General features: G+C 34.7%; 4 protein-coding genes and 2 non-coding genes across 11 annotated transcripts; 4 read left to right on the forward strand and 2 right to left on the reverse strand.

The window, feature by feature from the left end:
- The first annotated feature begins 9048 nt into the window (after positions 1-9048).
- LOC130979076 (tocopherol O-methyltransferase, chloroplastic) lies at positions 9049-12614 on the forward strand. 2 transcript variants are annotated; one of them, XM_057902433.1, is made up of 6 exons: positions 9049-9500; positions 9584-9756; positions 10804-10908; positions 11212-11415; positions 11500-11602; positions 12163-12614. In XM_057902433.1, exons 1-6 carry the CDS (start codon positions 9128-9130, stop codon positions 12264-12266), a joined length of 1062 nt encoding a protein of 353 aa, XP_057758416.1. In that variant the 5' UTR covers positions 9049-9127; the 3' UTR covers positions 12267-12614. The 2 variants fall into 2 exon arrangements, with proteins under 2 accessions (XP_057758416.1, XP_057758417.1); XM_057902434.1 differs by having other exon boundaries at positions 9052-9500; positions 9587-9756; positions 12163-12612.
- Positions 12615-20824: 8210 nt separating this feature from the next.
- Positions 20825-20932, forward strand: LOC130983791 (small nucleolar RNA R71). The gene has a single exon (XR_009087767.1). It is a non-coding gene; the product is annotated as a small nucleolar RNA R71 (small nucleolar RNA).
- Positions 20933-28157: 7225 nt separating this feature from the next.
- LOC130983792 (small nucleolar RNA R71) lies at positions 28158-28265 on the forward strand. Its single transcript, XR_009087768.1, has one exon. It is a non-coding gene; the product is annotated as a small nucleolar RNA R71 (small nucleolar RNA).
- Positions 28266-35609: 7344 nt separating this feature from the next.
- Positions 35610-45041, forward strand: LOC130982150 (tocopherol O-methyltransferase, chloroplastic-like). Its single transcript, XM_057906026.1, has 6 exons — positions 35610-36183; positions 36270-36439; positions 43242-43346; positions 43650-43853; positions 43938-44040; positions 44601-45041. Exons 1-6 carry the CDS (start codon positions 35811-35813, stop codon positions 44702-44704), a joined length of 1059 nt encoding a protein of 352 aa, XP_057762009.1. The 5' UTR covers positions 35610-35810; the 3' UTR covers positions 44705-45041.
- Positions 45042-45223: 182 nt separating this feature from the next.
- Positions 45224-51033, reverse strand: LOC130983198 (uncharacterized). Of its 5 annotated transcripts, none has more exons than XM_057907383.1 (8): positions 50903-51033; positions 50593-50720; positions 49702-50190; positions 49405-49527; positions 47119-49225; positions 46233-46348; positions 45968-46080; positions 45224-45620 (listed from the first exon to the last, which is right to left on the reverse strand). In XM_057907383.1, the coding sequence occupies exons 3-8, from the start codon at positions 50156-50158 to the stop codon at positions 45513-45515; spliced, it is 3024 nt and encodes a 1007-aa protein (XP_057763366.1). In that variant the 5' UTR covers positions 50159-50190; positions 50593-50720; positions 50903-51033; the 3' UTR covers positions 45224-45512. The 5 variants fall into 5 exon arrangements, with proteins under 5 accessions (XP_057763366.1, XP_057763367.1, XP_057763369.1 ...); XM_057907384.1 differs by having other exon boundaries at positions 50908-51028; XM_057907386.1 differs by having other exon boundaries at positions 45225-45620; positions 49702-50058.
- A 1714-nt stretch (positions 51034-52747) lies between these two features.
- On the reverse strand, positions 52748-56417 carry LOC130982161 (uncharacterized). Its single transcript, XM_057906037.1, has 6 exons — positions 55840-56417; positions 54928-55093; positions 54457-54633; positions 54282-54365; positions 53625-53706; positions 52748-53531 (listed from the first exon to the last, which is right to left on the reverse strand). The coding sequence occupies exons 1-6, from the start codon at positions 56229-56231 to the stop codon at positions 53095-53097; spliced, it is 1338 nt and encodes a 445-aa protein (XP_057762020.1). The 5' UTR covers positions 56232-56417; the 3' UTR covers positions 52748-53094.
- Positions 56418-60005: the final 3588 nt, after the last annotated feature.

Genomic DNA, 60005 nt, shown 5'->3' on the forward strand with positions numbered 1-60005 from the left:
AATTGGGCTTCTGTACCTCTAGAAAATACACTTCGAGTGCAGGAGGGTCAGAATCCAACAGCATCTATAGTCCTTTCTCAGCCTCTGAATCAGACTTTTGTTCAGGTCCCTCAATTTCAGCCAGAAAATACCTGAAATTACAGAAAAACACACAAACTCATTGTAAAGTCCAGAAATATGATTTTTGCATAAAAACTAATAAAAATATACTAAAAAGTAACTAAAACATACTAAAAACTATGTAAAAATAATGTCAAAAAGCGTATAAATTATCCGCTCATCATAATACTAAACTTAAATTGTTGCTTGTCCCCAAGAAACCAAAAACAAAATAGGATAAAAAGAAGAGAATATACAATAAATTTAAAAATATCAATGAAGCTTAGTTCTAATTAGATGAGCGGGACTAGTAGCTTTTTGCTTCTGAACAGTTTTGGCATCTCACTTTATCCTTTGAAGTTCAAAATGATTGGCATTCATAGAAACTCAGAATTCAAATAGTGTTATTGATTCTCCTAGTTTAGTATGTTGATTCTTGAACACAGCTACTTTATGAGTCTTGGCCGTGACCCTAAGCATTTTGTTTTTCAGTATTACCACCGGATACATAAATGCCACAGACACGTAACTGGGTGAACCTTTTTTTGATTGTGACTCAGCTTTGCTAGAGTCCCCAGTTAGAGGTTCCCAGAATTCTTAAGCACACTCTTTTTGCTTTGGATCACGACTTTAACCACTCAGTCTCAAGCTTTTCACTTGGACCTTCATGACACACGCACATGGTTAGGGACAGCTTGATTTAGCCGCTTAGGCCAGGATTTTATTCCTTTGGGCCCTCCTATCCGTTAATGCTCAAAGCCTTGGATTCTTTTTACCCTTGCCTTTTAGTTTAAAGGGTTATTGGCTTTTTTTTGCTCTTGCCTTTTGGGTTAAAGAGCTATTAACTTTTTCTACTTGCTTTTTCTTTTTCTTTCTTTTTCTTTATTTTTTGCCATTTTTTTCGCAAGCTTTGTGTTTTTCACTGCTTTTTCTTGCTTCAAGAATCAATTTTATGATTTTTCAGATTATCAATAACATTTTTCTTTTTTCATCATTCTTTCAAGAGCCAATAATTTTAACATTCATAAACTTTACTATAAAAAATATGCACTGTTCAAGCATTCATTCAGAAAATAAAAAGTATTGCCACCACATCAAAATAATTAAACTAATTTCAAGATAAAATTTGAAATTCATGTACTTCTTGTTCTTTTGCAAATAGAAACATTTTTTCATTTAAGAAAGGTGAAAGATTCATGGAACATTCATAGCTTTAAGACATAGACACTAAACACTAATGATCATGTAATAAAGACACAAACATAGACAAAACATAAAACATAAAAACTGAAAAACAGAAAAATAAGAACAAGGAAATTAAAGAATGGGTCCACCTTAGTGACGGCGGCTAGTTCTTCCTCTTGAAGATCCTATAGAGTGCTTGAGCTCCTCAATATCTCTTCTTTGTCTTTGTTACTCCTCCCTCATGGATCTTTGGTCTTCTCTAATTTCATGGAGAATAATGGAGTGCTCTTGGTGCTCCATCCACTTCCGGGGCCCACTTGGTGTGTGTTTGGGTTGAGTTTTGAAGCTTTCACGTGCATAGACCATTCTTGGAGTTAAACAACAGCTTGGATGCTAGTTTGGGCGTTTAACTCCAGTTCTGGTGCCAGTTCTGGTGTTTTACATCAGAAAAGGGTCTTTGGTGGGCGTTTGGACGCCAGTTTGGGCTGTCAAATCTCAGGAAAAGTATGGACTATTATACATTGCTGAAAAGTCCAAGATGTCTACTTTCCAACGCAATTGAGAGCGCGGCAATTGGGTTTCTGTAGCTCCAGAAAATCTACTTCGAGTGTAGGAGAGTCAGAATCCAACAACATCTGCAGTCCTTTCTCAACCTCTGAATTAGACTTTTGCTCAGGTCCCTCAATTTCAGCCAGAAAATACCTGAAATTACAGAAAAACACACAAACTCATAGTAAAGTCTAGAAGTGTGATTTTTGCATAAAAACTAATAAAAATATACTAAAAAGTAAATAAAACATACTAAAAATTATGTAAAAACAATGCCAAAAAATATATAAATTAGCCGCTCATCAATAAGCTATCCATATAATGCGACAAGGTAAAAATAACCACATTTAGCTCAATAATAAATTCAGCTTTCTTACGGAAGATAACTTCACTCACGTTCTATTAAGTTGGTTATAGTATACAAGAAGATCTAATCATCCTTTAGCAAAATAAAGTTCACTTTTTCTGCTGAACTAAACTCTTATATCCATATAATTAGCACCCGAATCAATAAAACAATTCTGATATGAAACATGATGTATACAAGATATTATAAATGATTGCGGTAAAAGACAATTTTGTTGTAAGGACAAAATAAAATAAATTCAGTAAGAACACTCATTATATAATTAAAGGAATAAAAATAAAGTCAGCTTTATAAAAGAATGATAAAATTATAATTTATACCTTAGAAAGATTAATTTCGATAAAAAAACAAACAATGCATTATTATTATTATTATTGAAATAAATAAGAAAAGAAAATTAAAAAACAAAACAAAAAATTTTGGCTCTAGAATTTACACTCATAAACAGTAAATAAAACACTCTATATATAATATTCATGGAGATATATGAATGAAATATTACAATTATTAAAAAATATAATATAAAATATTATCATTATTGACAAATCTTACCATAATTAATTATTAAATGCTAACAAATATAATTATTTGAAATTGATACTTTTCAAAAGTAAGAAATAAAAGTGAGAGGCAAGCATACCGATACCAGAATATGTTACGTTAGCATATCTGGTGCTAACGTAAATATCATATATGTATAATTTATAATTATATTATAATAATTAGTAATTAAAATGATTGACAATTAGTATAATTATTCATTAAATGTTGATTTTATATAATTATAAAAAAATATTTTCTTAAAATATTTTGAGAAGAGATATATATATTGACACCAGAATGTATTATGTCATCATGTTTAGCGTCAATATAAATATCATATAGATGCTAATTATGTATGATTCACAATTATATTATAATGATTGATAATTAGTATAATTAGAATATTGACAATTAGTATAATATTTATTAAATGTTAATTTTTATATAATTATAAAAGAGATATTTTTTTAAAATATTAAGAAGAGAAAAATATGTATACGGGTGTCAAAATGTGTGATATTAGTATTTTTGACAGCAAAATACAATCCGTTGTAGAATAATACAAGGATTAATTACTCTGTTGATTTCTATAGTTTCATAAAATTTTTAATTAGATTATTTTTTTTTAATTGGGTCCCTGCACCAATTTTTTTTAATTAGGTCCCACTTAATAGTAGAGGTGTTCGCGGTGCGGTTTGGATTGGTTTTGAGTAAAAAACTCATCCGATCCGAACACTAATTTTACTTGCAGTGCGGTTTGGATTGGATGATGTTTTTTAAAAAATCCGATCCGATCCAATTTCAAGTGGTTTGGATTTGATTGGATTTGCGGTTTTGTAAATTAAAAAAATTAAATACATATAACAAGTCTCAACATCAAATTTTAAATAATTAATAATGACATAACAAGTTTCAACAATATCTTAAAAAGCCAACGATAACATAACAATAAAAATAAAATTATAGTTTAGTTAAAATAAATAATAAATAACATTTTGAACATAAAATATTTATTAAATAATAATAATACATGAATAATATAAAAATGTATAATAAATTGAACATGTTATAAGTATAATTATATATATAATAATATTATAGCACATTGTGCGGTTTGGATTGGATTGGATCGGTTATGAAAAGTAGATCCGAAATTCGATCCGATTCAGCAGTTTGTAAAAAATAAAATCCAATCAGATCCGAATTAGTGCGGTTTTAATCAATTTTCGGTTTGAATTGGATTGGATGAGCGGTTTAATTTGAACACTTCTACTTAATAGTAATTGGTTTAATTGTATAGAGACCCAACTAAAAAAAATTGGCACAGAGACTCAAATAAAAGAAAAAAAAAATGTAAAGACTCAATTAAAAAAAATTTAGTACAAAGACTCAATTAAAAGGAATAAAAGTATAAGAACCTAACTAAAATTTTATGAAATTATAGGAACCGATAGAGTAATTAAATCATAATACAATGATAACGTCGATTTGTCTGCATTGATAGAGCCTCAACTACTTTTGAGTTAAGATGATGACCAGCCCAGTATCTAAGCCCATAGCCCAGTACGATACTACGATATTAGGTATTGGACCACGTTACAATGTCATTATTCAGCCGCCAGGGTTTCAGCACCATCCCTAAAACACACAATCTATACGTTGTTTTGCTAAGATGTAACGTTGATTTTGATTTGGTTAAGTTGGATATTCCAATTGCATACGCAAACACAGTAGCATCCCTGCATGAATTTAATGGCCATATTACTAGGCTTATTTTTGAATAAATAATTAATTGGTTAGTAGTTAGTATTTTCTTTTTCTCATAAGAGTTAAATAATATATACATTTTAATTTATTTAGTTAAAATACTCTAATAATCACTATAATTATATATATTATTAAAAAAATATTTTAGTCAAATAAATTAAAATATATATTATTTAATTTTGGTAAAAAAGAATAATATAATTTTAAAAATAAAAAAAAATAACATTATTTAAATATGTTGCTGTCATTTTCTCTAGTATTTAATACTTTTTTCTGTGACGTAAATAACTTTCTTTTAATGTGAAGACAAACAAATTATAACAATGAAAACAAATGGAGATGTTACGTATATATACTCTAAAAGTTGAATAAGACAAATAATCCACACACTTAGAAGATGAGTAGCCAAGTAGGTTTGTCTTTGTCTACGTTAAACTACGGTGAAAGAATGAGCACTAAGGTGATTTAAGTAAAAAAAATCATTCGATTTAAACATTAATTTTATTTACGATATAATTTAGAGTATATATTTTTAAAAAAAAAATCTGATCTGATTCAATTTTAAACGATCTAAATTGGATTGAATTTGCAGTTTTATAAATTAAAAAAATTAAATATATATAACAAATTTTAATATTAAATTTTAAATAACTAACAATGACATAATAAGTATTAATAATATCTTAAAAACCAACAATAATATAACAATAAAAATAAAATTATAAGTTAATTAAAATAAATAAATAAATCATATTTTAATATTTGAACATAAAATATTTATTAAATAATAATAGTACATAAATAATATAAAAATATATAATAAATTGAACATGTTATAAATATAATTATAAATATAATAATAAAATAATAACATTATAATACATTGTACGGTTTGAATTGGATTGGATCGGTTATGAAAAGTAGATCCAAAATCCGATCCAACACAGCGATCTGCAAAAAATAGTAGAATCCAATCAAATCCAAATTGGTACGGTTTTATTTTGTCTATTTTTTAGCAAATCGATGGTAGTTTAATATTTAATGGTCTCAAAGCGAAACTTACTCTTCTTTTGTGGGTTCTTAAGCTAAAGATAATATCAATAGAAAATTTAAGATAAAAAGAAGGAAAAGATATAAAGGAAACTGAATAAGATGAAGGAAAAAAAAGAAACTGAAGGTAAAAAGTTAAATGCATAAATGAGAACTGAAAAGAAAAAGTACAATAAAAAAGTAAAGAGAAACCGAAAAAAAAAGTGAAAGGAATATTTAGTTTTCGTATGTAAATCGGTTTGTGTATTTAGGATATTTAGAGTATTTAGAGTATTTGCCAAATGATTTCGATCTTTTATTCTAATTCTAAAATTCCTATTTATAGAGAGAATTCTAATAATTAAAAAATTACGATAGAACCTTAGTAGAAGTTTATTTTTTTCTAATAACTAAATATAACTGTAAATACTCCTGACCTATTGTAACCTCTGCATGAGCATGGGAGTATGCAAGTTATAGTTTCAGAGTATATAAGTTATAACTTCTGTGAGATATGTAACTGGTGGCCATTTTTACATAAATATCAAAAAAAATATTTATTTTTAATCTAACAAATGTCCCTAACTATTTATTTTTCGACTAAAAAAAATATAAATACTTAATAATATTCAATATTTTCAACGATCTCATCTTCATAAATTTTTTTCTTCTTTTTTTTTTATTTTTTCAATTTGTCTTATTCGTTCAACAAGTTGAGGCAAATCCAAAAAGAAAAAGTCTAGGGAGCCAATGGCCTAAGCTTACAATGTGTACAATGGAGGTTTAAGAAGTATTAGAGATATGACCATTAGTGTTACATTGTTCTGTCAGGTTATGCTTTTGGGATGAGTGGTTTCAGATATGGTATTAGAGTTCTAGATTCGAAAGGTCAAGAGTTCGATCCTTGTTGAATCCCAAAATCAGTTTAATTTTTTATTGAGATGGTTATCCTTGGTATCGGATGGTTATTCTAGCTAGTATGGTGATGTTCATTTTATTCATAGACAAAAAATTTAGCCCATTGTACACATTGTACACTTAAGCCATTGGCTCCCTAGCACTACCCATCGAAAAAATCTTAACCAACTAATTCCTCACGAATAGAAAACTCATGTGCCACCAAATTTATAAATTCATTTTGAAGTAAAGAAATGGGACACTTATTTCTCATTTGTTTGAATCAAATTATGTAATCGTCAACGGACTTATTTTGAGATCGTTTGACTTGACACAAATCACATATATACTAATTTTCATATCTCCTCTAAAAAATTGTTCATGAAATTTTGTTTCTAATTCGAAACGAGAACGAATTTGGTAAGAGAATAGAAAACCATGTAAATGCATGTTTGGCAAACGAAGAAGGAAAAAATTTTAATTTAAGATATTCATTAGTAGCAATTTGACCAATTTTAAAAGTATACCTTTCTACATGTTTCACTATGGATTCATCGCTTTCTCATAAAATATAGAAAGTGTCTTGGGAGCTTTTCATGCTTGAGGCAATTGTGCTTGAACAAAATTAGAAAATAGTGAAACAAAACGAAGTTGTTTGATAGATTCAATATGAAAATCACTCCTCTTCCATGTTTGAATAAAAACTTCTGCCACATCATATTGCCTTCAATATTTTGAGGCATATGTTGTTCCCATGTATTATTTTCATCTTGAGGTAAAGTGGCTGTTTGTCGAACTATTAAATTTTGGACATTTTCTTAAATATTTTTAGCTATGCTTATTTTTACCATTTCATCCAATTTTTGTAACATATATTTCAAATTATGGTAATTCTTTTTTATTTCTTCTTGAATCATTGTGGTAAGAGAGTTAGTTATATTTGATGATTTGAAAATATCATTATCATTATTCATGATTTTTTTTAAATATCCAACTTCACAGAATTTTAAAGTTGAATAGAGAAAAATTTTCTTTTTTAAAATTTGATCAACTTTACAGAATTTTAAAGTTAAAACAATTTTTTTTCTCTCTATTAATACTTTTCTATACAACTTGTCCTACCGGCGTGGCATTTTATTTTGTCAATTTTTAACAAATCGATAGTGGTTCGATATCTAATGGTTTGGGAGCGAAATCTATTTTTTTTGTGTGAGTTCTCAAGCCAAAGATAAAATCAATAGAAAATTTAAGATAAAAAAAAGGAAAAGATATAAAAGAAAGTGAATAAGATGAAGGAAAAAGAGAAACTGAAGGCAAAAGTTAAATGCATAAATAAAAACTGAAAAGAAAAAGTACAATAAAATAAAGAGAAACTGAAAGAAAAACTGAAAGGAATATTTGATTTTCGTCTGTAACTCCGTTTGTGTCAGGTAGCATTAGGATGCTTAGAGTATTTGCCAAATAATTCCAACCTTTTATTCTAATTCTAAAACTCTTATTTATAGAGAGAATTCTAATAATTAAAAAAATTACAATAGAATCCTAATAGAAGTTTATTTTTTTCTAATAACTAAATATAACTGCGATATTTCTGACCAGTTGTAACTTCTGCATGAGCATGAGAGTACATAAGTTGTAATTTCTGTGAGATATGTAATTGGCACTCCTTTTAGCATATTATTCAACACGTCTTCATGATTTCTTCAATCATTGTATATTGAATTCTAATTAAGTTGCTCTCCTTTAGTGCATGACTAAAGAAAATATTTATTTTCAATCTAACGGGTTTTAATCGATTTTCGGTTTGAATTAAATTAGATGAATGGTTTAATTTAGATCGATTTAGATTTGAACACTCATAATAAACACAACATACGTTTAATTTTTTTTAAATAAATTAAAAATTAATTTAATACAAATTTAAATTTAATTTAATAATTTATCATTAATCAATAAAATATTGCACAAAAAATAAAATTTAAATTTTAACATTTGAACGAGTGAATTGAGTATTTTACTAATAAAAATTGGTTAAAACTTAAATCCCTCTTAGTTACGGTAATTAGGTGGTGTAGGTTGGTGCGAATTTAAATAGGAGCCGTGGAGGTTGAATTTGAAAAGATCTAGCATGTGAAGTGAATTCACTCAATTGTATGAAGAATTTGAAAGACAAAAATATTTGTTGACAAGTAATTATTGGTAGTCTCCACTTGCACATTTTTTATTTTAATATTAAATTAATAATGATATCTTTTTAAATTATGAACTACTTTGATATTTTTTAAAATATGAAATAATTTAATTTAAAAAGCAAAAAATTGGACCAATTTTAAAGAGTTACGAAAATTCAATTTTTGAGTATAAAAATCAGATTTTCTGATTTTTATACCCTGTATTCTAATTTAAATTTGATTTTTATATCCTGTATTCTAATTTTTTTAATTTTTTAAACTCATAATTTAAAAAAAATATCAAAAAATTATAATGTTAAAATATATCTCTCATTTTATTTATGTATCTAAATTTTTTAAGTGTCCCCAATGCTTATAAACAAGCATTGTATTGGACTGGATTCGTTGTCGATTCTTCCAGACCTATATAAAACAGAGTGCCCACTGTGATTGTCAGAGTCATAGAAGAGCATAGAAATTGGCGTAATAATAATATTTAATAATAATAATTACAGGGGGCATGGCTTTATTGGCGACTAGTACAATCGCCTTTAAAACTATTAATACTCAAATTCGCAGTCGTAGTTTTCTACCGGCGCAACGGCATCTCCCGCTCTCTTCCTCTCCTCCTTCTTCTTCGTTCTTCAGAACTGTTTCCGTCAAAGCAATGGAGTTAGAGAAGAAGAATCCGATGGTGATTGACGAGAATGGAGTTCTTAAGAAAGGTATCGCCGAGTTCTACGATGAGTCCTCTGCTATTTGGGAAGATATTTGGGGAGACCACATGCACCATGGCTTTTATCCTCCCGATTCTACCGTTTCCCTCTCCGATCATCGTGCTGCTCAGATCCGAATGATTGAACAAGCTCTTCGATTTGCTTCTATTCCTCTAGGTCAATTCTCACTTCTTTTGTTTGTTTATTAATTTAATTAATTAATGGAGTTTTAATTGATGTGCGTGTGTTGGGTTACGTAGCAGGAGATGAGAGGAAATGGCCGAAGAAAATAGTGGATGTTGGATGCGGGATTGGGGGAAGCTCAAGGTATCTGTCTGAAAAATTTGGAGCTACTGCCATCGGTATTACTCTCAGTCCTGTTCAAGCTCAAAGGGCTAATGCTCTTGCTGCTGCTCAGGGTTTGGCCAACAAGGTTGATTCATCTATGATTACTGTTTAAGTAAACATTCAATTAGATTTAGAGTTTGTTTGAAACATTTAATACAAAAAAATATTTTTGTTAAAATAAAAATTTATTTTTATTTAAAATTCAATTCTATAGTTTGAAATTATTTTAATATAATACAAAAAAAATTAATTTTTTAATTTGAATTTGGAAATGATTTTAATATATTAATAGAATAGAATTTAAATTTTAGAAATGTTTAGTAATCAAAATAAATTAGCAAAAAATAGTCCAAAAATTATTGTAATAATTAATGAATATTAACTAAAATGTTTTGACTTTTTTTTTTATTTCCTTAGTATTACTGTTTGATTTGTAAATGATCAAATGCATAATATCCATCAGTACTCCAATGCATTTTTTTCTGTGAGTACTTTTTTCTTTAAATTTAAAGTGTATGTTCCTGTGTGAATCTCGCAATCACTTGTTCTGATTCTACATATTGATTATTTTGAACTAATAAAAAGCTTTTTATGGAATTCTAACATTATATAGAATGTCATCACTTTTAATATCATTATTTATAACTGTGCTTTACTTGGGCTGTTCAAATATCTCTATTCCGTACCTATTCATTTCTAAGTCTTTTAAAATAACTAAAGTATATGGAATTTTTGAAACTACAATTGATATCTTTATCACATTAGCTAAAACTTATTGAAAATAAAAATTAAAATTCTCAAAGGAATTCAAGTAATTCATGTTTAGTTGTTTTAAAAAAAGAAAAAAATTCAACTCTCGAGTGAATTCTAATTCCTAACCTTCCAAACAAGCTCAAAATATTTCAAATCGAACACTAGTTTTAAACAAAGTTTTACTACTTTGAAAGTCATCAAATTGGTTGTTTCATTGTTATTTTGAAGAGGACAAGGAATTAATTGTTGTTTTATTAAGAGCAAAGAGAGGACCAATATGTGTGACGAGATTAATTCTGGAACTTGAGAACAATAAATTTGTTGGAGATCAAAATCTCAATCCAAGTTTTGATGTATATTAATGGAGTTACTTGTACAGGTTTCGTTTCAAGTGGCAGATGCTTTAGACCAACCATTTCCCGATGGGCAATTCGATCTTGTTTGGTCCATGGAAAGTGGAGAACACATGCCTGACAAAGCCAAGGTTGTACTTCATTTATTTATCTTCTCCTCTGAGGCAAGCTTAATTAAACATTAACTAAATATTTATTTCTATATTTGATTTAACTTTGGGAGTATTATATTAAGTTGAAACAAAATTGATGTTCAAAAGCAAAATTGAGACAATAAATTTTGTTTGAATAAGATAAAATAAAATCACCGAAATATACATACAAATTTTAGTTTGAAATGATATCCATCGAACCAAACATGGTTTTTGCATAGGAGAATAATGAACTTGAATGCTATTTCTCTTCCCTTTTGATTCTGATTTGCCCACTTGCAGTTTGTGAGTGAGTTGGCTAGGGTAGCTGCACCGGGTGCCACCATAATAATAGTAACATGGTGCCACAGAGATCTTGGCCCTGATGAAGAATCCTTAAAGCCATGGGAAGAAAAACACTTGAAGAAGATATGTGATGCATTCTATCTTCCAGCATGGTGCTCAACTGCTGATTACGTTAGATTGCTTGAGTCCCTATCATTACAGGTGAATTACTTAGCCAAGTCCAATTATTGAAGATGGACCCTTTGAGATCTTCAAATAACTTAACCTATCCCCATGCTTTGGCAGGACATCAAGTCAGAAGATTGGTCTCCCTATGTTGCTCCATTCTGGCCCGCTGTCATACGGTCAGCATTATCATGGAAGGGTCTTACTTCACTCTTGCGCAGTGGTAAGTGCTATTAGTAATTGTTTACACCTAGATCTTTGAAAATTATATACTATTTCTTTAGTTAGCTAGCAACCTCTATATTATATTCTGTATATAAATATGTAGCTATTCAAATATTTTTCTGTATGCTCAATTAAATAATAAATATAACAATAGTTGCAAGTTGTCGTTATATGATAGGAATTGAATATCTGTTTTTCTAGGAGTTGGTTGGTCTACATGTTCTGTGAAGTGTGAACCATATTAAAAGTAGAAAAATGTTGCATCATCATAATAACTTTGTTAAATTATTTTATCGTTTAAAACTCAGTCTATGCTACATCCGGTCTCTTTCTCTATCAAATTTACATTTGACATTAATTTGTTGCACCTTCTCTCTAGTGATATTTTAGGGTCTTCCAAGTTCGGGGAAGTGAATAACGAGGTTGAATGAATAAAAATAGATGGATTCTGTGCCTCTGAAATTGCTATTGTTTTTCAAGAATGCTTTCGTTAAATCCATTGCCATTGAATAATATATACTGCTTCTAGGCTGAATTTCTTTGAATTATTTTGAGCAGGATTAAAAACCATAAAAGGAGCTTTGGCTATGCCATTGATGATAGAAGGATTCAAGAAGGATCTAATTAAGTTTGCGATCATTACATGCAGGAAGCCTGAATAAGAGGGGGCAGATCAGTTTATGATAGAATTAAACGGGTTTCTGAAAATCTCAATTTTTTGTTGTAGTTTAAATTAAGTAAGACATAGAAGCTGCCGTGCAACAGTGACACAAAATATTGTGAGAACAAAACTACGATATGGTTGTGAAGAATGAAGAAGTCTCACAACAATGTCTCACAGTTGCTGACAGCTGCTGATATGGCTTCTCTAAAGCAATTATTTGTTAGTTTCTTTAAGCACATGGACTACAAATTTGTACTATTACTACTTTCTGTTACCATCATTACTTCTAATAATTCTGCATGCTTGCTATATTTGTGATAAGATTCGCATAAAATAAAAATAAAAATAAATGTCTAGGTGTAAGTATAATAGCTACAATCTATTGGTCCTAAGATTACTGATGATATTATTATATAATTTTTTTCTAACTTACTAACACTCATAAAATAAAAAAATGAAGATTATGTTATGAGACATAAAATACACGAGACATATCTGTCTTTATATAGACAATCTTTAATATTAAAATAATAATTTTTAACAACTAATTGTATATATTGGCCGTGATTGATGAAGCTTGTAGAGCTTGCTTTGACTTTTCAAAGTGTTAGTACTTTCTAGTAACTTTGAGATATAACTTCTATTAGGAAACAATGTGTCTTGTTCAGCTTGCAAACTTTGGTTTTGTCATCATTTAATTACCAAATACCTTAGTTGGCAAATGCTCTTAGAACATTGTTGGTAATTTTTCAAATTTTCAACGCAATTAACTTTTAGTAAATAGATAATTATGATATTTAATTAAAACTTTGTTTTTCAATTCTTTAATCATGTTTTATGAAGATTCTAATCTATATAAGATTATGCAAGTTGATTTAAAATTTTTAATCAACATTGTCTTTCTTAAATTAAATTTATAAAATTAATTATTCCAAATCTCTTCTTCAACTTGTAAAATAATTCCGTCTTCAACGGTTTTGTAAATATATCTGCAATTTCTTTTTCAATAGGACAATACTTGATCACAATTTTTTTTTCATTTGTCAATTCTTTAATTTTGTGAAACTATATATCAATATGCTTTGATCTCCCATGAAATACTAGATTTTTGTAAAGTGCAATAGCTTACTTGTTAGTACAAAATATCGTTGTTGGAGTACTTTGTTTCTCGTTCAATTCTTCAAAAATTTTTCTTAGCCAAACTGCTTGTGTTGCACAACTTGTTGTTGCTATATATTTTGCTTCTACTGTAAAGAGAGCGACTACTGATTATTTCTTTGACGACCATAAAATTACACCGGAACTAAGATGAAATGCAAATCTTAAAATACTTTTTCTTGTTTTAATATCTCTAGCCCAATCACTATCAGTGTAACAGACAAGATTCACTTCATTAGTATTTTTATAATAAATACCATCATTTAAAAGTACCTTTGATATATCGAATAATTTATTTTGCAACTTGCAAATGGTTAGTGCAAGGCTCCTCCATAAATCTGCTAAGCAATCCAACTCCAAATATAATATCTGGCCTAGTTGCAATTAAGTATCTCAGACTTCTAATCAAACTTTTTTAATAAGTAGGATTTACCGCTCTTCTTTTATCTTCTCTCAATAACTTAAACTCTTCTTCAACTGGAGTAGGAACTGACTTTAAATGTTCCATTTGAAATTTCTTCAAAATATTATTTGCATATTTCTTATGAGAAATGAAAATTTCATCATCCTTTTTGAAGAACTTCGATGCCAAGAAAATAAGACATCAAGTACATATCTGTCATTTCAAAGTGCTTTATTATAGCCTCCCTGAATTCTGCAATTATCTTCAAATTGTTGCTAGTAAAGATTAAATTATTGTGAACATAACGACACACGATCAAGATATCTCCAGGTTCAATGAACTTGATATAAAGTGTATGCTCAAATTGACATCTTTTGAAATCATTCTGCGTGAAATAAAAATCAATCTTCTTGTACCACACTCTTGGTGCTTGCTTTAACCCGTACAAAACTTTCTTCAACTTGTAAACTTTATCTTCTTCTTCAGGAACTTCATATCCTATAGGTTGCTCAACGTACACTTCTTCTTCTAAAGTGCCATTTAGAAATACAGACTTAACATCCATTTGATGTATATTCCACTTATTTTGAGCTTAGAGTGAAATAATCATACACAGACTTAACATTTGTTTGATGTATCTTCCACTTATTTTTAACTGAGAGTGAAATAATCATACGAATAATGTCTAATCTAACAATAGAAACAAATACTTCAAAATAATCGATACCTGGCTTTTGTTTGTCTCCCTTCGCAACTAATCTTGTCATGAAACGATCAACTCCACCGTTGGGTTTGTACTTAGTTTTGTAAACTCACTTTACTCTAATCATCTTCTTATCTGCTAGTAAATCTATCAGCTCTCATGCATCATTCTTCTCAATGACATGAATTTCCTCATCTATTGCTTTTTTCTAATTGTTATCTCTAGAGGCTTCTTCAAAGTTCAACGGCTCACACAATCTGAAAATAGAGCAAAATTTATGATTTCTTCATTGAATGGATCATTGTCATTGCCAACTTCATAATCTGCTAATTTAGCAGGTAGTCTCCGCTTTCTTTGAGGTATTTTAGATGATTCTGGTTGTTCGGTTGTATCTAGTTGTCTTTCTTCTTCATCATCACATGTATTTAAAATTACAATTGGCTATTTTTCTGTCTTTGTGTTCCAGTCCCATATGGCTTTCTCGCCAAATGTCATCTCTGCTGATGATTACTTTCTTTATTTTTGGATTGTACAATTTGTATGCTTTTGAGTATGTGCTATAGCCGATAAAGATACACTTCTCACCTTTGTCTTCTAACTACTTCCTTGATTGATCTAGTACGTGGGTATAAGTGATACACCCAAAGACTTTGAAATGATGAATGGAAGGCCGTTTTTCACTCCAAGCTTCCTTTGAAGTTTTATCACGAACAACTTTTGTTGGACACTTGTTTAAAATATGAACTGTTGTTGCGACTACTTCTGCCCAAAACTCTTTATGCATTTGTTTTGACTTGAGCATGCATCTGACCATATTCATGATGATTCTATTCTTTCTTTTAGCAACTCTATTTTGTTGAAGAGTATATCTGGTTGGTAGTTGGTGTTGAATTTCGTGTTGCTTAAAGTATTTTGAACATGTAAGGTATTTTATTTCCCTGTCTCTCCTGAAAATTTTGATTTTATAGTTACTTTGTTTTGACAAACACCTTGAATGTCTTGAAGATATCACATGCTTCTGATTTCTGCTTTTGAAAGTATACTCATGTATATCTACCAAAATCATCAATAAAAGATAAAATACCTATGGTGCACGAAATTGTGATCAATACTTTTCGAAACATAAACAATCCCTAGTAATGGCTCCAAAGCCTTGGTGCTCAATACCATGGCATAAACACAACTTCGCACAACTAACCAGCAAGTGCACTGGGTCGTCCAAGTAATAAACCTTACGCGAGTAAGGGTCGATCCCACGGAGATTGGTGGTATGAAGCAAGCTATGGTCACCTTGTAAATCTCAGTCAGGCAGACTCAAATGGGTATAGTGATGAACGAATAAAGCATAAAGATAAAGATAGAGATACTTATGTATATCATTGGTGTAAGAGCTTCAGACAAGCGTATGAAGATGCCTTCCCTTCCGTCTCTCTGCTTTCCTACTGCCTTCATCCAATCCTTCTTACTCCTTTCCATGGCAAGCTCGTGTAGGGTTTCACTGTTGTCAGCAGCTACCTCCCATCCTCTCAGTGAAAATACGTCCCTGATGCTCTGTCACAGCATAGGCTAATCATCTGTCGGTTCTCGTTCAGGCCGGAATAGAATCCATTGATTCTTTTGCGTCTGTCACTAACGCCCTAGCCTGCTAGGAGTTTGAAGCACGTCACAGTCATTCAATCATTGAATCCTACTCAGAATACCACAGACAAGGTTAGACCTTCCGGATTCTCTTGAATGCCGCCATCAGTTCTTGCCTATACCACGAAGACTCTGATCTCACGGAATGGCTGGCTCGTTTGTCAGGCGAGCACTCGGTTGTCAGGCGATCAACCCCGCATCGTGTTATCAGGAATCCAAGAGATATTCACTAAGCCTCAGATGCTTGTAGAACAAGAGTGGTTGTCAGTCACTTTGTTCATGAGTGAGAATGATGATGAGTGTCAATCATCACATTCATCAAGTTGAAGAACAAGTGATATCTTGGACAAAGAACAAGCGGAATTGAATAGAAGAACAATAGTAATTGTATTAATACTCGAGGTACAGCAGAGCTCCACACCTTAATCTATGGTGTGTAGAAACTCCACCGTTGAAAATACATAAGAACAAGGTCTAGGCATGGCCGTGAGGCCAGCTCCAAATGATCTAAGAACTAGATGTCCCAAGATGAAAATACAATAGTAAAAGGTCCTATATATAGAAAACTAGTAGCCTAGGGTGTACAGAGATGAGTAAATGACATAAAAATCCACTTCCGGGCCCACTTGGTGTGTGCTTGGGCTGAGCATTGAAGCATTTTCGTGTAGAGACCTTTTCTGGAGTTAAACGCCAGCTTTTATGCCAGTTTGGGCGTTTAACTCCCATTTAGGTGCCAGTTCCGGCGTTTAACGCTGGAATTTCTGTAGGTGACTTTGAACGCCGGTTTGGGCCATCAAATCTTGGGCAAAGTATGGACTATCATATATTGCTGGAAAGCCCAGGATGTCTACTTTCCAACGCCGTTGAGAGCGCGCCAATTGGGCTTCTGTAGCTCCAGAAAATCCACTTCGAGTGCAGGGAGGTCAGAATCCAACAGCATCTGCAGTCCTTTTGAGTCTCTGGATCAGATTTTTGCTCAGATCCCTCAATTTCAGCCAGAAAATACCTGAAATCACAGAAAAACACACAAACTCATAGTAAAGTCTAGAAAAGTGAATTTTAACTAAAAACTAATAAAAATATACTAAGAACTCAACTAAAACTACTAAAAACATACTAAAAACAATGCCAAAAAGCGTACAAATTATCCGCTCATCACAACACCAAACTTAAATTGTTGCTTGTCCCCAAGCAACTGAAAATCAAATAAGATAAAAAGAAGAGAATATACTATAGACTCCAAATTATCAATGAAACTAAGCTCCAAATTAGATGAGCGGGACTAGTAGCTTTTTGCTTCCGAACAGTTTTGGCATCTCACTTTATCCTTTGAAATTCAGAATGATTGGCTTCTTTAGGAACTTAGAATCCAGATAGTGTTATTGATTCTCCTAGTTAAGTATGATGATTCTTGAACACAGCTACTTATTGAGTCTTGGCCGTGGCCCAAAGCACTCTGTCTTCCAGTATTACCACCGGATACATACATGCCACAGACACATAATTGGGTGAACCTTTTCAGATTGTGACTTAGCTTTGCTAGAGTCCCCAATTAGAGGTGTCCAGGGTTCTTAAGCACACTCTTATTGCCTTGGATCACAACTTTATTTCTTTCTTTTTCTTTCTTTTTCTTTTTCTCTCTTTTTTTTCGTTTTTCTCCTTCTTCTCTCTTTTTTTTTTTTGTATTCACTGCTTTTTCTTGCTTCAAGAATCATTTTTATGATTTTTCAGATCCTCAGTAACATGTCTCCTTTTTCATCATTCTTTCAAGAGCCAACAATTTTAACATTCATGAACCACAAATTCAAAAGACATATGCACTGTTTAAGCATACATTCAGAAAACAAAAGTATTGCCACCACATCAAACTAATTAAGCTAGTTTTAAAGATGAATTTGAAATCCTGTACTTCTTGTTCCTTTGTGATAAAAACAGTTTTCATTTAAGAAAGGTGATGGATTCATATTCATAGCTTTAAGGCATAGACACTAAGACACTAATGATCATAAGACACAAACATGGATAAACATAAGCATAAAAATTCGAAAAACAGAAAAATAAAGAACAAGGAGATTAAAGAACGGGTCCACCTCAGTGATGGCGGCTTGTTCTTCCTCTTGAAGGTCTTATGGAGTGCTTGAGCTCCTCAATGTCTCTTCCTTGTCTTTGTTGCTCCTCTCTCATGATTCTTTGATCTTCTCTAATTTCATGGAGGAGGATGGAATGTTCTTGGTGCTCCATCCTTAGTTGTCCCATGTTGGAACTCAATTCTCCTAGGGAGGTGTTTAGTTGCTCCCAATAGTCTTGTGGAGGAAAGTGCATCCCTTGAGGTATCTCAGGGATCTCTTGATGAGAGGGGTCTCTTTGTTTGCTCCATCCTTTTCTTAGTGATGGGCTTGAGGTCATGCCTTCTCAGTTGAACCGGCTTTGGATGCCATAAATGGTTATGGAAAAACAAAAAACAACGCTTTTTCCACACCAAACTTAAAAGGTTTGCTCGTCCTCGAGCAAAAGAAGAAAGAAGAGAGTAGAAGAAGAAGAAATGAGGAAGAAGGGAATGGCTTTGTGTTCGGCCATTAGGGGAAGAAGTAGTGTTTAGGGTGTGTAAAAATGAAGGAGTGATGATGATAGTGGGATTTGATAGGTGGGAGTTTTTGGGGAAGAGGTATTGAGGTGATTGGTGAATGGGTGAAGAAGAGAGATGGTGGTGGGGTTGGTGGGGATCCTGTGGGGTCCACAGATCCTTAGGTGTCAAGGAAAAGTCATCCCTGCACCAAATGGCAATCAAAATCACGTTTTGTGCCAAATCTGGCGTTAAACGCTGGGCTAGTGCCCCTTTCTGGCGTTTAACGCCAGGTTCTTGCCCTTTCCTGGCGTTTAACGCCAATCTGGTGCCCCTTTCTGGCGTTAAACGCCCAGAATGGTGCCAGACTGGGCGTTAAACGCCCAACTGCTAGCCTCACTGGCGTTTAAACGCCAGTGAGTTCTTCCTCCAGGGTGTGCTGTTTTTCTTCCTGTTTTTCATTCTGTTTTTGCTTTTTCAATTGATTTTGTGTCTTCTCATGATCATCAACCTACAAAAAAACATAAAATAACAAAAGAAAATAGTCAAAATATAACATTGGGTTGCCTCCCAACAAGCGCTTCTTTAATGTCAGTAGCTTGACAGATGGCTCTCATGGAGCCTCACATTTTCTCAGAGCAATGTTGGAACCTCCCAACACCAAACTTAGAGTTTGAATGTGGGGGTTCAACACCAAACTTAGAGTTTGGCAGTGGCCTCCCAACACCAAACTTAGAGTTTGACTGTGGGGGCTCTATTTGACTCTGATTTGAGAGAAGCTCTTCATGCTTCTTCTCTATGGTGACAGAGGGGTATCCTTGAGTCTTAAACACAAAGGATTCTTCATTCACTTGAATGATCAGTTTACCTCCATCAACATCAATCACAGCCTTTGCTGTGGCTAAGAAGGGTCTGCCAAGGATGATGGATTCATCCATGCACTTCCCAGTCTCTAGGACTATAAAATCAGTAGGGATGTAATGGCCTTCAGTCTTTACCAAGACATCCTCTACAAGTCCATGAGCTTGTTTTCTTGAGTTGTCTGCCATCTCTAGTGAGATTCTTGCAGCTTGCACCTCAAAGATCCTTAGCTTCTCCATTACTGAGAGAGGCATGAGGTTTACACTTTGACCCTAAGTCACACAGAGCCTTCTTGAAGGTCATGGTGCCTATGGTACAAGGTATGGAAAACTTCCCAGGATCTTGTCTCTTTTGAGGTAATTTCTGCCTAGACAAGTCATCCAGTTCTTTGGTGAGCAAAGGAGGTTCATCCTCCCAAGTCTCATTTCCAAATAACTTGTCATTTAGCTTCATGATTGCTCCAAGGTATTTAGCAACTTGCTCTTCAGTGACATACTCATCCTCTTCAGAGGAAGAATACTCATTAGAGCTCATGAATGGCAGAAGTAAGTCCAATGGAATCTCTATGGTCTCATTTTGAGCCTCAGATTCCCATGGTTCCTCATTAGGAAACTCAGAGGAGGCTAGTGCACGCCCATTGAGGTCTTCCTCAGTGGCGTCCACCTCCTCTCTTTCCTCTCCAAATTCGGCCATGGTTATGGCTTTGCACTCTCCTTTTGGATTTTTTTTTTCTGTATTGCTTGGAAGAGTACTTGGAGGGAGTTCAGTAAGTTTCTTGCTCAGCTGTCCCACTTGTGCCTCCAAATTCCTAATGGAGGACCTTGTTTCAGTCATGAAACTTTGAGTGGTTTTGATTAGATCAGAGACCATGGTTGCTAAGTCATAAGCTTCTTCTTCAGATGAAGCATCCTTAGTACTGCTTGGTGCATTTTGCATTCCAGACAGACTTTGAGAAATTAAATTGACTTGTTGAGTCAATATCTTGTTCTGAGCCAGTATAGCATTCAGAGCATCAATCTCAAGAACTCCTTTCTTCTGACTAGTCCCATTGTTCACAGGATTCCTTTCAGAAGTGTACATGAATTGGTTATTTGCAACCATTTCAATGAGCTCTTGAGCCTCTGTAGGCGTCTTCTTCAGATGAAGAGATCCTTCAGCAGAACTATCCAAAGACATCTTGGATAGTTCAGAGATACCATCATAGAAAATACCTATGATGCTCTATTCAGAAAGCATGTCTGAAGGACATTTTCTGATCAATTGTTTGTATCTTTCCCAAGCTTCATAGAGGGATTCACTATCCTTCTGTCTGAAGGTTTGGACTTCCACTCTAAGCTTACTCAATTTTTGAGGTGGAAAGAACTTTGCCAAGAAGGCATTGACTAGCTTTTCCCATGAGTCCAGGCTTTCTTTTGGTTGAGAGTCCAACCATATTCTAGCTCTGTCTCTTACAGCAAAAGGGAATAGCATCAGTCTGTAGACCTCAGGGTCAACCCCATTAGTCTTGTATGTGTCACAGATTTGCAAGAACTCAGTTAAAAACTGATGAGGATCTTCCATTGGAAGTCCATGGAACTTGCAATTCTGTTGCATTAGAGAAACCAACTGAGGCTTAAGCTCAAAGTTGTTTGCTCCAATGGCAGGGATAGAGATGCTTCTCCCATAGAAGTCGGGAGTAGGTGCAGTAAAGTCACCCAGCACCTTCCTTGCATTGTTGGCATTGTTGTTGTTTTCGGCTGCCATGGGTTCTTCTTCTTCTTTGAAGAATTCGGTTAGGTTCTCTACAGAGAGTTGTGCCTTGGCTTCTCTTAGCTTTCGCTTCAAGGTCCTTTCAGGTTCAGGGTCAGCTTCAACAAGAATGCCTTTGTCCTTGTTCCTGCTCATATGAAAGAGAAGAGAACAAGAAAATATGGAATCCTCTATGTCACAGTATAGAGATTCCTTGAGGTGTCAGAGGAAGAAGAGAAATAGAAGACAGAAGTAGAAAATTCGAACTTATCAAAGAAGATGGAGTTTGAATTTTGCATTAAGGGATAGTGTTAGTCCATAAACAAAAGGATGTGAGAAGAAGGGAAGTAATTTTCGAAAATTAAGTAAAAGATTTTGAAAACATTTTGAAAAACACTTAATTGATTTTCGAAAATAAGAGTGGAAAAGAAATCAAGTGATTTTTGAAAAGATTTTGAAATTAGAAATTAAAAAGATTTGATTGAAAACTGTGATTAAAAAGATATGATTTGAAAATAATTTTAAAAGATATGATTTTAAAAATTAATGACTTGCCTAACAAGAAAAGATATGATTCAAACATAAAACCTTCCTCAACAGAAAAGGCAAAAAATGTTCAATCAAATCATTAATTGTTAGTAAGTATCTTTGAAAAAGGAAAGAAATTGATTTTGAAAACATTTGATTGAAAAGATATGATTTGAAAAAGATTTGATTTTGAAAAACTTTGAAAACTTGAAAAAATTGATTTTGAAAACAAAATCTTCCCCTTTTGCCATCCTGGCGTTAAACGCCCAGAATGGTGCACATTCTGGCGTTTAACGCCCAAAACTATACCCTTTTGGGCGTTAAACGCCCAGCCAGGCACCCTAGCTGGCGTTTAAACGCCAGTCTGTCTTCTTCACTGGGCATTTTGAATGCCCAGCTTTTTCTGTATAATTCCTCTGCAGTATGTTCTGAATCTTCAATTCTCTGTATTATTGACTTGAAAGACACAAATAAAAATTTTTTGGATTTTTAATAATCAAAATGCAACTAAAATCAAATAACAATGCATGCAAGACACCAAACTTAGCAGTTTGTATACTACTGACACTAATGAGAATGCATATGAGACACATAAACACTCAAGTCAAGAGAATTCAAAGATTAGAGTAAGAAATCATCAAGAATTACTTGAAGATCCTTAAAACACATGAATGAATTTGAAAAATGCAAGAAGAATAGAAACATGCAATTGACACCAAACTTAAGATGAGACTCTAGACTCAAACAAGAAATATTTTTTTTTTGGTTTTTATGATTTTGTAATTTTTTTGTGCTTTTTCGAAAATTATATGAAAAGAAAATAAAGGTATCAAAATTCTTAATGAGAATTCCAGGAATCATGCAATGTTAGTCTAAAGCTTTAGTCTAAAGGAATTGGACATGGCCGGCTAAGCTTCAGCAGGACATTGCATTCAAGAGCTAAATTGATGATGATCAATCAGCTTTGGTGATGATAAGAACATCACCTTGAAACACTAGAATTCATTCTTAAGAACTCTGAAGAAAAATAATACCTAATCTAAGCAACAAGATGAACCGTCAGTTGTCCATACACAAGAACAATCCCCGGCAACGGCGCCAAAAACTTGGTGCACGAAATTGTGATCAATACTTTTCGAAACATAAACAATCCCTAGTAATGGCTCCAAAGCCTTGGTGCTCAATACCATGGCATAAACACAACTTCGCACAACTAACCAGCAAGTGCACTGGGTCGTCCAAGTAATAAACCTTACGCGAGTAAGGGTCGATCCCACGGAGATTGGTGGTATGAAGCAAGCTATGGTCACCTTGTAAATCTCAGTCAGGCAGACTCAAATGGGTATATTGATGAACGAATAAAGCATAAAGATAAAGATAGAGATACTTATGTATATCATTGGTGTAAGAGCTTCAGACAAGCGTATGAAGATGCCTTCCCTTCCGTCTCTCTGCTTTCCTACTGCCTTCATCCAATCCTTCTTACTCCTTTCCATGGCAAGCTCGTGTAGGGTTTCACTGTTGTCAGCAGCTACCTCCCATCCTCTCAGTGAAAATACGTCCCTGATGCTCTGTCACAGCATAGGCTAATCATCTGTCGGTTCTCGTTCAGGCCGGAATAGAATCCATTGATTCTTTTGCGTCTGTCACTAACGCCCTAGCCTGCTAGGAGTTTGAAGCACGTCACAGTCATTCAATCATTGAATTCTACTCAGAATACCACAGACAAGGTTAGACCTTCCGGATTCTCTTGAATGCCGCCATCAGTTCTTGCCTATACCACGAAGACTCTGATCTCACGGAATGGCTGGCTCGTTTGTCAGGCGAGCACTCGGTTGTCAGGCGATCAACCCCGCATCGTGTTATCAGGAATCCAAGAGATATTCACTAAGCCTCAGATGCTTGTAGAACAAGAGTGGTTGTCAGTCACTTTGTTCATGAGTGAGAATGATGATGAGTGTCAATCATCACATTCATCAAGTTGAAGAACAAGTGATATCTTGGACAAAGAACAAGCGGAATTGAATAGAAGAACAATAGTAATTGTATTAATACTCGAGGTACAGCAGAGCTCCACACCTTAATCTATGGTGTGTAGAAACTCCACCGTTGAAAATACATAAGAACAAGGTCTAGGCATGGCCGTGAGGCCAGCTCCAAATGATCTAAGAACTAGATGTCCCAAGATGAAAATACAATAGTAAAAGGTCCTATATATAGAAAACTAGTAGCCTAGGGTGTACAGAGATGAGTAAATGACATAAAAATCCACTTCCGGGCCCACTTGGTGTGTGCTTGGGCTGAGCATTGAAGCATTTTCGTGTAGAGACCTTTTCTGGAGTTAAACGCCAGCTTTTATGCCAGTTTGGGCGTTTAACTCCCATTTAGGTGCCAGTTCCGGCGTTTAACGCTGGAATTTCTGTAGGTGACTTTGAACGCCGGTTTGGGCCATCAAATCTTGGGCAAAGTATGGACTATCATATATTGCTGGAAAGCCCAGGATGTCTACTTTCCAACGCCGTTGAGAGCGCGCCAATTGGGCTTCTGTAGCTCCAGAAAATCCACTTCGAGTGCAGGGAGGTCAGAATCCAACAGCATCTGCAGTCCTTTTGAGTCTCTGGATCAGATTTTTGCTCAGATCCCTCAATTTCAGCCAGAAAATACCTGAAATCACAGAAAAACACACAAACTCATAGTAAAGTCTAGAAAAGTGAATTTTAACTAAAAACTAATAAAAATATACTAAGAACTCAACTAAAACTACTAAAAACATACTAAAAACAATGCCAAAAAGCGTACAAATTATCCGCTCATCACAACACCAAACTTAAATTGTTGCTTGTCCCCAAGCAACTGAAAATCAAATAAGATAAAAAGAAGAGAATATACTATAGACTCCAAATTATCAATGAAACTAAGCTCCAAATTAGATGAGCGGGACTAGTAGCTTTTTGCTTCCGAACAGTTTTGGCATCTCACTTTATCCTTTGAAATTCAGAATGATTGGCTTCTTTAGGAACTTAGAATCCAGATAGTGTTATTGATTCTCCTAGTTAAGTATGATGATTCTTGAACACAGCTACTTATTGAGTCTTGGCCGTGGCCCAAAGCACTCTGTCTTCCAGTATTACCACCGGATACATACATGCCACAGACACATAATTGGGTGAACCTTTTCAGATTGTGACTTAGCTTTGCTAGAGTCCCCAATTAGAGGTGTCCAGGGTTCTTAAGCACACTCTTATTGCCTTGGATCACAACTTTATTTCTTTCTTTTTCTTTCTTTTTCTTTTTCTCTCTTTTTTTTTTTTCTCCTTCTTCTCTCTTTTTTTTTTTTGTATTCACTGCTTTTTCTTGCTTCAAGAATCATTTTTATGATTTTTCAGATCCTCAGTAACATGTCTCCTTTTTCATCATTCTTTCAAGAGCCAACAATTTTAACATTCATGAACCACAAATTCAAAAGACATATGCACTGTTTAAGCATACATTCAGAAAACAAAAGTATTGCCACCACATCAAACTAATTAAGCTAGTTTTAAAGATGAATTTGAAATCCTGTACTTCTTGTTCCTTTGTGATAAAAACAGTTTTCATTTAAGAAAGGTGATGGATTCATATTCATAGCTTTAAGGCATAGACACTAAGACACTAATGATCATAAGACACAAACATGGATAAACATAAGCATAAAAATTCGAAAAACAGAAAAATAAAGAACAAGGAGATTAAAGAACGGGTCCACCTCAGTGATGGCGGCTTGTTCTTCCTCTTGAAGGTCTTATGGAGTGCTTGAGCTCCTCAATGTCTCTTCCTTGTCTTTGTTGCTCCTCTCTCATGATTCTTTGATCTTCTCTAATTTCATGGAGGAGGATGGAATGTTCTTGGTGCTCCATCCTTAGTTGTCCCATGTTGGAACTCAATTCTCCTAGGGAGGTGTTTAGTTGCTCCCAATAGTCTTGTGGAGGAAAGTGCATCCCTTGAGGTATCTCAGGGATCTCTTGATGAGAGGGGTCTCTTTGTTTGCTCCATCCTTTTCTTAGTGATGGGCTTGAGGTCATGCCTTCTCAGTTGAACCGGCTTTGGATGCCATAAATGGTTATGGAAAAACAAAAAACAACGCTTTTTCCACACCAAACTTAAAAGGTTTGCTCGTCCTCGAGCAAAAGAAGAAGAAGAGAGTAGAAGAAGAAGAAATGAGGAAGAAGGGAATGGCTTTGTGTTCGGCCATTAGGGGAAGAAGTAGTGTTTAGGGTGTGTAAAAATGAAGGAGTGATGATGATAGTGGGATTTGATAGGTGGGAGTTTTTGGGGAAGAGGTATTGAGGTGATTGGTGAATGGGTGAAGAAGAGAGATGGTGGTGGGGTTGGTGGGGATCCTGTGGGGTCCACAGATCCTTAGGTGTCAAGGAAAAGTCATCCCTGCACCAAATGGCAATCAAATCACGTTTTGTGCCAAATCTGGCGTTAAACGCTGGGCTAGTGCCCCTTTCTGGCGTTTAACGCCAGGTTCTTGCCCTTTCCTGGCGTTTAACGCCAATCTGGTGCCCCTTTCTGGCGTTAAACGCCCAGAATGGTGCCAGACTGGGCGTTAAACGCCCAACTGCTAGCCTCACTGGCGTTTAAACGCCAGTGAGTTCTTCCTCCAGGGTGTGCTGTTTTTCTTCCTGTTTTTCATTCTGTTTTTGCTTTTTCAATTGATTTTGTGTCTTCTCATGATCATCAACCTACAAAAAAACATAAAATAACAAAAGAAAATAGTCAAAATATAACATTGGGTTGCCTCCCAACAAGCGCTTCTTTAATGTCAGTAGCTTGACAGATGGCTCTCATGGAGCCTCACATTTTCTCAGAGCAATGTTGGAACCTCCCAACACCAAACTTAGAGTTTGAATGTGGGGGTTCAACACCAAACTTAGAGTTTGGCAGTGGCCTCCCAACACCAAACTTAGAGTTTGACTGTGGGGGCTCTATTTGACTCTGATTTGAGAGAAGCTCTTCATGCTTCTTCTCTATGGTGACAGAGGGGTATCCTTGAGTCTTAAACACAAAGGATTCTTCATTCACTTGAATGATCAGTTTACCTCCATCAACATCAATCACAGCCTTTGCTGTGGCTAAGAAGGGTCTGCCAAGGATGATGGATTCATCCATGCACTTCCCAGTCTCTAGGACTATAAAATCAGTAGGGATGTAATGGCCTTCAGTCTTTACCAAGACATCCTCTACAAGTCCATGAGCTTGTTTTCTTGAGTTGTCTGCCATCTCTAGTGAGATTCTTGCAGCTTGCACCTCAAAGATCCTTAGCTTCTCCATTACTGAGAGAGGCATGAGGTTTACACTTTGACCCTAAGTCACACAGAGCCTTCTTGAAGGTCATGGTGCCTATGGTACAAGGTATGGAAAACTTTCCAGGATCTTGTCTCTTTTGAGGTAATTTCTGCCTAGACAAGTCATCCAGTTCTTTGGTGAGCAAAGGAGGTTCATCCTCCCAAGTCTCATTTCCAAATAACTTGTCATTTAGCTTCATGATTGCTCCAAGGTATTTAGCAACTTGCTCTTCAGTGACATACTCATCCTCTTCAGAGGAAGAATACTCATTAGAGCTCATGAATGGCAGAAGTAAGTCCAATGGAATCTCTATGGTCTCATTTTGAGCCTCAGATTCCCATGGTTCCTCATTAGGAAACTCAGAGGAGGCTAGTGCACGCCCATTGAGGTCTTCCTCAGTGGCGTCCACCTCCTCTCTTTCCTCTCCAAATTCGGCCATGGTTATGGCTTTGCACTCTCCTTTTGGATTTTTTTTTTCTGTATTGCTTGGAAGAGTACTTGGAGGGAGTTCAGTAAGTTTCTTGCTCAGCTGTCCCACTTGTGCCTCCAAATTCCTAATGGAGGACCTTGTTTCAGTCATGAAACTTTGAGTGGTTTTGATTAGATCAGAGACCATGGTTGCTAAGTCATAAGCTTCTTCTTCAGATGAAGCATCCTTAGTACTGCTTGGTGCATTTTGCATTCCAGACAGACTTTGAGAAATTAAATTGACTTGTTGAGTCAATATCTTGTTCTGAGCCAGTATAGCATTCAGAGCATCAATCTCAAGAACTCCTTTCTTCTGACTAGTCCCATTGTTCACAGGATTCCTTTCAGAAGTGTACATGAATTGGTTATTTGCAACCATTTCAATGAGCTCTTGAGCCTCTGTAGGCGTCTTCTTCAGATGAAGAGATCCTTCAGCAGAACTATCCAAAGACATCTTGGATAGTTCAGAGATACCATCATAGAAAATACCTATGATGCTCTATTCAGAAAGCATGTCTGAAGGACATTTTCTGATCAATTGTTTGTATCTTTCCCAAGCTTCATAGAGGGATTCACTATCCTTCTGTCTGAAGGTTTGGACTTCCACTCTAAGCTTACTCAATTTTTGAGGTGGAAAGAACTTTGCCAAGAAGGCATTGACTAGCTTTTCCCATGAGTCCAGGCTTTCTTTTGGTTGAGAGTCCAACCATATTCTAGCTCTGTCTCTTACAGCAAAAGGGAATAGCATCAGTCTGTAGACCTCAGGGTCAACCCCATTAGTCTTGTATGTGTCACAGATTTGCAAGAACTCAGTTAAAAACTGATGAGGATCTTCCATTGGAAGTCCATGGAACTTGCAATTCTGTTGCATTAGAGAAACCAACTGAGGCTTAAGCTCAAAGTTGTTTGCTCCAATGGCAGGGATAGAGATGCTTCTCCCATAGAAGTCGGGAGTAGGTGCAGTAAAGTCACCCAGCACCTTCCTTGCATTGTTGGCATTGTTGTTGTTTTCGGCTGCCATGGGTTCTTCTTCTTCTTTGAAGAATTCGGTTAGGTTCTCTACAGAGAGTTGTGCCTTGGCTTCTCTTAGCTTTCGCTTCAAGGTCCTTTCAGGTTCAGGGTCAGCTTCAACAAGAATGCCTTTGTCCTTGTTCCTGCTCATATGAAAGAGAAGAGAACAAGAAAATATGGAATCCTCTATGTCACAGTATAGAGATTCCTTGAGGTGTCAGAGGAAGAAGAGAAATAGAAGACAGAAGTAGAAAATTCGAACTTATCAAAGAAGATGGAGTTTGAATTTTGCATTAAGGGATAGTGTTAGTCCATAAACAAAAGGATGTGAGAAGAAGGGAAGTAATTTTCGAAAATTAAGTAAAAGATTTTGAAAACATTTTGAAAAACACTTAATTGATTTTCGAAAATAAGAGTGGAAAAGAAATCAAGTGATTTTTGAAAAAGATTTTGAAATTAGAAATTAAAAAGATTTGATTGAAAACTGTGATTAAAAAGATATGATTTGAAAATAATTTTAAAAGATATGATTTTAAAAATTAATGACTTGCCTAACAAGAAAAGATATGATTCAAACATAAAACCTTCCTCAACAGAAAAGGCAAAAAATGTTCAATCAAATCATTAATTGTTAGTAAGTATCTTTGAAAAAGGAAAGAAATTGATTTTGAAAACATTTGATTGAAAAGATATGATTTGAAAAAGATTTGATTTTGAAAAACTTTGAAAACTTGAAAAAAATTGATTTTGAAAACAAAATCTTCCCCTTTTGCCATCCTGGCGTTAAACGCCCAGAATGGTGCACATTCTGGCGTTTAACGCCCAAAACTATACCCTTTTGGGCGTTAAACGCCCAGCCAGGCACCCTAGCTGGCGTTTAAACGCCAGTCTGTCTTCTTCACTGGGCATTTTGAATGCCCAGCTTTTTCTGTATAATTCCTCTGCAGTATGTTCTGAATCTTCAATTCTCTGTATTATTGACTTGAAAAGACACAAATAAAAATTTTTTGGATTTTTAATAATCAAAATGCAACTAAAATCAAATAACAATGCATGCAAGACACCAAACTTAGCAGTTTGTATACTACTGACACTAATGAGAATGCATATGAGACACATAAACACTCAAGTCAAGAGAATTCAAAGATTAGAGTAAGAAATCATCAAGAATTACTTGAAGATCCTTAAAACACATGAATGAATTTGAAAAATGCAAGAAGAATAGAAACATGCAATTGACACCAAACTTAAGATGAGACTCTAGACTCAAACAAGAAATATTTTTTTTTTGGTTTTTATGATTTTGTAATTTTTTTGTGCTTTTTCGAAAATTATATGAAAAGAAAAATAAAGGTATCAAAATTCTTAATGAGAATTCCAGGAATCATGCAATGTTAGTCTAAAGCTTTAGTCTAAAGGAATTGGACATGGCCGGCTAAGCTTCAGCAGGACATTGCATTCAAGAGCTAAATTGATGATGATCAATCAGCTTTGGTGATGATAAGAACATCACCTTGAAACACTAGAATTCATTCTTAAGAACTCTGAAGAAAAATAATACCTAATCTAAGCAACAAGATGAACCGTCAGTTGTCCATACACAAGAACAATCCCCGGCAACGGCGCCAAAAACTTGGTGCACGAAATTGTGATCAATACTTTTCGAAACATAAACAATCCCTAGTAATGGCTCCAAAGCCTTGGTGCTCAATACCATGGCATAAACACAACTTCGCACAACTAACCAGCAAGTGCACTGGGTCGTCCAAGTAATAAACCTTACGCGAGTAAGGGTCGATCCCACGGAGATTGGTGGTATGAAGCAAGCTATGGTCACCTTGTAAATCTCAGTCAGGCAGACTCAAATGGGTATATTGATGAACGAATAAAGCATAAAGATAAGATAGAGATACTTATGTATATCATTGGTGTAAGAGCTTCAGACAAGCGTATGAAGATGCCTTCCCTTCCGTCTCTCTGCTTTCCTACTGCCTTCATCCAATCCTTCTTACTCCTTTCCATGGCAAGCTCGTGTAGGGTTTCACTGTTGTCAGCAGCTACCTCCCATCCTCTCAGTGAAAATACGTCCCTGATGCTCTGTCACAGCATAGGCTAATCATCTGTCGGTTCTCGTTCAGGCCGGAATAGAATCCATTGATTCTTTTGCGTCTGTCACTAACGCCCTAGCCTGCTAGGAGTTTGAAGCACGTCACAGTCATTCAATCATTGAATTCTACTCAGAATACCACAGACAAGGTTAGACCTTCCGGATTCTCTTGAATGCCGCCATCAGTTCTTGCCTATACCACGAAGACTCTGATCTCACGGAATGGCTGGCTCGTTTGTCAGGCGAGCACTCGGTTGTCAGGCGATCAACCCCGCATCGTGTTATCAGGAATCCAAGAGATATTCACTAAGCCTCAGATGCTTGTAGAACAAGAGTGGTTGTCAGTCACTTTGTTCATGAGTGAGAATGATGATGAGTGTCAATCATCACATTCATCAAGTTGAAGAACAAGTGATATCTTGGACAAAGAACAAGCGGAATTGAATAGAAGAACAATAGTAATTGTATTAATACTCGAGGTACAGCAGAGCTCCACACCTTAATCTATGGTGTGTAGAAACTCCACCGTTGAAAATACATAAGAACAAGGTCTAGGCATGGCCGTGAGGCCAGCTCCAAATGATCTAAGAACTAGATGTCCCAAGATGAAAATACAATAGTAAAAGGTCCTATATATAGAAAACTAGTAGCCTAGGGTGTACAGAGATGAGTAAATGACATAAAAATCCACTTCCGGGCCCACTTGGTGTGTGCTTGGGCTGAGCATTGAAGCATTTTCGTGTAGAGACCTTTTCTGGAGTTAAACGCCAGCTTTTATGCCAGTTTGGGCGTTTAACTCCCATTTAGGTGCCAGTTCCGGCGTTTAACGCTGGAATTTCTGTAGGTGACTTTGAACGCCGGTTTGGGCCATCAAATCTTGGGCAAAGTATGGACTATCATATATTGCTGGAAAGCCCAGGATGTCTACTTTCCAACGCCGTTGAGAGCGCGCCAATTGGGCTTCTGTAGCTCCAGAAAATCCACTTCGAGTGCAGGGAGGTCAGAATCCAACAGCATCTGCAGTCCTTTTGAGTCTCTGGATCAGATTTTTGCTCAGATCCCTCAATTTCAGCCAGAAAATACCTGAAATCACAGAAAAACACACAAACTCATAGTAAAGTCTAGAAAAGTGAATTTTAACTAAAAACTAATAAAAATATACTAAGAACTCAACTAAAACTACTAAAAACATACTAAAAACAATGCCAAAAAGCGTACAAATTATCCGCTCATCAACCTACTACTACTATTACTTGGAACTTCAATAGAATAAAGATATGAATGCACAATTTCAAGTAATTTTCTAGCTTTCTATGACTTTTCTGTAGGAAATAGATTTCTGTGCTTCTTTTTCATTTGACGAATCTTACAAACACAATTAGGAATAGAACTTGTGGTAGCCCAGAAACAAGTCTTTTCTTGATAGGTAGTCCGGAAAAATGAAAATGCTCAAACCGCATATGTCACAACTAGCTATCATCAAGTATTATAGAATTCATGCAAGAGAAATTAACATGTTGAATTTCAATGAAAATATTCTGTTTGAAGTCATCTTTGTTTTATCTATGAACATTCCGTTGTTGTCAAACACAGTGTAATATCTACGATATGTTATCATCTTATATTCCTTCTCAGATAACTGTCCTATACTCAGTAAATTGTAATCAAGTTCAGGAGTATAAAAAACATTAGAAATATAACTCAGAGAACCATTTTTTAATCTAATTGATATATGCCCTTTTTTCTTCGATAAGAATCTTCGTACTATTACCAAACTTCAATAATAGTTTAACTAAATCATCTAATGAAAAAAATAATTCCTTTCTATTAAACATATGATTACTATATGCATTATTTAAGTATTATATATTTACATCTTCAACACATGAATTATTTATAAAAAATAAAGTTTGAGTACCTGAATTATTATTAATATTTTGATGCTAATTTTTTACAATGTGTATTTGATTATTATTCTAAAAGAATAATTCACCACTATTAAAAAAACTTCATACAACCCTATATCTTCAACTTAATACTTATATATTTATAACTTATTTATTAATTTATTTTAAAATATTTTTTTATTGAATTATCGATTGAACCAATTTTTTTTGGTGTTTTAATATTTTTTTTTGGTGTCTATAATTGAACCAATTAAACCCATAAATCAATGACTAAAACAATTTAACTGACAGATTTAGTTCTCAAAACCTTGCAATTCATCTAAATCTAACCTAAATTATATGTAACTTTTTTTTTTGGACGGGAAATTATATGTAACTTCAAATTTGAAACAGGACAACACGTGTTTATAAGGCCTACAGCAAGACAATGTAGGTGGGACTCAATTTGGCGTTCACGATAGCACACGAGAAACGTGCACTCGTTTTGGTGGGACTCAATTTATTTTAGAATAAAATAATAAATAAATTAAAAAATTTACATTTTAAATTGACTAATTTAAAAAAAATATAACAAAATTTTTTAAAATAATAAATATAATATAATATTTTTAAATTAATCTTTATAATTAAAATTAAAAATTTTAATTTAAACCAATTTATTTACGTTTATTTTTTAAAAAATTATTGATATTTTTAAAAAAATTTAATTTATCCTAAATATAAATTTTTAAAAATCTATTTGTATTTATTTTTTTGTGTTTTCACGAAAGAACGGCCATCAAGATATGCTAAATTATTAATTAAGAGATTTCAACACAACAACAAAAAATTCCTACACGTCTCTTGCTAAATGAAAATTTGTAATATGGTCCATACTTTTGTCTTTTAATCTTTTTGTCATGAAAAGCGAAATACTATTTAGGATTGGCAATTCATATCTTATTTGTAGGTATTTAATTCGATCTAATCTATTTAAATATAGTAAATTATTCGATCCGTTACGAATAAGATAAAAATTATATTGATCTAAGTATGTTTGCAGATAAGGTAGAATATGAATTTAGGGTGTATTCTATCCTACTCTACATGCACTCCATATATAACACATATTTTATAAAAATTACGTATACAAAAAATAAGGTGAGAGTTAAATTTACAATTTCTCTCATGTAATGACTTATAATAAATGGGTAACTACTAAATTAATTAGTTAATTTAATAATTTAGAGCATTAATTTTTTATTTTATTAATATGTATAAAATTCGAAATAATTAAATTTTATATTTATTTTAAAAAATTGATATTTTTATAGGTAAAATAGGGTAGAATAAGATTTAGAACTTTAGGGTACGGTTAAAGTTAGAATTAAAAAAATTTTCAACCTACAAATAATATAGAGTAGAATTTTAATAAAATTTTTAACTCACAAATAAAATTAGAATAGAGTCAAAATCTTATCCTATACTACTTATTACCAGCCATAACTCTATTGTCTACACTTTTTCAGCAACACTATACGTTACTTGTAATCCTATTGAATTTAAGATCTCCTCTATCATCATTAATAAATCAACAACATTTAACACTTTTCTTCTCTGAGACGTGTGAGCATCTGAGCATCTTTTCTATCTTTTCCTAATGAATTTGTATTTAAATTATTGAATTTAATCAAGAATTAATTAGGATGTAGCCATTATGGATGCTACTTTGAGTCTTGCGCAATTCTGTTTATTTTAGATAACATTTGGCTGAATTTGATGGAAAGGAAGCATGTAAAAGTGGAAGGAATCGCAAAGCTGTCAAGCCTGACATCTTTGCATTCAATCAATCATAACTTGAGTTACAGAGGTCCAAATAAGGCGGTTTCAGTTGCGTTGAAAAGCTAACATCCGGAATTTCGCAAAGATATACAATTTGACATAGTTGATCTGGCGTTTAAGGGCGCGCACTCGCACATCACGCGCACGCGCACATTGGCTAAAAGTCTATCGGCGTGCACGCACACCTGGCGCGTACGCGCGACATGCGCGACGCACTGTTAACTTAGATTTCGCCCTCACCGATTTCTGGGCTGCTCCATGACAACAATAAAAAAGTCTTGTGACCCACAAATTCAGTCCAACAAAATATATAAATTCAATTATAATTTTAGTCTTTATTATCTTATCTTTATCTTATCTTTAGTTCTCTTATTTTATTTTTATTTACTTTATCTTTCATAGGACAATACTCTATATATATTTAGTTTTACCCTCATAGTTTACAACACACTTTAATTCAATTCAAATCAAATCAATCAACAATCAATAAAAGTTCGCATCTTTGCTTTTCTTATTCTTTCACAATTTTATCATATATATACCATCTTAAATTAAAATAACATGCATTTATTATTGTAAACTTTTATTATTGTTATTATTTAAACATTTCACTGAAACAAGAGAAGTGTCATTCTTTCATCAATCAAAATTTTAAGTTCTGAAGTCAATATGATTTAATGTCATTAATATTAGAAGGATGTACATGTACTTGTGGTGGAGACGATCGATGCCTCATGCCTAGCTATAGTTACTGTTGAAACCGAATGAAGCCAGTAGCGAAGATGAGTAGCCAAGTAGGTTTATCTTTGTCTACGTTAAACTACAGTAAAAAAAATGAGCACAAGTGCACAACATATGCTTGATTTTTTTTTGATAAATTAAAAATAAATTTAAATTTAATTTAATAATTTATCGTTAATCAACAAATATTACATATAAAATAAAATTTAAATTCTAATACTTGAACGAGTGAGTTGATTACTCTATTAACTAAAATTAGTTAAAATTTAAATCCCTTTACGTACAGTAATTAGGTGGTGTAGATTGTGAGTGCGGATTTAAGTAGGAGCCCTGGAGGATATACTCAAAAAGATATAAACTGTTTAGTCAATTCACTCAATTGTATGAAAAATATTTGTTGATAAATAATTATCAGTAGTTCCCTCTGCTCATAGACAACCATTGTATTGGACTAGAATCGTTATCGATTCGTCCAGATCTGTATGGAACAGAGTGGCCACTGTGATTGTCACTTGTCAGAGCCATAGAAAAGCAGGCGTAATAATAATATTTAATAATAAAAATTATAGGGGGTATGGCTTTATTGGCAACTGCTACAGTCGCCTTTAAAACTATTAATACTCAAATTCGCAATCGCAGTTTTCTACCGCTGCAAAGGCATCTCTCGCTCTCTTCCTCTCTTTCTTCTTTTTCGTTCTTCAGAACTGTTTCTGCCAGAGCAATGGAGTTGGAGCGGAAGAATTCAACAGTGATTGACGAGAATGGAGTTCTTAAGAAAGGTATTGCCGAATTCTACGACGAGTCCTCTGCTATTTGGGAGGATATTTGGGGAGACCACATGCATCATGGCTTTTACCCTCCCGATTCTACCGTCTCTCTCTCCGATCATCGTGCTGCTCAGATTCAAATGATTGAACAAGCTCTTCGATTTGCTTCTATTCCTCTAGGTCAATTCTCACTTCCTTTATTTGTTTATTAATTTAATTAATTAATTGAGTTTTGATTGATGTGCGTGTGTTGCCTTACATAGCAGAGGATGAGAGGAAATGGCCGAAGAAGATAGTGGATGTTGGATGCGGGATTGGGGGAAGTTCAAGGTATCTGACCCAAAAATTTGGAGCTACAGCCGTGGGTATTACTCTCAGTCCTGTTCAAGTTCAAAGGGCTAATGCTCTTGCTGCTGCTCAGGGTTTGGCCAACAAGGTTGATTAATCTATTATTACTATTTCAGTAAACATTCAATTAAATTTAGAGTTTGTTTGAAAAACATTTAATACGAAAAAAGAATCTGTTTTTCTTAAGATAAAAATTTGAGTTAATAGTTAAAATCGTCTTTGAAAGATACCTTAATCTCCATTTAGTCTCCAAAAGATAAACTTAATTAAATTAGTCTCCGAAAAATAATTACGTTAATGGAGTTTGTCCTTCCATCATCTCAGTTGATGACATGGCTAATGTTTAATACACTTTAAAACGACGTAGTTTTGTTCTTTTTGCCTCCAAAAGTTGAAACGACGCTGTTTGATGTCCAGGATGGGGTATTAAGCCCATTTCTCCCATCACCACCTATCATAACAGTCATCCTTCTGTTTCGTTCCAAAAATCTCTTTCTTTTTTTTTCTTTTTTGGCGTGAAATGCTTGTGTTTGAAGTAGTGCATTGCGATGGCGCTGCAAGATCTTGTGTGGTTCAAAATCCTTAATTTGGAGCTCTTCCGGCGACCCTTTTGCGAGATGGGTACGGGTCAGGTAACCGGAGGCGGTGGCGGTGGCGGTGGCGTATGTTCTAATAACGGTGGCAGCGGTGGTTACTGTGACATGAACTACTATAGCCGTATTTTCTCTTTGGGTTTCATTTTCTTCTTTGGGTGCTTTATTTTCTTCGGATCGATTGCGACTCTTTATGGGTGGCTCGCTTTCTCACCCGCTGTTCATGCTGGTCTTTCCACTGTAGGTTGTCAAGAGGACAAAGGGTTCTTGGTCAATTAAAATTTTATTTGTGGAATTTATTGTGAAATTTATTGTGATTTTTTTCACATGCAAACTTATGTTAGTTTCTAATTTGAAGTTGGTAGTTTTGCTTTTGTTCTGCTGTGATTTTTAGTTTCATTATTTTCATTAGAGAAATTAATTTGAATTTTGAATGGGGAGATTTGTTTTAGTGTGGATTATTTTTTGTTCCATGGAAGTAGAGGAATGATGATTTTGAGCACAACAAAAACAGAAAAAGGAGAAGGCGATTGGGTCAAGAAACCCAGCTCTAGGTTCAGCCTTCTTCCCCAATGCGTGAGTGAGAAAAGGAGAAGACGATTGAGAGAGCGATCGAGCAATGAGAATCATGTGCAGGGGTGGCCTCCACCAGCGACAACGGAGGTGACGAGACCACTGTGCAACGACAATGAGGCTTCACTGGAGGTGCGAGAAGAAGAACGAATGAGAACGCTTATTTTTGGGATGAAGAATGCAAAACGACACGGTTTACTATGCTGCGCTGTCGCTTCACGTTCCAAGTTAACGGCAGTATCAATAAATTAACGAACGTGATTAAAAAATTTATTTAGGTAAGAATTTGATTAATTTTATCTTTCAAAACTAAAATGGAGATCGAAGTATCTTCTGAAAATGATTTTGACTATTAATTCAATTTATTCTATTTGAAATTCAATTCTATAGTTTGAAATTATTTTAATATAATATAAAAAAAATTAATTCTTTAATTTAAAATGACTTTAATATATTCTGGAAGAGTGTTACGGGCCAATAGATTTTGTGAGTTGTAGCCATCAATTAACCATCAATAGTATTTTTAATGGTGTGAGATTTCATCTAATGGTGGAGAATTATTCATTTTCTTTTTGCTGGCTAAGTGCTGGCTAGATTTTGATAAAAGTTCTGGCCCCTAGATTTTCTCTTAATAGAATAGAATTAAAATTTTAGAAATGTTTGGTAATCAAAAGAAATTAACAAAAAATAGTCCAAAATTTGTATTATTTAATATTTATTAATTATTATAATAATTAATAAAATAAATTTTGACTATTTGTTTTATCTCCTTAGCATTACCATTAATTTGAAGGGTGTGAAAATTGATTTGAAAATCAAACTCCTCTTGATTTAATTTGTAAATGATCATATACATGATATACACCAGCCAATGCATTTTTCTCACGTGAATACTTTTTTCTTCAAATTTAAAGTGTATGTTTCTGCGTAAATCTCGAAAATCACCTGCTTTTTTTTTCAAAGATAATAGGTTATATTTCATTAATTATTAAAAAATGAAATACAAAGATGTCCAAAAGCAGGACATCATAATAAAAGGTGGGAATTTCCCAAAAACACTACACTGAAGGTATTTATCCAACGGTGCGTGGTCGAAAAACGAAGAAAAATATTAAAGAAGAAATAATGATAAATCAAATTGAATGCACCTAAGAGCTTGTCTCATGGAGATGACGACCTAAACTGGGAGTTCTTTGAATTTCACGGAGCAACTTGACAGAGCTTGCTAGAATGGCAGACGGCATAGAAGTAGAACCTTCAAAAATCAACTGGTTGCGAGCTTTCCAGCAGTTCCAGCAAATGATGGCAAGCAATTGAGGATTACGGTCAGCATTCTTCAACGGGTTAAGTATCTCTGTTGATGCAGTCCACCATGTCCAAAAATCATTAGAACTCTGAGGGGGGAAGACAAAGATAGTTCTGAGACCATACGTCTTTAATTCTAGAGCAATCGATCAAACAATGAGTGACTGTTTCCGTTGCTTCATGACAGCAAGGGCATATTGGTGATATAGATGGGATGCGGTGATGAATCTGAGCAAGCATCGGAAGTCGGCCATGGAGAGCTTTCCAGATAAATAGCTTAATTTTGTGAGGCAAGTTCAACTTCCATAGATCAATCCACGGCTTTTTCTGTTGCATATAATTAGGGCAAAGCTCCAGAGGCGGATGGTAAAATAAATAGCAAATTCTGTAACCTGAAGCTGTATCATATTGCTTGGATTTGTTCAAATCCCATTGCAATTTGTCCCTACTCTGCTGAATTTTAACTGACAAAATCCTGTTTGCAATGTCTTGGAGAAATAGTTCTTGAATGAGATTCTGATTCCAATTTCTATCTTCAGTAATTAGATTTTTAACTCTTAGAAACAACTCAGAAATAGCCTGTCTATTTGGCATGTCAGAAATCATTAAAGGATACGGAGGAGGCAGCCAAGGATCCTCAAAGGTTCGGATATCCTCACCAGTACCCACAGTCCAATTAAGACCTTTTTCAACAATCTTTCGGCCTTCCAGTATGCTCCTCCATCCCCAAGAAGGTAAGACTCCAATTTCTGCCGTTATAGCATTACCATTGTTAAAGTATTTACCTCTTAAGATTTTGGATAATAAGGAAGTAGGCTGTGTTACAAGTCGCCAAAACTGTTTGCCTAAAAGCGCCAGATTTTGGATTCTGAGATCTTTAAATCCAAGGCCTCCTTCTTTTCGTGGGCGAGTCATAGTGTCCCAGCTAATCCAAGCCATCCTCCTTTCAGAACCTTTTTGTCCCCACCAGAACTGAGAAAATAGAGAGTGAATTTTCGAAATTAAACCATCAGGAAACTTGAAGCAAGACAATGTATAAATAGGAATAGCTTCTCCCACTGCCTTAAGCAATATGTGTCTACCACCTGACGAAAGAAGATTGCGCTTCCACCCTTGGATTCTTTTCCGAACCTTTTCTTTGATCATACTAAAAGAAGCCTTTTTCGATTTAGAGACTGTAGAAGGCAAACCAAGGTATTTATCCTGAGCCCCAATATGATTAATATTCATAGAGTTATCCAGTAGTGTACGAGTAGTGGACGGAGTGTTGTGGCTAAAGAATACAGCAAATTTATTAAGATTTACCATCTGGCCACTGATGCTTTCATAAGAATTCAATAAATACAGGATATTTGAACATGCTTCAGGATTAGCCTTACAGAATAAAATGGAATCATCAGCAAACAGGAGGTGGTTGATCTTGGGACATCGCCTATGTATCTGAAGACCCTGAATTAGTCTGTTTTGTTCTGCCTTGTGTAGCAAGAAGGAGAGACCTTCTGCACAAAAAAGAAAAAGATAGGGGGATAGAGGATCTCCTTGTCGAATACTTCTATTTGGTTTGAAGAAACCATAAGGTTGTCCTTCCACAATAACAGAATAAGAAACAGTTGTCACTAATTCTCGAATCCACATGATCCATCGAGAGTCAAAACCAAACTTCTCCAATATAAACCAAAGAAAGTGCCATTCCACCCTATCATATGCCTTACTCATATCTAATTTTAGCGCCATTTCATTTTCGATACCCCTTTTTTTGTTCTTCAAGTAATGCATACACTCGTGAGCAATTAGGATATTATCAGAGATTAACTTGCCTTTAATAAAAGCACTCTGCGTAGGGCTAATTAGTCTATTCATCATACTCTGAAGCCTATGTACAAATACTTTGGAGATAATCTTGTAAAAGACTGAAGATAGGCTTATTGGTCTTACCTGAGTCATATCTTTAGCATCAGAAATCTTGGAAATAAGACAGATCTGAGTGTGATTAAAACCCTTCAAGATTCTGCCCCCAGAGAAGAAGCTCTTAACTGCTCGAAACACATCACCACTAAGTATGTTCCAGAAGCTTTGAAAAAATTTTGCTGTCATACCATCATCTCCTGGAGCACTTTGAGGATGAATGCTAAATGTTGCGCGTTTCACTTCCTCCATAGTCACTGGTCTTTGAAGCCTACGGTTCATGTGAGCTGTAACCTTAGGTTCAAAATTAGTAAACAGAGGTTCATGGTTCTCATGACAAGTGGAGGAAAAGATGTCCTTGAAATAAGATTCAGCCACAGAAGTAATACCAGCATTTGAAGTAGCCACTTCACCATCATTGCCAGTTAGTTGCCAAATTCTATTCCTTCGGGTTCGATTTCTAAATTTCTGATGGAAGAATGCTGTATTCTGATCACCAGATTTGAGCCATTTGACTCTAGACTTATCTTTCCAATAAGATTCCTCATTTTGCAATGCTTGTTCAAGTTTGTCCTCTATTTCTGAAATGATGTCGCCTCCATGCTAAACGAAGTTCCTCTAATTCCGACTGTAGTAAATCAATCTCCACCTTCGAATTAGATCTGTGATCTTGCTGCCATTTGACAATCTTATGCCGACAACGCTTTATTTTTTGAGCTAGGATATATATGGCTGAACCATCAATCCGTTCATTCCAAACCTCTCTAACAATCTGCCGTATTTCATCATTGGAACACCATCTTTCTTGGAATTTGAATCGGCGTTTAGATCTCTCAGTTCTCGGATTAGAATCTAGGAGAAGAGGGGCATGATCCGAGCCTGATTCTGACAGTCTAAGAACCGTTGCATTGGGATAGAGTTGCTGCCAATTAACTCCTACCAGGAATCGGTCCAGTCTTTCCTGTATCAACTCATCACCCATCCGTCTATTTGACCAAGTGAATGGTCTTCCGACCATACCAATATCAATCAGAAAATTATCATTAATAAAACTATTAAAGGTTTCAATAGAAGAAGGAGATTTAGCACCCCCACCTTCTTTCTCCAATTGATTAGAAATGGCATTAAAATCCCCCATTAACACAACCTTACCATCGAACTGTTGGGTGAATGAAGTTAATTCAGCAAATTGAGCCATTCTATGTTGATCATTTGAACTGAGATAAACACCTAGAACACCATAGGGATCATTAGAACCAGCTGTCAGAACTGATGCCGCAATGAAAAATCTACCATGCTGTAAAATCTGAACAGTGCAACCATCCTTCCATGTCATTGCCAAACCCCTGATAATCCATCCGGATCTACAATAAACCATTCCTTGAAACCACAAGATCTTAGTTTTCCTTCAACTTGTCGAGATTGATTTTTTGTTTCACAGATAAAACCAACCTCGGGGGAGTAGGATTTGTAAATCCCTTTAAGATTGTGGATTGTTAGGGGTCTCCCCAAACTCCGACAATTCCACGAGAGCAGTTTCATATTTCTTTGGGTGCCACTTGAAGGCTGGCACCCTCCACCGTCATAGCAATTATATGAGGGTTCTGAGTCTCTGATTTGTTGCTCATGGTGTAGAGAAAATCAGAATTGGTATTCAATGATTCCAAAGAGACATAAGATATATGGAATGAGTGAATTAGAAAATGGAATGAATTAAAAGAGCAATGAATTGGGAGAGAAAACGAAAATTAGGGAGTTAAGTGGAAAAGAAATTAAGAAAAAAAAATAGAAGAAGATGGAAAAGAGTTTGACGAAGAAAAGACAAAGAAAGGTGTAACCATGGAGGCGGCGCAATGAAACCCTAGTAAAGCGTTGGGCGCTAGATGAGGAGTAGTACTCCCACTGATAGTGAAAATCACCTGCTTTGATTCTACATATTGATTATTTTGAACTAATGAAAAGCTTTTTGATGGAATTCTAACATTACGTAGAATGTCATCACTTTTAATTTCTCATTATTTGTAACTGTGTTTTACTTGTGCGGTTTAAATATCTTTATTCCGTACCTATTCATTTCTAAGTCTTTTGAAATAACTAAAGCATACGAAATTTTTGGAACTATAATTGATATTTTATCACATTAGCTAAAATTTATTGAAAAAATAAAAAAAAAATTCTCAAAGGAATTCAAATAATTCATATTTTAGTTGTTTTAAGATAAAAAAAAAAATTCAACTCTCGAGTGAATTCTAATTCCTAACCTTCCAAACAAGCTCAAAATATTTCAAATCGAACACTAGTTTTAAACAAAGTTTTACTACTTTGAAAGTCATCAAATTGGTTGTTTCATTGTTATTTTGAAGAGGACAAGGAATTCATTGTTGTTTTATTAAGAGCAAAGAGAGGACCAATATGTGTGACGAGATTAATTCTGGAACTTGAGAACAATAAATTTGTTGGAGATCAAAATCTCAATCCAAGTTTTGATGTATATTAATGGAGTTACTTGTACAGGTTTCGTTTCAAGTGGCAGATGCTTTAGACCAACCATTTCCCGATGGGCAATTCGATCTTGTTTGGTCCATGGAAAGTGGAGAACACATGCCTGACAAAGCCAAGGTTGTACTTCATTTATTTATCTTCTCCTCTGAGGCAAGCTTAATTAAACATTAACTAAATATTTATTTCTATATTTGATTTAACTTTGGGAGTATTATATTAAGTTGAAACAAAATTGATGTTCAAAAGCAAAATTGAGACAATAAATTTTGTTTGAATAAGATAAAATAAAATCACCGAAATATACATACAAATTTTAGTTTGAAATGATATCCATCGAACCAAACATGGTTTTTGCATAGGAGAATAATGAACTTGAATGCTATTTCTCTTCCCTTTTGATTCTGATTTGCCCACTTGCAGTTTGTGAGTGAGTTGGCTAGGGTAGCTGCACCGGGTGCCACCATAATAATAGTAACATGGTGCCACAGAGATCTTGGCCCTGATGAAGAATCCTTAAAGCCATGGGAAGAAAAACACTTGAAGAAGATATGTGATGCATTCTATCTTCCAGCATGGTGCTCAACTGCTGATTACGTTAGATTGCTTGAGTCCCTATCATTACAGGTGAATTACTTAGCCAAGTCCAATTATTGAAGATGGACCCTTTGAGATCTTCAAATAACTTAACCTATCCCCATGCTTTGGCAGGACATCAAGTCAGAAGATTGGTCTCCCTATGTTGCTCCATTCTGGCCCGCTGTCATACGGTCAGCATTATCATGGAAGGGTCTTACTTCACTCTTGCGCAGTGGTAAGTGCTATTAGTAATTGTTTACACCTAGATCTTTGAAAATTATATACTATTTCTTTAGTTAGCTAGCAACCTCTATATTATATTCTGTATATAAATATGTAGCTATTCAAATATTTTTCTGTATGCTCAATTAAATAATAAATATAACAATAGTTGCAAGTTGTCGTTATATGATAGGAATTGAATATCTGTTTTTCTAGGAGTTGGTTGGTCTACATGTTCTGTGAAGTGTGAACCATATTAAAAGTAGAAAAATGTTGCATCATCATAATAACTTTGTTAAATTATTTTATCGTTTAAAACTCAGTCTATGCTACATCCGGTCTCTTTCTCTATCAAATTTACATTTGACATTAATTTGTTGCACCTTCTCTCTAGTGATATTTTAGGGTCTTCCAAGTTCGGGGAAGTGAATAACGAGGTTGAATGAATAAAAATAGATGGATTCTGTGCCTCTGAAATTGCTATTGTTTTTCAAGAATGCTTTCGTTAAATCCATTGCCATTGAATAATATATACTGCTTCTAGGCTGAATTTCTTTGAATTATTTTGAGCAGGATTAAAAACCATAAAAGGAGCTTTGGCTATGCCATTGATGATAGAAGGATTCAAGAAGGATCTAATTAAGTTTGCGATCATTACATGCAGGAAGCCTGAATAAGAGGGGGCAGATCAGTTTATGATAGAATTAAACGGGTTTCTGAAAATCTCAATTTTTTGTTGTAGTTTAAATTAAGTAAGACATAGAAGCTGCCGTGCAACAGTGACACAAAATATTGTGAGAACAAAACTACGATATGGTTGTGAAGAATGAAGAAGTCTCACAACAATGTCTCACAGTTGCTGACAGCTGCTGATATGGCTTCTCTAAAGCAATTATTTGTTAGTTTCTTTAAGCACATGGACTACAAATTTGTACTATTACTACTTTCTGTTACCATCATTACTTCTAATAATTCTGCATGCTTGCTATATTTGTGATAAGATTCGCATAAAATAAAAATAAAAATAAATGTCTATTTTAGAATAAACATGTGAATTATTTTATTATAATCTCAATAATATATCTGTCATTATATTAAAAGTGGGATAGAATGAAAGATAAGATGAGATGGTGTAATACTTAAATAAAGGAATGTGTAAAACTGTGAACTATAAAATATACTGAAATAAACGTGCGCCATCCTTTCACTAAGTACATTCAGTGGTGCCACATGCCTGTGTTCAACAAAAGGCACATGATCACATACATGCAAGGAACAACTAACAGATGCACTTTCCGGCTATACAGAAATTATATATTTGTATTAATTTCATTTCTTGAGATATACTTTGTATAAGATGAAGAATGATAGTTTAGCAACATTTCAACACTTAAACTTCCTTTTGATATACAGTTAATTGAATAAGAAAATGAAGAAAAGAGAAGCTTAATAATACTCAGCGTGGTTCTAATAACTATATCATGCCTAGAGGCCTAACAGTTTCTTTCTTTCAATCTTTTGTATAAGATCTTCTTTAGATGGAACCCCAGTATCAGCTTCTGATTTGGTGGACCACCACTCCATGATTTCTTCCTACAATGAAGAAGAGCACCAGGATCACGTGAATTTCAAGCAGATGAAAACATTACTAGCTCATGATATTAAGAGTTGCCATCGCAATCACATGCAAAATTAATGAAATGAAAAGAGTAGGACATAGGTCTTCATCCATATTAATACCAGAAAGCAAACTTTGTTTAATACTCAGTAAGATATAAACAAGCATGAGACCCTCTGACTGAACTAGATGCAATGTGGACTAGTTATCATCTTAGAGAGATAGAGATCTGAGATACTATGTATTTTACAGTTGCATCAATCACTGATTTATGGTCATTGTTCAGTGGAAATAAATTGTACAAGGATTGATTTGCTATTACCTCAAGAAAATCATGATTGGATATGAACTGACTTTCAACCATACACTTGATGCCTCCTACATTCACTGAGAGAGACTTTCTTGTATTCTGCTCAGAACTCTGATCATGGCCCTCTGTTGATACACCACAAGAAGAAAGAAGAGAAACCAAAAAACAAACGTAAAAACAGCAGCCATGATTTTTAAGCCAAAAAGAAGATAACCAAAGACTAGTAAGTAGTAATCATGACATAAAACATAAATCATGCAAAGAATTTTAGTTATACCGTTTATAGATGCCACGTGGTATCCAGTTCCTCCTAGCCCTTCTTCCCACTTCCCAAGCCGCAGCCGCAAGAAAAATCCATCAAGATTTGATATCGCCCGGTCACCGCTTATCCACCTGATGCAAAAGTGCACTCTGTTAATTGAAGTTGCAAAGATTCACTTGTCTTATAAGTAGCAACAGGATACTGTAATTGTGGAAACTTAACACAAACATGCATCTCTCTCTCTCCACTTGTCTTATAAGTAGCAACAGGATACTGTAATTGTGGAAACTTATCACAAACATGCATCTCTCTCTCTCTCTCTCTGCATATAATTTAGACAATCCTGTTATGTTCATTAATCCATTTATTGTCAGTGAATACTTTACTATAAGAAATACTACCAATATAGAGGCTACTAGAATATACTATAGGGAGATTTATAAGCATTCTAATTCATCTGTTGTTCCATCCTAAAGTATAATTTTGATATATAACAACATTTTTGTACCTGGTAATTCTGTTGCTGTTTTGTTGATAAGATGTATGTGTAATAATTCGATTGATCCGGTTATCAAATTTTGTTTTGAGTTAACAAACTTCCTGATTTAGTTAGCTTGCTTCATTTTCGCCGGTGTAAGATTAATTGCAAATATCCTTTAAGTGTTGGATTATAATTATTCTCAAATGAATATTTCCAAGCCATGGTTTTCAATTCCAGATCAAAATAGTTGTTCATGTTTGCAAAGATTTCCCCTGTCAATGAGAAAGCACCAATACTGGGGTTGAGAGTTGCTTGCATCCTTAACATTTTAGCATCATGCATGAACCATAAAACCATACAATGACTAGTATTAATACAGAAAATGACTTTAGCATAGGATAGTTGGCTTGCATTACTTACTTCAGGATGTCGGTGCGGGACAATCGAAGGCTTCTAACAGCCTCAGAGATTCCTTTTGGTATGTTTGAAATCTGCCTTTTTGACAATCTGGGTGGAGAGATGATAGGATTTTCTTTGAATTTGTTTTCCTCTGTACTTGAACTACAGTATTTCTCGAGTGAAGCACAGAATCCAATCATGGAGGGGACAATTTCATTCAATTTCAGCTTCAAATTGAAACTTCTTTCTCCTTGGTGAACAGTTTCAGCATCAATAGGACGGCTGGAAAAGATTTGGTCATCTCCACCAGGTCGGAGTCTGGCACTGCCCTCATTGCTGGAGCTAACATGCTTGCCAGTAGGAAAACTATCATTGACCAAGGCTTTAACTTCCGGTACATGTTTTCTTTTTGAAATTGAAGTGGGACATGAAATTGCCCAGTGATTGGACTGAAAACACTTAAAGCACAAACAAGGAGGTTCTTCCAATCCTCTATGTGAATATCCTCCATATGAAGTTACATTCTTCTGCAAATCTTCCACATCACTTTCAGCAATATCTGAGCAATCAGCAAGTTGGTGACCTCTTGTCCCACAAAACAGACAAAAGAAATGTACCTGTGTGGTACTATCTGTTCTTTTTGTGGGTATGATATGTTTGATGGCACCTAATCTCTTTGCAAACATTGAAGCCATTGGTTCTGAATTTCTGAATCCTGAAGAAGATGAAAAAGGGATGAACTGGTGCTTTGATTTATGATCACTATCTTCCTCAAAAGCAGTCCGAGCCTCTGCATTATCAGGAGAATGTTCTCTTGTCTCTTCAGTCTTGCAGTTGTTTAAATAAGAAATATGTTTGTCGGAATTGGGAAGCTTTGAGACATTAGTTGATGGGACTTGCGATCCACCTCTCTCAGAAGTAGTCAAGGGGGCTGGAAGTTTCGGAGAAAATCGAGTTATCCACAGACTTCGAAGAGCATCACTTCTATTGAAGATGTTATCTGTTCCCTTTCTCTCAGAGAGAGGATTAGAATACACATTATCAGTGTTATTGGTGTTGTGTCTTGTTGCAGATGTATCTGACACCATTTCTTCTTTGTCTTTGCTAAGGCCCAAGATGGAATAATTTTTGTTCTCCATTGTGTCATTTTTTATGCTTTCATGACCGTGAAAATAACTTAGAAGCTTAACTGTAGGCTGTGAGGATGGACCGGCATTATCTCTCCCACTGGATGCTTCAGACTTGTTGTTCTCTGCACAACAGGTTATTGGAGTAGCTTCTATTCCATGCATCATGTTGCCTGTTTCTAAATCTTCACAACCCTCACCCACTTGAGACATTCTTTTTCCTACCTCATTCTTCAAGGTTGGACAATATATGGCCTGAAAAATGGATTTGAATCCAGTATTTTTTGGCTTGGGATCTTGATTGGCATTGATTGCAATAAGACTCTCATCAGGTGCTACATTTTGATGATCTGGATTTGCCAGGGTGAGTGCCAAAATGTTTGATTCATTTTGAACTGATTGCGAAAATCCTTTCACCATGTTTGAAATCCAGTTCATGAATGAGCTATCCTGTTTAGCGTAGGACTTAGAACCAGAAGTTTCTTGGATTTGCTTTTTGACTCTCTTACTCCCAATCATTAACTGTTGTTGAAAGTGACATCTCTTCTTACAACTGGTGAAAAAACCACCGCTGTTGCAGCTTTCAACGCTTGAATGACTGTCCTCATCCTCCATTGATAATCTTACATTTTCTCCCCCATCTGATAAGGACTTATCTTTTCCCTTGTTTATTGTCATATGAATTTTGCTATTACATGGAGACTGCAAAACTGCAAGAGTCTTATCATGTAGCCGCATCAGTTCGGCATCTGGAGATTTCCTTTTAATCCCCTTACAAGCAGCAGCACCACTGAGAGTTCTTAAATCATTCTCCGCAGTTGATTCCAGTTTTTCTAGAGGGCCTCTGCTGGAAGATGCTATATTAGTCCCTGGAACACCAGAGCCTTTAGCTGTGTCTCCATGGGAACACCTGCTTGGCGAAGGATTTCGCTCCATGCTTGGTTTTGCCGCATCTGATTGAGGTAATGAACCATCCAATGGCCTTTGGTCAACCTGACCTGCTAGGAAAATAGGAACCAGAATACGCTTAAGACCGATGAACTCACATTTTTCTTTAACAAAAAAGTTTCAATGATGTTTCTTCCTTTAACATGTGAGTTTAGAAAAAGCAAAGGCAAAACCATGAGATGCCTAGATTCTTTTCACCACAGAACTAGAGAAGTGGTGATGACAGCAATACCTGAAATAGCAGAAAATTTGTTTCCCTCTATCCCAGATAATTTATCAGCTCCAATGTTGGCTTCATCACAAGCATTGTTCTCATTATGATTCACTATATTCTTGTTTTTATCATTCGGCAAGCCTGGTATAGGACACTAAGCAAATTAGAAATCACCAATTAAACTATGCAACTAACTAGGATAACTGATGTATTATTGTTTCCTTCAGAATGGCCTATTTGAATCCAAATATTACAATAAAACAAATTTCCTGTCTATATGAAACAACAGGATGCATTAGAAGATGTTAATTTCACCTGTATCACTTTCTTCATAGGCTTTACACTTTGGCATGACACCTGAATCACTTGTTGGATGCATAGTGGGAGTATGAGTATCTGTTCCAGCAATATCACCTTTGGCAGTACATATGATAGCTATAGGTTTTACAGAAATATCTTCAACCGGCTTATCAGTGTTTACAATTTGTGGTGGAGTGATAACCATACTGCTCGGTCCAACATCCTGAAAAAGAGAACTATTTTTACCGGCAAAGCTTGAATCGGCACATTTAAGACATAAACCGTTTTCTGGAGACCAAACTATTTCAGATAGAGGGTCAGTGGCAGCATATGTCATGTCTACTCTTGAACCTGCTGCATTTGCACCTGCACCTGATTCATTTTTCAAATTTTTCCAAACGCACTGGTTAGCATAATTCAGAAAGAGTTCTAAATCAGTCTTTGGTTTTATATTCTCGTTTTCTTCATTCATCTCCAGAAGGATAAAATCTTCACAAAAAGGTCCTGAAATATTATTACAGTCAACATTAACCTTCTTGTTTAAAATAAAAATTCTGAGTGCAGGGTATATGTTACCATGTAAAAAACGTGGAGGCACAAATAGTTGCACCAAATCAATTGACCTGATCAATGGTTACTCATTTATCAAATTTTTGAGATGCATCATTTTGGAACCTTTGCCCTTTTCGTACGGAAATTTTTAAATTGGTTCAAAAGCCATTAACTGAAAATTTGAATTCTTTTTGGTTTTGATTTGATGGACAAGCATGGCTGGATTCTTTACATTTAGAAGTTTAATCCAATAAATTTTGTTAGAACTTAGCAGGTTAGGAGTCTAAACAAGTAGCATAGAGTGTAATGAAACATTCAAATCAAAATAAATTAAATGTCAAGGCTTGTGAATACCGAAAGGTGAACTTGTTAGGTGCAAGATTGTGAACGCCGTTCATCTCTAACATCCTTCTTCCTCATCACAAAGCTCCATTTGCGGACAACGAACTTGGTCACCATCGCCCAAGCCTTGTGCTGAAATCCTGAAACCGAAGTAAGTTGATTCAGTTAGAAGAATCAGAAATCCAATTCAATGAAAACACTTTTCCAGTATCCAAAGTTTCTCCATGAGAATAACTCGGCATCAAAACAGTGAGAAAACCAAGTATATATATGTTTATGCGTTTGAGTGAAAATTAGATAAAGTGGATCATGGAAAGAATACCTAACTGTATGGATGTACAAACTACAAAGTACGAAAGAAGCTAAGAAGGACCCATAGAGAGAGAGAGAGAGAGAGAGAGAGAGAGAGAGAGAGAGAGAGAATGAGGTTGTTGCAGTAGAAATGGAGTGGAAAGGTTCTTTCTCTAGCAGCCAGACGTCCAGGTATAATAAAACTGTTACATGAAGCTGTCTCTGCCTTTTCTGCAATTAAGAGGTTGAGGATCTGCCACGTGGCACACTCCATTCCACCGAGAACCAAATTTCTATTCTTTAAAGCATTATTAAAGTAGTTCTGAACGTTGGTTCTAATGATTAGTAAAACAAAATGTGAGTGAGTTGTTAATGAAATGGCGAAGTCAATTAGGACAGTTAGGTATTCTGTTTGAGCTTCAGTTTGATTCGAAGTCTCATTTGTTATTATGTTTTTAACTAATTTGAGGCTCTCTCAACTGTCAAGGATTAATACCTAATTATTTACCTTTTCTGGTTTAACTTTTTATTTCTTCCTTTTGTTTGCATGCATGTGCATACATTTTAAGAAGTTTAGGTATGCATTTCGGTTCCTAAAGATTACATCAGATTAATTCAATCCATAAAAATACTGTCAAATTCAATGGCTATTGCAAATTAATATACACGTCAAATAATTTCAAAAAAAAAGGTTAATATAATATCACGTTAGTTTTTCTCAGTTTTTTTTTTTTTATTGCTGTTTAACATTGAATGGGATCTAGAAAAGTTAGGACTTGATGTTACTTTAGCATTTTAAAAAACACATAAAATCAATCAAGTCTTAAAAGATTAAAATATAATCAAAAATTAATTTGAAGTGATGTTCTATATTGATAACTTAAGAAAAATATTTAATATCAGAAATATAATTATTTATATTATTTTTTCCTATCAATTTAAGTTATTGACATTAGTAGTTTCATGATATCTAATGTCTTGTATTAATTGCAAAGATCAAATTATATATTTACCCAAAAGATCAACCTCGAGTCTTTTTTTTCTTCTTTCTTTTTCCACATAAAACCACAAGACATAATAACCCAGACACCGACATTGTATTCTGCAGGGGTTTTGGCGCGTTAATTAAATCCTATTCAGAATTTCTTATTAGTAAATGTACTTGGAGAAACGGCTAAAAAATTTAGATATGCCATGCGTGTGTGTGTGTTATGCATTGCTATGGAGGATGGGGGTGCTATACATGGATGTGGGATAGAAGAAATCGGACCATCCGAATTCTGTTTAAAAAAAATTGAATTACCAAATTGGATGGTCCGAGTTGTGAGAGAGAAAAAATTTAAAATTTATCATTAACAAATTGGACTGTCCGATTAGTATTTTTTGTTTTTCAACACAAAGAAAACGGACCCTCCGAATTAGTATACAAAATATATTTTTCGAACACGTGAGTTGGTATAAAAGAAAACGGACCCTCCGTGTTCCTGTACTCAACTCCCTCGGTCCGAGTTGTACGTACTCCCCTAATACCACATGCAGGTAAAGCTCCTGTACTCTCCATAAGACTGCAACACACCAACCTCTCCTCCATATTAAAAATAAAAAGTGTGGAGAAACAGCTCAACCGTTTGATCAAAAGAGAAATATTAGGTAATCTGTAATTAAGTTCAATTAAATATTTCATCTTCTTTTTATGCATTTTTTCTTTTCTTTTTTTTTTAACTAGAATTTTGTTATCATTTTAAACTATAAAATTAATTTAATGATCAAAATGACTTAATCAAATAATATCAGCTATTAATTGACCAAAATAGAATATCTGTTTGTCTTTTTGTCATAACTTCGAAATCCTTCTCTCGGGAGTAATCTCGAAAACGTCATTTGTTCGAGAGCACTTCGATTATTTGATAAACCATACAAACAATCACGGCAGCACATAAAGGTCGGGTCAACTATTTTGATAGTTTGATAATAACGCTCTCAAGTGGATTATCTTCTTTTTTTTTTTCCAATTATAATAATTAATAATAAAACCAAGACATACTATCGCAGCTTTGCATTCTCAGGCTCTAGAGCCACATGAACCTAACAAGGTTGAAACTGGTACAAAAAATAACCACAAAACTAGCATTTAATATAATAGGATAAATATGCCAGTCTAAATATAATGTGATTAATCTTCAGAAGGAAGATAAATAGAAGCTCCACCAGAATCTGGATTATTCATCTCCGTGCAAATCTGTGCCCTGCACCCAACAACAAAGCTCTGCCAACTGGACCATTGTGAACACCCAAAACCAGAGCAACAGTCCCACCTATAGCCAGCCACTTCCAGTCGATACCATGACCCTTTTGTCTACCATTATTAATTATACCCTTCACTTCCTCTTCTCTGCATGACGCAGGCACGGAGCAATGCATGTTTGTTTCTGAAGATATATTGGTTGTTTTACTTGCCATCAGCGCACATCTTGACAGAGAAGTGTCTGTTTTCCTAGTATTCTGGTATGCTCTCATTCCAGAGTGCAATTTCTTGACGGCTCCCCACATCCCATGACGGACTCCCAACTTTGCAACATCTTTAGGGATTCCCATGTCTTCATAATGTAAGAGGGTAACCTCGCATGCAGTCAGCTGACCATCTCCTTTGCGAGACTCCACTGTGTCAAACGTCCGATATCAGCAGTTGAAACCATCACCTCTCAATAATTACAAGTAACCATCAAAAAATGATTGTTCTTTACAATTCTTACCTGATTTGATTGCCCAACTAGAAAAATAAAGGTCTACGCGTCTGGGCTTGTCACGTTTTGGCAAACTTGCATAGGGCACTCCCTAAAACATTGAAGATTAAAGAGTAACAAACCTTGTGCTAACACAGAATAATCAGCACAAATATAAATTTAGGTAAGTCGTGAGATGAAATTAGCATATGCACTGTGCAGAAAGCAGGGGAAAAAATTAATCAGTCTTTGCATTTGATGGAAGAAACTGTTATGAAAACTGCAAAGGCAATGAAAGACCAGACAAATTTCTTTTGATAAACTGAAGTCCCAAGCCACTCTCTTGCACCTTATAATGTTGCAACTTTATTGAATTCTTAATTCGTGAAAACTTCTGGCATTAAATACCAAAAACACACAGAAATGTCATGAGATATCAAAATGATAAGTCTCATGAACAATTGCACGTAGACATGAATACTTTCAAGTTTCAACTATCCCAAAATAGTATCTCAAACCATATCAACAACCCAAACTTTGAAACTTGATTAGAAATAGCAGACAATAATATCTTGCAAGCATTTGTAATATACTAAAATGTAGGGTGGAGACTAGCTATGGTAAAAGAAACAGAAATAAACTGCCAAAAGATTCCAGAAATTGTGGTGAACAGTGTCACAACCATACCTTTGTCACACAATAGTATGTATTTCCAGCCTGCCATATTCTTCGAGCAATAACGTATTCTCGATCGCTGCAGAAAAATGGGAACTAGGCCCAGAAAGGGGTAAAAAAAGGTATCAGTAAAGCAAATACCATCATTTGCTTGACATAAACAGTCTAAGATCTTTAGTCCAAATACCTTTTTAATCCAGTGAGTAACCATTGTTCCATTATGAGGGCATTCCTCCAATACTTTGCAGTATGCAAGCATAGTATCCCATTTACGACGAAAGTCATCATCCCAGAAGAAATCCCTCACCAGCTCTGGGGTTGCATCTTCAAAGACAGTTCTGCTCCGGTAAATTGTAGGACCGTTCTGTTAGCATATCCAATATCAGATGCTGATTTATTTTTGCTGTGGAATTAGAGAATCAGAAAGAAATACGTAATGGAAAATGGAACAGAATTATGTATTGATCATCATTATTATCATCCACACAACAGATGATGGTACGGTTATGGTGTTTGTTTTAAAACAAGGAACAGAAATTAACGAGATAAATCCTCTTTCAACTAGCAGGCAACAGAGGCACCGATAGAAATGAAATCTAAATTCACCAATAATATAGGCCGAATATCCATGAGACGGAAAAGTGAACCTAGATTCTACCTCAGGATCATGACGCCAAGCTTGGTATTGCATGGTTGGTGTTGTCTTTTCCATAAAACTTTGCCAGTCCATCTCTCCATCATTCCCTTCTAGAAGATGAAGAAAATGTTCCAAATCAGCTTGTGTAACAAGATCCTGCCCTTTATCATCAGCCTTATCACTGGACCTAATTCATGTGCATTAACCAAGTTGTAAAGTGAATTAAATGTTTCATGATGCCTGTATGAATAAAATTAAAATATGTAGAACAGCCATTCAATAACTAAAACCAAGAAAGTATTAAGGTCATTATTACAGGGCATTTGTGAAATTCCTGACGCCATAAATAAAGAAGACGATAGTCACATTGATGGAGATACGACACAAAGACAATCCCCCAATTTAACGGACAGAGCGATGGGGGAAATAAAATGCCAGACACAAGCACTGCAAACTTCGATGTTCAGTGTAGCAACCAATCAATTTCTTAACAGTTAACACTATTCCCTAGAAATGCAGAAAATCTAAATGTAAAAAACAAAAAACAGTAATAAGCAGTAAACTAATCAATGGATAATCCATGAAAACAGTAATAATATACCCCCTAGAACAATTGGCTTATCCTAATGCGTAAATACCCGTTCCAGTTTGTTAGTAGAGGATCTCTTGCCCTAACCTACCTTGCTCCCTTGCTAAATGGATATAACCAGAGAGCTTCGATACACCTTCCTTGTAATACAATTTTTCACGAAAGCATTCCTAATTTAATACTCACCATCATCAAAACCAGATAAATCAAAGCTCGAGCTAGCTCTTGAATTTCGAATTTGCAGTAGTTATCAAAATAAGCAGCATTGACATAAAATAATTAAATTAAAAAACAATGTAGAAAATAGACAAACAAGTAAAAGAGGTGGAGAATTGAGGAGGCACCTCGAAGTATCTCTGGCAGCGTTGGGGGAATTGGATTCAGCAATGTCGTCGGATTTGGAAGGATGCTGCTCCTGCTGTTGCTCTTTGGCTTTGGCTTTGCCTTTGAGATTGAACCAATAGGTACGGCAGATGGAGAAGGCGGAAAGTGCGGTGAAGGCGAACCAGAGTCGGCGGGCACCGAATCCCGGCGGAGCCGTCCAGAGGAAACGGAACTTGCTGCGGAGGCCGAGGAAGACGAGGCCAGTCCATCGCGGGCGCCAGGACCACCCGATGACAAGGCCAATCATGACGGCGAGCCAAATCGGCACCGCGCATAGCAGTATGTCGACGAATGTCTCCGTTATGGAGGGATTCTTCATGAACTCAACCAGATCGAAGAAAGGTTCATCCATTTTCAAAGAATCTGTCTCTCTCTCTTTCTCTCTTTCTCTCTCTTATCGAAATCGTAACGGAATTTCAGAAGATGGAAACCCTGTCGTTGCAGCTCAAGAGGACACACCCAACCAGCTCCTTCCGTTCCATTCCCTTCAACAAACGCAACGCAACGCTTTGCTTCACGACGCGCTATACAAATAAGACTTCGAATAACCTCTTTCCCTTTTTTTATTTTTAGGATTAGGAGAGAGAAAGTACTACAGCGGTTTACACAGTAAGAAAGTTGTGCCACGTGGCAGAGTCGTTGCCGTCGATGCGGTCGCATTTAATTTGTTTTAAGATTAGTTAGGTTGGTGACAATTCAAGCCCGCTAACCTTATCTCAATGATTAACCCCAAAGTCAAGTACATGTGAAGCAGTGAGGGATTTTTCTACAATCTGTTGGTGTTTAGCTTAGCTGTAATTTACTTTTTCTAAAGAAAATTTTGATTATGTATGCCTATTAACTAGCTTTAATAGGTCTATATCTAATTATCTATGCATTAGTTTAGTTTTTATCGAGCGGAGAAAGACTTCCATGCACTAGTTTAGTTTTTATCGTGTGGAGAAAGACTTCTTTAACCGTATCTCTGTGTATTTTTTATGTAACGTGTGCAACCTTTTTTTTTGTCTTTTGGATTTCGTTGGGTTTCGATTTTGGAAGGTGTTGGATTGTTTTATGTAGAAGTTAAAAAAGGCTTGCTACCCATAGTAAAGGCCAAGACCCAACTTGAGCCTAACCACATCCTCAGACCATCCCAAAAAAAAAAAATTCAAACCTCATCTCTGAAAATAATTAATGGTCTGTTACAAAAAAAACAAAATGTTGTGATTAGAATGGGGATGTAGATGTTTATTTATTATAGGCAGCTTATGTTCTCAAAAGATGAAATGCATTAAAGAAATTTGAAAACATAACGTATATAAATAGGAGGTTAAACTTCAACCAATACCTCAAGCAATACACACAACAATAACAAAGCATTTTTCTCTTTCTTTACATGCTTCAATATATATATATATAAATTATTTCTATTATATTGAGATATTAATTGTGGTGAATATTAATACTAGAGTTATCTATTTACACTTCTTTATTTTATACTTATTTTTTCTTTTTTATTTATTTATTTTACAGCATATTATCAGTATAAGACTCGTATAAGACTCTGATCAAATTTTAGAAAGACTCAGGTAATAAATTTTCATTATGTCAAAGCTCTCTCATTTTGAATTTAATGCTCTTGATATATCTGAAAATAACTACTTATCATGGATACTAGATGGCGAAATCCATCTTGATTCAATAGATCTATGAGATACCATTAACGCTGAAAATAATACATTCCAGAAGGATAAAACTAAAGCCATAATCTTCCTTCGTCGTCATCTTTACAAAGGATTGAAAAATGAATATCTCACACTAAAAGATGATGCAGATCTATGGAAAAACCTTGAAAAAAGGTATAATTATCAAAAGACAGTGATACTTTCTCAAACTCGATATGAGTAGACGCACTTACATCTACATGATTTTAAATCCATAAATGAATACAATTCAGCAATGTTTCGAATTACCTCATGAATGAAATTATGTGGGAAAAAGATAACTGATAATGACATGTTAGAGAAAACTTTCTCGACCTTCCATGCCTCAAATGTGCTCCTGCAGCAGCAGTATCGAGAAAAAAATTAAAAAATATTCTGAGCTAATTTCTTGCCTTTTGTTGTTGAGTATAACAATGAATTGCTTTTAAAAAATCATGAAGCGTGCCCAACTGGCACTGCCCCAATTCCTGAAGCAAATGGGGCAAATCATAACCCCAGAAGAGGTAAATGGCAAGGTTTTGATAATAAGAAAAATTATGTTCACAAGAAAGGATCTCACCAAAAGTGAGATAATGGACAAAATAAATCAACAGAGGATAAATATTTCCATTGTGGTGGAAAGGGCCATTGGTCGCGTACCTGTCATACCCCAAAGCACCTAGTTGATCTTTGTCAAGCATCATTGAAAAAGGACGACAAAGAAAATGAGACGAATTTTGTTTCAAAGAATGTTGCTGAAAATTACACCACTTATCATGAAGTATTTGATTTCTTTGAGGATCCTGAAGGAAATATTGGTTATTTGATCAATGATGAAAAAGTTTGATATTTAGGTTCAGTACTTATGTAAATAAATAATGTAAAAAAATTTTAAGTCTTATTCTCAATGTATTTAAATTTCAAGTGTGATGTATATAAATAATATTTAATAAAATATATATCTTTATGAATTTCAAAATTACTAAATATGTCAAGTTCTAAAATAATAATAATAATAAAGTTTTTAGTATATGATACTATGTACAGTATTTCTTAGAAAAATAATTTTAATCAAGAAAATAATTTTCTTGTGCATATACTTTTACTCATTTTATTATTATTATTTGTCTTTAAAAAAATAACAAAGACATATAGTAAAGATGTTTGCCTCCGCGAATAGTGCAAGTTCGCATGCCATTCTCAAAAGTAACATATATTTTACATATCTTATACCAAAAGAAGAATATGTTAATACTATTATTGGCTCAGATAATGTGATAGAAGGCTCCAAAAGAGCTATAATTTTGTTTTCCAGATGAACAAAATTTATAATAAATAATGCACTATTGTCTATCAAGTCTCTAAGAAACTTGTTGAGTTTTAAAGATATTCGTCAGAACGGATATCATATTGAAACAATGAATGAGAAAAATCATGAATACTTATATATCACAACTCGTGATTCAAATAAAATGTTATATTAAAAAAGTTATCCTCACTTTCATCTGGGTTATATTATACTGAAATTAGTACAATCGAATCACATGCCATTGTGAACCAGAAGTTTACTAGCCCAAATGAATTCTTAACTTGGCACGATCAGTTGAATCATCCTGGAACAACCATGATGCGGAGAATTATTGAAAATTTCTATGGACATTCACTAAAAAATCAGAAGATTTTTAAATCTAGTGAATTTTGTTGTGTTGCATATTCTCAGGGAAAACTAATTTTAAGGCCATCACCAGTAAAGATTGGATTTGAGTTTCCTAAATTTCTAGAAAGAATTCAAGGCGATATATGTGGATCTATTCATCCACCATGTGGATCTTTTAGATATTTTATAGTCTTAGGCGCATCTTCGAGATGGTCACATGTGTGCGTATTGTCTTCTCGCAACTTTACATTTGCGATATTACTTGCCCAAATTATTTGATTAAAAGTACAATTTCTAAAAAATCCAATCAAAATAATTCGCCTTGATAATACTGGTGAATTCACTTCCCAAACTTTTGATGCTTATTGTATGGCTAATGGAATAAGCGTTGAACATCCAGTAGCTCATGTTCACACACAAAATGGGTTAGCAGAATCACTTATTAAACGCCTCTAATTGATTGCTAGACTCTTACTTATGAAAACAAATCTCCCAACCTTGATTTCTAGGCATGCTATTTTACATGCCGCAACACTTATTCGTTTGAGGCCAACAAGTTATCATCAATTCTCTCCACTGCAATTAGCTTTTGGCAAGCAGCCAAATATTTTCCATTTGAGGATATTCGGGTGTGCGATACCTATTGCACCACCTTCTCACACCAAAATGGGATCCCAAAAAACTTAGAAATATATGTTGGATATGATTCTTCCTCTATAGTGAGTTATCTTGAGATACAAATAGGAGATGTGTTTAAAGCTCAATTTGCATATTGTCATTTTGATGA

The sequence above is a fragment of the Arachis stenosperma genome, chromosome 5 (genome assembly GCF_014773155.1).
Source record: "Arachis stenosperma cultivar V10309 chromosome 5, arast.V10309.gnm1.PFL2, whole genome shotgun sequence".
Taxonomy (NCBI): domain Eukaryota; kingdom Viridiplantae; phylum Streptophyta; class Magnoliopsida; order Fabales; family Fabaceae; genus Arachis; species Arachis stenosperma.

Bases quoted from the DNA above. Each gene is read 5' to 3' on its own strand.
- LOC130983198 (XM_057907383.1), bottom strand. From the start codon at position 50,158: ATGAATGAAGAAAACGAGAATATAAAACCAAAGACTGATTTAGAACTC. The intron at 49,528-49,701 runs GTGAAATTAACA...GTCCTATACCAG, and splicing joins CTATGAAGAAAGTGATACAG to GCTTGCCGAATGATAAAAAC. The intron at 45,621-45,967 runs GTAATAGCAAAT...TCTTCATTGTAG, and splicing joins CCAATCATGATTTTCTTGAG to GAAGAAATCATGGAGTGGTG.
- LOC130982161 (XM_057906037.1), bottom strand. From the start codon at position 56,231: ATGGATGAACCTTTCTTCGATCTGGTTGAGTTCATGAAGAATCCCTCC. The intron at 54,634-54,927 runs GTAGAATCTAGG...ATATGCTAACAG, and splicing joins CTTGGCGTCATGATCCTGAG to AACGGTCCTACAATTTACCG. The intron at 53,532-53,624 runs GTAAGAATTGTA...CGTTTGACACAG, and splicing joins TAGTTGGGCAATCAAATCAG to TGGAGTCTCGCAAAGGAGAT.
- LOC130979076 (XM_057902433.1), top strand. From the start codon at position 9,128: ATGGCTTTATTGGCGACTAGTACAATCGCCTTTAAAACTATTAATACT. The intron at 10,909-11,211 runs GTTGTACTTCAT...GCCCACTTGCAG, and splicing joins ACATGCCTGACAAAGCCAAG to TTTGTGAGTGAGTTGGCTAG. The intron at 11,416-11,499 runs GTGAATTACTTA...ATGCTTTGGCAG, and splicing joins TTGAGTCCCTATCATTACAG to GACATCAAGTCAGAAGATTG.
- LOC130982150 (XM_057906026.1), top strand. From the start codon at position 35,811: ATGGCTTTATTGGCAACTGCTACAGTCGCCTTTAAAACTATTAATACT. The intron at 36,440-43,241 runs GTTGATTAATCT...TTACTTGTACAG, and splicing joins CTCAGGGTTTGGCCAACAAG to GTTTCGTTTCAAGTGGCAGA. The intron at 44,041-44,600 runs GTAAGTGCTATT...TATTTTGAGCAG, and splicing joins TACTTCACTCTTGCGCAGTG to GATTAAAAACCATAAAAGGA.